General features: G+C 58.0%; 2 protein-coding genes across 5 annotated transcripts; both read right to left on the bottom strand.

Annotated features, from left to right (window-relative positions):
- Positions 1-1,585: 1,585 nt before the first annotated feature.
- On the bottom strand, positions 1,586-13,545 carry ZNF76 (zinc finger protein 76; the record flags this gene model as incomplete). 4 transcript variants are annotated; one of them, XM_080710104.1, is made up of 13 exons in its annotated part: positions 1,586-1,687; positions 2,149-2,262; positions 3,363-3,524; positions 4,007-4,170; positions 4,365-4,598; positions 5,046-5,225; positions 5,323-5,448; positions 5,917-5,992; positions 6,147-6,263; positions 7,855-8,054; positions 9,298-9,375; positions 9,458-9,538; positions 13,473-13,545. In XM_080710104.1, 13 exons carry the CDS (start codon positions 13,543-13,545, stop codon positions 1,586-1,588), a joined length of 1,707 nt encoding a protein of 568 aa, XP_080566230.1. The 4 variants fall into 4 exon arrangements, with proteins under 4 accessions (XP_080566230.1, XP_080566231.1, XP_080566232.1 ...); XM_080710105.1 differs by having other exon boundaries at positions 5,046-5,151; positions 5,339-5,448; XM_080710106.1 differs by lacking the exon at positions 3,363-3,524.
- Positions 13,546-32,243: 18,698 nt separating this feature from the next.
- Positions 32,244-58,541, bottom strand: SCUBE3 (signal peptide, CUB domain and EGF like domain containing 3; the record flags this gene model as incomplete). Its single annotated transcript, XM_080710406.1, has 25 exons — positions 32,244-32,393; positions 34,609-34,688; positions 34,795-34,947; positions 35,652-35,849; positions 36,939-37,100; positions 37,475-37,642; positions 37,800-37,961; positions 38,241-38,441; positions 38,707-38,865; positions 39,149-39,265; positions 39,456-39,560; positions 39,674-39,790; positions 40,000-40,125; positions 40,829-40,945; positions 41,838-41,960; positions 44,409-44,525; positions 46,252-46,299; positions 48,016-48,132; positions 48,276-48,401; positions 50,050-50,184; positions 53,418-53,543; positions 55,828-55,983; positions 57,073-57,306; positions 57,390-57,438; positions 58,536-58,541. 25 exons carry the CDS (start codon positions 58,539-58,541, stop codon positions 32,244-32,246), a joined length of 3,252 nt encoding a protein of 1,083 aa, XP_080566532.1.
- Between the last annotated feature and the right edge of the window lie 2,432 nt (positions 58,542-60,973).

Raw genomic sequence — 60,973 nt, 5'->3', positions numbered from 1 at the left:
CCTGGCAGCAGGGCCCAGGCTGAGGGTCCTGGCAGGGCAGGCCAGGGAGCCGGGGCCCTGCACATCCGTACGTCCATGTTCTCATATCTGTTGGGGGCTGGACCATGCCTGGGCCATCAATGGGGATGTGGAAGAAGCCACGCTGCCCGGGCACGCCCCAGCCCCCATGGCTGCGTGGGTAAGGAGGAGCAGCCCCTGGGCCCCGGGAGGGACCCCTCTCTCAGGTGGCAGGAAGGGGCGCGGAGCTGCGGATCACATGGAGAAAGGCAGAGGGAGGAAGGGCCCCTCGGGTGCCTGAGCACTTCCCCCAGGCGGCCCCTTCCTCCTGCAGCCAGCCGACCTCGCTCACAGCACAGCACAGCATGGCACCACGTGCCGCAGCACAGCCAGGACTTCAGCGCCAGGGAGGCGGCGGAGCCTCGGGGACCTTGGCTTGGCACTCCTCTGCCTGGCATGCTAGAGAGCGGCTGGCATCTGCAGTTGGGGCTCCTGGGGCTGGACGGATTTGGGGTACCTTCCATAAGGCAAGGCAGGAAAAAACCAAGGCACTTCTACCCCAACTGCCAATGCCCGAGAGCCCACCAGAGCCCACGGTTGCTCCCGTCCTGTGGGGCTCCCAGGGGCAGCTCCTAGGGCTTATCTCTTTATTTCTGGTACTGGAGATTGAACCCAGACTATTCTACTTCTGAGTTCCACCCCTTGCCTTTTCTTTCTTCTTTTTTTTTTTAAATTTTGAAACAGGGTCTCACTAAGAGAAAATAGCTGAGGCTGTCCTTGAACCTGCGTCCTCCTGTTTCAGCCTCAAGTACTGGGATTGCAGGGTGTGCACCACCAAGCCTTTCTGCCGCCCAGGCTCCAGGTAGGTCAGGACTACAGGCTGAGCAGGGCCGTGCCAGGGAGACAAGGCCGGACAGGACGTGACCAGCCCTGTCACCGGGGCCCGGAGCTGGAAGGACGGAGGGACCCAGGTAGAAACTTGGAACTTTTATTAAATACTCATCCACCCGTTTGCTGCCGCCACCACCACCCAGAGCAGGAAAAATAATAATAATTATCAAAATAGAATTAAAAACACAAAACCAATGAAACCCAGTCCTCAGCAGTCCATGCGCAGGGCACTCCGTCTGCCGCCCAGAGGCTGGGGCACGGGCGCCGGGGACCTGACTCCAGCCACAGGCCCTGAGGAATTGATGCTGACTGTGGCCGCAGGAATCCCAGGCGCCAGGTGCAAGCGTCTCGGCTGGCCTCTCGGAGGTGGTCACTGCGGGAGGGCAGGGCTGGCGAGCCGTCTTCCTTCCCCTCCTCTGGTGGCCGTGAGTGAGGTCAGGGTGGAGGCCGGGCCCACGCCAGCCCTGCTGCCCAGGAGGAGGGCGAGCTGAGGGCTTCTGGGGGAGGGCGGGCAGGAGCAGGGGCTTCAGTTGGCTCTTGCAGCTCCTGAGGATCACGGACCCTCGTTCCTGCCGCCGCCTGGCCCTCTTCTTGGGCAGGCCCGTCCTGTCCCCTCGGCGGGCAAGGCTGCCTCCCAGGTGTCCACGCCCCGGGAGGCTCGGCACCTCTTGGCACGGTGGGAACCAGCCACTCAGGCTCAGCAGCCACTGTCCACCGCCGTGTCCAGGGTCACGGCCCCTCGCTGCACAGCAACAGAGGCCACGCTGATGGCCTCCTCCAGACTCTGCTGCTCCTCCAGCTGTGGAGTGGGGTAGAGAGGGGCGTGTGAGACCTTCCCTAGGACCCCGGCTTGGCGTGTGATGCTCTCCTGTGACTCCCCGCCATCCTGCGAGGCCCACGCGGAGCCCTTAGGGCCCAAGGAACAGGAAGTGCACTGACAGGGTCCTGTTGAGCCGGGCCGGGTCAGAGCCTGCCGGCTCACAGAACAGAACTGGCTGGTGGGAACCTCAGCCGCCATCCACTTCTGCCTCCCAATCTCCCAGGTGGAGTCAGCGCCGAGAGAAGGCCTGGGCCCCAGAGGGACACCACCGGGATGCCACCGGGGCTGTCCTGGAGGCCAGAAAGGGCTTCCCACTCTGCTCGAGACGGAGGTGATTGCAGGCAGAAAGGAACCTGTCCTCTGAAAGGGGCTCTTTGTGAGCCTGATGTCTTCTCTTTGAAAACCCTCCCATTCCGGCCCCTCCCCTCGCAGACTCCTACCTGCACTGCGATGTGAGTCCCGTTGGCTGTGGCCAGCAGCGCCACCTGCTGGTGGTGGAGAGATGCTACGCCCGCGTCCTCGGCCACCACGGCTCCGGAGGTGATGATGGTGACCTGGAACACAGAGGACTTCCCACCATCTGCGCCCTCCCTCGCCAGGGGCGTGGGCAAAGCCGTCGCGGGCGTGTTCACTGGTCGGGGCTCAGGGCTAAGTGAGGCTGGGTTTTTCTTCAACTTCTAGAGCCCACCTGCAGCCAGGGCCTTTGCGCCACAGGAGGTCAGAGCTGCAAAGGTCCGTGGGACATTGAAAACCAGGGGGAGGGGCGACTTGCCGGTCCTGGGAGAGCGACTGCCTGTGGCGGCAAAGCAAGTGTGGCCACCATATTTGAAAAACACGACTCTCCTGAACCAGCAGGTGCTTTTTTTTGGTGGTCCTGGGGTGCAATCCAGAGGCTTCCTACCTCCAGGCTACACTCCCAGACCTATTTTATATTTTGTTTGGAAACAGGGTCTAAGTTGCTGAGAGCCTCACTAAGGAGCTGAGGCTGGCTTTGAACCCCTGCAATCCTCCTGTCTCAGCCTCCCAAGCGCGGGGATTACACGCGTGCGCCACCGCGCCCGGCTCCCATCAGGTGCTTTTAAGGACGAGTTGCTGATGGCCCAGAACAGCTGGCGCCTTTTCATTTTTTTCGGTACTAGGGATGGAGCCTAGGGACATCCTACCTCCGAGTGACACCCCCAGCCCTATTTTTTATTCTTTATTTTGAAACAGGGTCTCACTGAGTTGCAGAGGGCCTCACTACATAGCTAAGGCTGGATGGGAACCACATCCTCCCGTCTCAGCCTCCCGACTGCTGGGATCACACGCGTGCCCGCCGCGCCCGGCTCTGGTGGCCGTTTCTGGCGGGCATCTGTCCTGTCAGAGGCCTGACTTCATAGAGTGGTGCCTGCCTGTGGTGGCACCTGCCTGCAGTCCCAGTACTTGAGAGGCTGAGAGTAGGGCTGCAGGTTTGAGGCCGATCTCTGTCAGCAATTTAACAGGGCCCTCTGCAGTTTAATGAGTCCCTGTTCAAAATTAAAAAAAATAAAATAGGGCTGCTGTAGCTCAAGGCAGAATGCCCCTGGGTTCAACCCCACTCCTCCCCAAACCCCACGCCCACCCCATGGGAAGGGTAAGGAGAACAAGAAACCCCAAGCAAACTGCCTGGTCATACGGGCTGCGTCCGGGTGCCATCGGCGCTGACCATGGTGACCGTGTGCGTGCCGGGCGTGTCCAGGTCGTCGTGGCCGGGGAGGGCGAGGGTAGTGCTGCCGTGCTGGGTCACCACACTGATGGCGCTCCCCAGGGCCTGCAGCTCTTCCGGGGACAGGCTGACCTGTGACGGCAGAAGGTGAGCAGGGCGGAGGGAGCGTGGCGGAAGCAGCTCACCGTAGCTGGAGGCTCCAGTCACAGAAGAGGTGGGACGGGGCTCAGAGGCTGAACTACAAGTCTCCGGCCACTTCTGCTCACCCCCTCTGCCTGGGCCTGTGGTACTGCAAGGGTCTCCACCCTCCCGACGGCTCCAGAAGGCACGTGCACAGGGCCGCATGGAGCAGACAAGGGTCGGCCGTGCTGCTAAGACATCTAGGGGTGAGGACCAGGCGGCCTCCAGGAGGAGGCTGCTAGCGTTCCAGAAGTGGAGACTGGTACAGCAGCGTAAGGGGCAGGGGCTGAGTTGCGAGATTGGTTTTCTGGGCCTTAGTTCTTGGAGGTCTGTAAGGCTAGCAGGAATGGTACGAGGGGGCTTTCAGAACATTAGGGCTCCCCAGGGAGTGGAGGGACAGCGGCCTGCCCGCCTCTGCCCCACAGGGCCTGTACCTGCTGGTCACCATCGTGAGTGATCAGAGCCACATGGGGAGCCCCGTCCTCCTCGGTCACCATGGCCACGTGGGCTGGGATGTCATCGCCCTCTTCCTTCACCTCCGAGAGGTAAGCAACGCGGGCTCGTTTGGGTGGCGGGCTTTCCTGGGCTGCAGAGGCGGCTAGGAGAACAGAGCAGAGCCCAGGCTGCTACCTGCCACGGGCCCGGGGAGGCCCGCCTGCCCGCCCGCCCGCACCCTTACCCTTGCTACCTGCCACGGGGCCCGGGGAGGCCTGCCTGCCCACCTGCGCCCTTACCCTTGCTACCTGCCATGGGACCCGGGAGGCCCGCCTGCCCACCTGCCCGCGCCCTCACCCTCGCGCTGTTGTTGCTCGTAGAGGGCCTGCTCACTCTCCTCGGTGGCCTCCAGCTCGCCGTGGGCGCTGCGCTTGTGCATGGCGAGTGTGGAGGTCTGCCGGTAGGTCTTGCCGCAAGCGCTGCAGGTGTAGGGCTTGCAGTGCGTGTGCACCACGTGGTGTTTGTACAGGCTCGAGTACTCGGTGAAGCGCTTCCCGCAGCCCGGCACCGTGCACACGTATGGCTTCTCCCCTGGGGACACTGGGCTGTGAGGGGTGGGACTGGGGCTGGCAGGGGGTCTCGGGACAGGGCTGGGCTGGGACTGGTGAGGGCGGAGCCAAGGGGGAGAGGGGCTGCAGCCTGCACGAGGGCAGGGCTGGGGAGGCAGGCGTGGCAAGGCAGGCGGGAGGGCCTGCGGCTGAGCGCAGGGACAGCAGAGCAGGACACAGGGACAGAGACCCGGGTGACAGGTGTAGTGGGAGAAGGGATGCACATGGCCGGAGGAGGCCACGACACTGGGGTGGCGGGACAGTCCAACGCACAGCGGCGGAGGGTCTCTTCAGACGGCATACGGCAGAACTCAGGGTGGAGAGAGGGGAAGTGGGAGCCCAGGGACCCCAGTCGATGGTCATGGCCGGCAGAGGGCGCTCTGGGCAGAGGGGGAGCGCGGCTCAGAAGCGAGGGTGGGCGGCGGCCCACCTGTGTGGATGCGCACGTGGTTCTTGTAGTTGGTGGCGCTGGTGAAGCCGCGGCCGCAGTGGGGGTCGGGGCAGGTGTAGGGCCGCTCGCCGGTGTGGGTGCGCACGTGCACCTTGCGGATGTTGGACGTGGTGAAGGAGCGGCCGCAGCCCTCAAAAGGGCACCGGAACGGGCGTTCACCTGGGCAGGAGGGCGCGAGTGGCCACGCTGGAGCGGGCCAGGGTGCGCAGCGCCAGGCTGAGTGAGGGCGAGGGGCCGCTGGGTGGGCCAGGCCTACCGGTGTGGGTGCGCACGTGCTTCTGCAGGTCCCCAGAGGTCTTGAAGGCCTTGCTGCACAGCTCCTCGGGGCACTTGTACGGCTTCTCTCCAGTGTGGGTGCGAACGTGGCTCTTCAGCCCGTAGCCTGTCGGCGTGGGGATGAGACAGGAGTAGACGAGGCCCTCCTCCACTGCCCCTCAGGTAGAGACCGCCTTCTGCTGTGCTCTGAGAGGCTCCAGGGCCCAGGCCACGCATCCCACCCTGCCTGGGCAGGGGCAGGGCTCTGCTCTCCTGCCCTCTCCAGTGGGGGCCCAGAGGGAGCCCAGAGGACCTGCCTTCACTCAAGGGCCTCAGCCCAGAGGGGAAACTGCCAGGGAGCCGCTGCCTGGGCGGCCTCTCCACTTGCCCGGCTCCTGCTGCCGACCCACGCTGCACTCACTCCCTTCTTCTCTGCTGCACCCCCCACCCCTGGCGGGCACCGCGCCGGGGACCCTGAGAGAAGCTGCTCTGGGACAGTGGCCGTGCTGGCTCTTAAGGAGGGTCTGAAGCGGATCTAGAGCCCCTGGCCCTCAACTGGAAGTGGTCCACCTCCGTCTCCATCCAGGGACCGTACCTGTGGCAAAGGCCTTTCCGCAGCCGGGGAAATCACACCGGTACGGCCGATCCCCTGTGTGCGCTCTTTCATGCACCTGTGAAAACAAGCCAGCTCCTGGTTCGGGGGGCAGGGTCGAGTGTCGGCCTCCTGCACCACCTTGGCATTTTCCCTCCGGCAGGTGGTTTGCAACTGGAGGGGCCCAGCCCGGCAGGCAGGGGCAGGGCGGAAGCTGCCAGCAGCCACCCTACCTTTAAGTGGTGTGCCGTGGTGTAGAGGCGCCCGCAGCCCTTGTAGCCACAGCGGAACGCTCTGTCTCCAACCTGCTGTCCTCGGCCATTGTGGGGATCCTGGCTGCCATGCAGAACCTGGAGAAAGCAATCTCAGGTCTCCATGTGCCCTCTCCACGGACCGGAAGACGGACAGGAAGGGCAGTAGGGTCTTGGGTCTGGCCGGCAGCCTGAGACCCAGGACACAGTTATGGCTGCCAGGCCCTGTGGGCAGAGGACAAACCCAGAGACCAGAAGCACGGCCACAGAACAAGGCTGGCGTGAGGAGCCACCACCCCCGATGACCAGAGGGAGGACTGAGCCTCAGCGGCATCTCCACACAGCCAGGGGGAGGAGCGGGGCTGTCCAATGGTCTCACCTCAACCCTCCTTTAGCCACACACACTGACGAGGTTGCAGGTTGCAACCTTTTCTTTTTCTTTGTGGCCCTGGGATTGAACCCAGGGGCATCCTACCACAGAGTCATACCCCAGCCCTCTCTAGTTTATTTTGAGAGAGGGTCTAAGTTGCCCAGGCTGGCCTTGAACCGCGATCCTCCATGTCAGCCTCCTGAGTACTGGAATTCCAGGCTGTGCTAGTGCCTGAGGTCACATGGCCCCATCTCCTGGCTGAGAGCAGTAAGCCGTGGCCGGGGAGGGAAACCGCCAGCTTGGGCTGGGCCTCAGGGCTCACAACTGAAATACAGCCCAGTTCTTCCTCCACAGGCCAGGCCTGGCATTGGGTCTGTAGCATACAGCTTGGGGAATGGGGGCAGGAGCGGGCACAGCCCCGGGGCACCTGGGGAGCTGCTGTAAAGTTTCAAGCTTCTTCTTTATTTTTTGATACTGGGGATGGAACCCAGAGGCCTTCTACCTCTGAGCTACATCCCAGCCCTATTTTATTCAGTGCTTGGAGGGACTAAAGACTGGGGGACAGGAGAAGCCTTCTCTCCCCGCTTTTCTTGCTAGGAACCAGCATCAGGCCTCACACATACCAGGCGGGGCCTTGGTCACTGAGGGCGCCCCAGCCCCCTCTTCAGCCCTCCCTCCCTCTCTCTCCTGCTCCAGGAACCCAGCTACCCTGGCCACTGCGCTTACCTTCCCTGGCGGCCTGGTGAGCTGTAGGGGACACGCAAACACAGAAGCACCTGCCTGCAGGGGACGCGCAGGGCCCGGCACACAGCACAGAGGGCGGCTGCAGCGGCCCATGGGGCCCGGCCTGGCTGCTGGCTGCTTGCCCCCGCAGGCCACCCTGGGCAGAGCCTGTACCCAAGGGTAAGCGCAGACAGCGCAGCACTGGAAGGGACAAAAGAGACTGAGGGAGCTGGGCAGAGGGCGGGGAGCACGCCAGGTCTGTTCAAGAATGGAAGCCGGCCATGGTGCAGGCCAATAACCCCAGCGTGCGGGAGGCTGAGACAGGAGGATTGCAAGTTCAATGACAGCCTCAGCAATTTAGTGAGACTCTGTTTCCAAAACAGAAATAAAATAGGGCTGGGGTGTAGCTCATAGGTAGAATGCCCCTGGGTTCAATCCCCAGTACCACAAAAATAAAAAATAAAATAGGACTGGGGTATAGTGCAGAGGTAGAATGCTCTAGGGTTCAATTCCCCAGAAACTAACACACACGTTCACACACGTTCACACACACACACACACACACACACGCACTCTGAGCTGCTTGTCTGCACTCACCTTGCTGGCGTACTGCTCCAGAGCCACCACAGTATCCGCGCTGAGGCCCTCCTCGTCCTCTGTGGCCAGGTCCTCCAGCCCCACCTCTGTCTGCACGGCCAGGATGGTGCTGTCGGCCGACACAGCCACAGGGTGGTGGATGTAGGCAGTGGAGCCGTCCTCCAGCTGGACGGCTTCCAGGGCGCTGGGGTCATGGCCCTCTGCAGGGGACAGGCGGTCAGCCCCTGCCATGCCCGGGGCGGGGATACGGCTGGGACAGGTGGACATAATGAGGCTGTATCCGCATAGGGCTTCAGGTCTCCTGGGTGACCTCCTGCTGGCCCTCCGACTGGGAACTCCAAGCATCATTATCATCTCGGCCCTGATGACCAGGTGCCCCCACCCCTTCTAGCTCCTTCCAGGCAGCGTGGCACCCAGGGGTCCCATAGGTGCAGGACACCTAGGTGACCGCTGACCTAACCGCCCACAGGCTTCCTGCCAGGCTAGGGAGAACTTCCTTCCCTCCTACCACTCTGCTGTCCCCGCCTCCAGCGCCCTGCTGTCCCTGGACGTCTCCGGCACCCCTTCCTCAGAGGCCCTCCCAGCCTGCCTCCGCAGGCCTCTTCCCAGCTAGCCTGCGAGCACGGAGCGTCTAACCAGGCTCTCTCCAGCACAATGCCTGCTGTGTCGGGGCTGCCCAAGAAGCTACTTCTAGAAGGTCTAAATCATTATTTTCCTGAACCCAAGGACTTTGTTCTTATATACTAGTAAGTTTCTTTCTCCTGGTCTTGGATGATGACCTTGGGTCTTTTTTAAAGCCCCAAGCTGGGCGTGGCGGCGCATGTTTGTAATCCTACTACTTGGGAGGCTGAGCCAGGAGGATTGAGAGTTCGAAGCCAGCCTCGGCAACTTAGCAAGACTCTGTTTCCAAATAAGATATAAAATCGGGCTTGGAAGTAGAAAGCCTCTGGGTTCAATCCATAGTACCACACATACAAAAATAAATTAAAAAACAAATAAAGAGCCAGGCATGGTAGCACACGCTTATAATCCCAGTACTTGAGAGGCTGAGACAGGAGGATCACACAGGTTGGAAGCCAGCTTTTATCTACTTAAGACTCTCAGCAACTTAGTGAGACCCTGTTTCCAAATAAAATATAAAATAGGTCTGGGAGTGTAGCCTGGAGGTAGAAAGCCTCTGGGTTCCACCCGCAGTACCACAAAAATAAATGAATGAATGAATAAATAAACAAGTAAATAAATAAACAAAACAAACCCCAGGCCTTGTGGTTGTGCTGGAGCCAAAGACGTGGCTGTCTGGGAGGGTGGCTCTTAGCAGGTGGGCGGTGAGCGTGTGCGTGCCCGGCTGTAGCGCCTGCGTCTAACTCCAGCTGCATGGCAGGCCATCCATCCCAGCCTCCACCAGCCGAGGCCCCTCCCTGCCTTCGTGGCCCACGAGCCTACCTTTGGGTGTGCGGTGTATGTAGGCCACGCTGCCGTCTTCCAGCTGCACAGCCTGTCCGTCCTCAAAGGAGAGCGCTTCTGTAAGGAGAGTGAGGCCAGCCCTTCTGTGAGCTGGGCTGAGCCTCGCTGCAGGCCTCCTCGCCAGGGCGCCGGCGCTCACCTTTCTGCATGGCCACTTGGTGGATGTAGGCCGTGGTGCCGTCCTCCAGCTGGATCACGTGCCCTTCGAGCAGCTGCTCCCCTGCGGGTGCACAAGGGGAGGCGGGCCAGCCCGGGAGAACGAGACACGCCCGTCAGTTTCAGCTGCGCCGGGGGTGAGTCCAGGCCTGAGCACAGGCACTCCGCCCTGGGCCTGGGCCTCGCGGTGCCTATGCCTGCCGAGGGCACAGACACCTTGCCATGCCAGAGCCTCGCACCCAGCACACGCCGCCCTGGCAGCCACAGGGCAGATGTGCATGTCCCCGCCCAACAGAGCAAACACTTCCAACCACACAGCAGGCTGCTGACCCAAATGGGAATGAAGGCTCCCTGGAACCAGAGGCTGCGCGTGGACACCAGGGAGGACACGTGTGGACATCAGAGAGGACACGTGTGGACACCAGAGAGGCCTGCGTGTGGACACCAGGGAGGACACGTGTGGACACCAGAGAGGCCCGTGTGTTGATACCAGGGAGGACACGTGTGGACACCAGAGAGGCCCGCATGTGGACACCAGGGAGGACACGTGTGGACAACGGAGAGGCCTGCGTGTGGACACCAGGGAGGACACATGTGGACAACGGAGAGGCCCACGTGTGGACACCAGAGAGGCCCGCGTGGCGGCGCAGCTCCGGCCTTCAGCAGACTCATCAGGTGCACTAGCCTCACTCCTCTCACAAGAAACTGACCACACAGCCAGCAGCACCATGGACGCTAACACTGAGAGTTCCTAACACACGCCCTTCCTCTCCTTCTGCAAGAGCTTCTAGAAGGCTCTTGGACCAGAAGCAGAGCCTGCAGCCGCTCCAGTGCGTCTATGGCTGTCCCTTTCCTGGAAGGCTCAGGCTGAGGAATCTGACCCTTACCAGGCAGGACAGGGAGTAGCTGGCTACTTCGGCTCAGCTCTCCTGAAGTTTCCCCTTTGGGGGCCTCAGACTGGCCTCCAGACAGAGTTCTCCTGGGGTCAGTGGCTAACAGTCTCACAACCCGGCCTCAGGCTGGTGAGGAGGAGGCAGAGTGAAATGCGGGAGTGATGGTGGGGTGTGGGCCCTTTCATGGTGTGAGGCCTCTCGTGGTGTGGCCCTCTTGTGGAGGTGTGAGGCCTCTCGTGGTGTGGGCCCTCCCGTGGTGTGAGGCCCCTCATGGTGTGGGCCCTCTTGTGGAAGTATGAGGCCTCTCGTGTGTGGGGCCCTCTCATGGTGTGGGCCCTCTCGTGGAGGTGTGTGGCCCTCTCATGGTGTGGGCCCTCCCATGGAGGTGTGTGGCCCTCTTGTGGTGTGGGCCCTCTCGTGGAGGTGTGTGGCCCTCTCATGGTGTGGGCCCTCCCGTGGAGGTGTGTGGCCCTCTTGTGGTGTGGGCCCTCTTGTGGTGAGGCCTCTAGTGGTGTGGGCCCTCTTGTGGAGGTGTGAGGCCTCCCGTGGTGTGGGCCCCTCTTGTGGTGTGGGCCCCTCTCGTGGTGTGGCCCTCTTGTAGAGGTGTGTGGCCCTCTCGTGGCATGAGGCCTCTCGTGGTGTGGGCCTTCTTGTGGAAATGTGTGGCCCTCTCGTGGTGTGGGCCCTCCCATAGTGTGGGCCCTCTCGTGGTGTGAGGCCTCCCGTGGTGTGGGCCCCTCTCGTGGTGTGGGCCCTCTCGTGGAGATGTGAGGCCTCCTGTGGTGTGGGCCCTCTCGTGGTGTGGGCCCCTCTAGTGGTGTGGGCCCCTCTCGTGGTGTGGGCCCTCTTGTAGTATGGGCCTTCTCGTGGTGTGAGGTTTCCCGTGGTGTGGGCCCCTCTGGTGGTGTGGGCCCTCTGGTGGTGTGGGCCCTCTGGTGGTGTGGGCCCTCTGGTGGTGTGGGCCCTCTCATGGTGTGAGGCTTCCCGTGGTGTGGGCCCCTTTCGTGGTGTGGGCCCTCTTGTAGTATGGGCCCTCTCGTGGTGTGAGGCTTCCCGTGGTGTGGGCCCCTCTGGTGGTGTGGGCCCTCTGGTGGTGTGGGCCCTCTGGTGGTGTGGGCCCTCTCGTGGTGTGGGGCCTCTCGTGGTGTTAGGCCTCTCATTGTGTGGGGCCCCTCTTGTGGTGTGGGGCCTCTCGTGGTGTGGGGCCTCTCGTGGAGGTCTGTCCTGGAAAGGCATTGGCAGCTGGAGCTCTAAGAGCCAGCAAGGCGGCTGCCTGCAGTGAAGGGACAGACAGCGTTAGGGTGCTAAGAAGATGCTGAGAAGACATGTTGGAAGAAAACGTAACCTACAGTCTCTTCCCACAGAAGAGGCAACCGCAAGGAAGGCAGGCCAGCAGTGAAGGGACAGACAGCGTTAGGGTGCTAAGAAGATGCTGAGAAGACATGTTGGAAGAAAACGTAACCTACAGTCTCTTTCCACAGAAGAGGCAACCGCAAGGAAGGCAGGCCAGCAGGGCTGCCCGACAAGGGGCCTGGTCCCGGTGGAGAGGAGGGCGGCCATTAAGTCTACTGGCCTGATCTGCCACTCTCAAAAGTTTTGTGTCCGATTGACTGCACTAATGAAAGTTAAGTATCATAAATGTTATCAAAAATGTCCTGCTGGGAAGGCTGGGCCTCGGTCGCAAGCCTCGGGTCTGGGCGTGGTGACACAGACCGTCATCCCAGTTCTTGGGAGGCTAAGACAGGAGGACTGCAGGTTTGAGGCCAGCCTCAGCCACTTAGTGATATCCTGTCAAAAAACAAGAAACGGCTGTGGATGCAGGTCAGTGGTGGAATGCCCCTGGGCCCAGCCCCCGGTACCACCAAAAAAAAGAAAAAAAGCTTCAGGGCAGCTGAGAAGCGAGAAGTCTTGAGTGTGCACACATGTGCACACACGTGTGTGCACACACACTCCATCACCGTGGAGGAGACAGGAACAGGGCCAGGAAGAGTGACAAGAGGGTGACAGACGCTGAGGCGCGGGAGGAGGAAGCTGCTGTCCCGGCCTGTCTGTCATGCCGGCGCTCTCAGCAGAAGCGTAGGCAGAGCCCCACGGGGTCCAGGCAAACCCGCCACCTACAGACTCTCAGCACAGAGGCCTGGAGCTCCCTGCGGGACTCCACCCTCCAGAGGCCGCTCCTGACGAGGCCCTTCCACAGGGCACCGCGCCGCCACGCCCCGAGGGCGGACTAGTCACCACCGTGGAACAGTTCCCAACGAAGCCAACCATCAGCTACCTGTCAGCCTTGGAGTGAAACACCTCAGCGGTGACGTGCCGAGGTGGCCGTGCGCGTGACAGCGTGGCCACCAAGCCCAGAAAGGCAGCCGGCCTGCCCAGGCCACACGCACCTGAGCCCAAGTCCTGGGGGGCGGGCGTGCCGCATACACACAGGACCCCAGGGAAAGCTGGGCTTCAGGTGACCGGGCGCTCGTTTCCAGTGGAGGGTGGGCAGCCCTCATCCACAACTCCAAGCTCTCACTGGACTTCAGGTGAAGGCTGCGCAAGGGTTAAAGTCTACACGAACGTCCCCGAGTCCCCCAGGCTCCAGACTCCGGAACCGTCTGCACTGGACGAGGGGCATCCAACCCGGACTTCGTGTTCTTACGTGAGCCTTTAATCCCGTTTACACGCATCACCTACGCAGGCCGGGACCGATCTAAACCACAGAAACACTTGCTATTTAACTGCAATCCAAACTCAACTGAGCACCTGTACTTTTATTTCTGGAAGCCACCAGGGCCAGAACTAGGGCGCCCTCTGCACTTACACCCGCTGAACTGAGAGGACGAAGCTTCTCCGGAAGGTGCCAGGCGCTGGCAGGGCGCTGGCGAAGCAGGAAGCGGCACCGCCTGGAGCTACAAACACTCACGGGCCAGGCGTCCTGCCCTCGGGGAGGGCCAGGCGTCCTGCCCTCAGGGAGGGCCTGGCGCCCACGCAGGGCTCGCACGTGACGTTTCACTTAAAGAGCTCCCTTGTCCCAAGCGCCTGATTCTCTGCGGAGTGCGCTGTGGCAATGGGGGGGCTCCTTCTTAACAAGGGACAGGGCCCGGTGCCCGAGATACTCGCCTTTGATGGCTTGCTGGACGTAGGCCGTCGCCCTGCCGCCGAGCGTCGCTGTCGGCAGCCCCAAGCTCTCCATGCCGGCTGCTGCTCGCACTCTCAGACATGAAGTTGGCTTCTGGCCAGCACCGAGAGCCGCAGCGGAGGCCAGGGGGTCCCTTCAGGGCCGCAAATCTGAGAAAATGGACAGAGTCATGAAAAGCTGCATAGCTCCCTCCCAGTGCAAGCAGCTCCCGGGGCCAGCCGAGAAGAGAGAGAAATGAATTCTTCAAAGTGGAGAGGGAGGTCAGCTTTCATGAAGAGAGTTCAGAATACACACATCTAAGAGTCCTAGACGGAGAGCAGAGAAGTCCTATGTCAAGCTGCTGTAAGTAAGAACTCAGGGATAAAAAAACCAAAAAACCCACTTCCAATCTCCCTCCCCGGGGAAGGCAGCTCTTGAGGGCAGACAGCCACGTCTGCTGCCACTGGTCCTCTGCCTGCTCCAGCATCCCCTGTCCTCAGAGCCAGCCGTCCGCTGGCCCGGGGCCCTTCTGGGGCATGCCTGGTAGGTGACACAGATGTCCTCCCCTGATTCCCCGCCCACCCCAGGACGGCACCCCATCTACTCAGGCAGGTATCTCTTACCTGTCAGTATCCCCTGTCTATGCCCTTCTCTCATTAGAGCCCTCCAGTAGCATCCTGTTACCCTTAGAGTCGAGCCTGCCTGCTAACCAGGCCTTGTATAGTAAGTCCTATAGCCCTGGGCACACTCCTTCCAAAACTCACAGCCCTGGGCTTGCCTTTTCTGCATGTACCGACTATCTGTGTAAAGTCTCTTGCCTACGCAGGCCTTTGGGCTCCGGGTTCAGGTCCATGGTAGATCCTCCAGCCCCTCGTGCTGTGGGCTGTCCCCAGATCCTCCTGGACCAACGCACCAAGCCTTTGTGTATCTGCCATGGTGTGGAGTCTAGCTGTAGACCCCCCCACTTGTTAGGATTCTTTTCTTTTGTTTGGTGCTAGTGGGGACTGGACCCAGGGCCTTGTGTACACTAGGCAAGCCCTCTACCACTGAGCTACATCCCCAGCCCTTTTTGTTTTGAGACAAAACCTTGCGAAGTTGCTGAGGCTGGCCTCCTGCCCCAGCCTTCCAAGTAACTGGGATTGCAGGCATGAGCCGTTGTGCCCTGCAGTTGTTAAGATTCTTTTGTGCATATGTGAGCTACTGGGGAATGAACCCAGGGCCATTCTACCTCTGAGTTCCACCCCCAGCCCATTTCATTTCTTTGTTTTTTTTTAAACAGGGTCTTGCTAAGTTGCTAAGGCTATTCTCCAACCTGAGCTCTTCCTGTGTCAGTCTCCCAAGTACTGGGATACAGGTGTGCGCCACTGTGCCCAGTTAGCTGCTAAGATTCTTTTTCTCACCCGGCCACAGAATTCTCCTGGCCTTGGAACCGACTGCCTGCATGATGCACAGTGCCAGCCTGTTTTCACGGCACAGCACCCAGAGAGCGGACATCGTGTATCACCTAGGCCTCGAGGCCCGAGCACATCGATGTCTTGGCATAAGCACAGCCCACCCATGACACGGTGGTCAGGATGTTCCAGCCCAGGCTCGGCATCTGCACTGGGGTTTCTGGCTCATGCGGTGCAGAGATTTACTGACGGAGCTCAGCTCCAAAGAGCAGTGCTTCTTAGGAGCACAGGCTCTGGAGTCAGACAACCCAGGGCCCAGTCAGGCTTTCTCTCAGAAGCTGTGCGGCTCTGGGCAGGTGAATGAAGCGCTCTGAGCTGCAGATATCACCTACGGGGACAGGGCAGCACCTGCTTCCGGGGCATGTGTGCTGGCACTTGACACAGTGCTGGCATACAGGAAGCACCCTAGAAACCCTGGCCCTGAGGAGAGAGGGGACAGGAACTGAAGGGGCACTTTCAGCTAGTGTGTGTGTGTGTGTGTGTGTGTGTGTGTGTGTGTGTGTGTGTTTGTGATCCTGGGGATGGAACCCAGGGGCATTCTACCTCCAAGCCTCAGGTCCAGCCCATTTTTTATTCTTTATTTTGAAACAGGGGCTCACTAAGTTGCAGAGAGCCTCACTAAATAGCTGAGGCTGGCTTTGGACCTGAGATCCTCCTGTCTCAGCCTCCCGAGTACTGGGATTACAAGTGTGCACCAGCAGCCTGGCTCCACCAAAATGTCTTCTACTGTAAAACCAAATTCTAGCCGGGCGTGGTGGGCACACTTGTAATCCCCACACTTGGGAGTCTGAGACAGGAGGATCGCGCAGGTTCGAAGCCAGCCTCAGCTGGCTTAAGAGACCCTGTTTCCAAATAAAATATAAAATAGGTCTGGGAGTGTAGACCAGGGGTAGAAGGCCCCTGGGTTCCATCCCCAGTACCACCGAAGGGGGGGGGGGAATCTAATGATTGGAGGTAACATTAAGAAAACTTATCTGCTTCAAAATTTTAGGTCTCCCGATGAAACTGATGTGCCTAATGACTCCCAGCAGAAAGGTAAAGGCGTGAAGCAGGGAGCTGTGGCGCCTGTCCCCTGGTCCATCAGCCTCTGCTGAGCAGAACTCCCGGGACAAGGGTAGGGCTCCCGCACGGTCTCAGCCAGCCCATGCAGCAACCGCGTTTAGAAGCCAGGAAGGACGAAGGGGAGGAAGGAAGGAAGGAAGGAAGGAAGACATTTGCTTGGAAAGAGAAGAGTATTCAACTTGACTAGGGTAAATTTCAGACAATTGACTTGATTTTCAGAAAATTGACTTGGTAATTTCCAGAAAATTGATTTGCAAACACAGAAAACTTCTCATAATGACAAGTGAACTGGAGCGGGAGGGCGGGGCTGCTGGTAGGAGCCGGCCGGAGAGCCACGCAGAAGGCGCAGGACGCGCCACCCAGAAAAGCGCGGCTCTGAGCGCGGCTCCGCGGGCGCCCGCGCTGAGGGCAAAGGAAGTCAACAGCAGAAGTGCGCGCTAACACGACACAAATTAAAAAGAGCAGCAAAACATCTCTTTGCAAAACGCGCACCGAGTTTCAGAACCCAAACCGCTTCTAGTATGGTTCCTATTTGGCTACTGCAACTTTAGAGATGTGGCTTAGTCACAGAAAGGGGAGTAATCAGGCAAAACAGACCATTTCCAATTCCAAAAGGGCAGAGAGAAAAACCGACTTCTGTTATTACTGAAAGGAGCGCATTCAAACCAAAACGAAGAGCTAAAACGCCTAGTGCTCGCCCACAGTCCAGTGAACGCCGCCGCCTCAGTGTGTAAGCCCCACACGGCAGTCAAATTGGGCTTCAAGCCACCTGTAGCTAATGAAAAGTCTGGAGTCAAGGTCCTCTGCGGAGATGGCCCTAAGCACAGGCCTCCACCCACAAGCAAATCGGCACAGGTCCAGTGAAGGGCAGAGCAGTGCTCCCGGAGTGCTTCTCGGGGTCACTGGCTTGTGATGGCCACTTGAATAAGAACTGCCCAGCAGCATCAGGAGGGATGGGGGCGTCACCCTTACAGCTCACTTTCAAACACCACCCTGAGCCGGGCGTGGCGGCCCAGGCCTGTAATCCAGTGCTTGGGAGGCTGAGACAGGAGGATTACAGTTTCGCAGCCAGCTTCGGCAACGTAGCGAGGCCCTCTGCAACTTAGGGAGGCTGTTTCAAAATAAAAAATAAAATAAAATAGGGCTTTAGGTGTAGCTCCAAGGTGGAATGGTCCTGGGTTCAATCCCCAGGACCACAAAAAATAAAAATTAAAAACCACCCTGGCCAAGCATGGCGGCACACACCTGTGATCCCAGGACTTGGGAGGCAGTCAGAAGGATCTCAGGTACAAGGACAGGCTCGGCAATGTAGCGAGACTCTCTGCAACCTAGGAAGACCCTGATTTAAAACAGAAATAAAAAGGGCTGGGGGTGGATGCAGGGATGCAGCAAGGGTCGCTCAGAGGTAGACTGCCCCTGGGTTCAACCCCGTACTGCAAAAATAAACAAGCCAAACAGCTCAGCGTCCTGGTGCCTGGCTGTTACCAGTCGGGTTCGTCACGAAGCAACAGGAGGCAGGCAGCTGCAGCTGCGAGTCCTCAGCCTGCCACGCAGGGCCAGCCTCTCCCTCAGCGCACGCCCAGGCGGCGGTCTCAGCCAGAGGGACGCGCCGGCCTGGGCCCTCGTCCAGTCGCATCTGGGCCTCGGGAAGCTCCAGGGCCTCGAGGGCCCCGTGGCTTTGCTCTTCAACTCAACGGTGTGGATCGCACACTCCTTCCAGTTACACAGGGAGGCGGGAGGGGAGCCGTCCGCTGGAGGAGCTCAACACTCCCGGCCAGTCTCCAGGCCGGTCTCCAGGCCCCGCAGAGCCCTGGGCTCTGAGCCCTCACAGCTCCACCTGACGGCGGCCCAGGGCCAGGCCGCGGGTCGAAGGTGATGGCTGCAGCTGCGTTTGGGTTTGTATCAGGACCCGCGCAACGCCCCAGGACACGTGCCTCTCTTCACGGAGTGGCGGATGCCGATCGCACGTCGCTTCCACCCTTGCTCACCTGGTCAGAGACCCTCCCCGTGATGCTGCAGGCCTGCTGGGCCAGGCTTTGTCTTCTGAGGTGTGTTAACACAGTCAATTACGGTCTGAAAATATTAAATGGAAAATTCCAGAAATAAACAATACTGGGGAATGAACCGAGGGCCATTCTTCCGCTGAGCTACACCCCCGGCCCTATTTTTATTTTATATTTTTAAAACAGGCCCTCACTAAGTTGCTGAGCGTCTCTGTAAGTTGCAGAGGCTATTCCTGAACCTGCGATCCTCCTGTCTCAGCCTCCCAAGTACTGGGATTACGGGGTGCGCCACCACGCCCGGCCAGTTGGTAAGTCTGAAAGCACACACCATCCTGAGCCGTGAGGGGATCGTGCTCACTGCTGGGGCGTGGCCGCCCCTTTCTCCGGAGCACCCACGCTGCACAAGCACACGCTCCCCTCCCGTGAGCCTCGGCACCTTCTCGGTTAACAGGCCCATCCTGGCGCCCAGGCTGTGTTCAGACAGCCCCAAAGTGCAAACGCGCACAGCTGGCACTTCAAATATGCCAGAGGGGCCTTGATGCGCTTCCTAAGTTGATAAGGGAAAAACATGTGCTGAGGTCACTAAGCCTTACGGCCGGAATAACCTTTCCACCCCTGAAACCGTGAAGGAGGAGAAAGAACTTCATGCTACCTACTCCTGTGGTTGCTCCTCACGCAGCAGCCGTTATGGCCACGGTGTGTGGGAATGCTTGGCTAAGCTGCTGAGGCGGCCTCAAACCTGTGGTCCTCCCGTCCCGGCCTCCCAAGTACTGGGGCTTTAGGCATGTGCCACCATGCGCTGCTTAGCACTTAGCTAAGAGGGAAAGGCATTAACATGTCTCTGTGTGTATACACAGGACTCTGTAACAGCAAAGTTTCAGGCATCCGCCTGGAACTGGCCCTGGTGACAAAGGGGCGCTACGATGCGATCACGCACGGGCACGAGGGTGAGCGACTGCTGCCACACTGTGTCCTCAGCACCCGGCTCTTGGGGAGGCCTCTGTCACACTGAGTATAACTGGGGTTTTTGGAGAACATGCCTTTGGCTTGATTAGAACCTGACAATGTGCTCACGGAACCATTAATACTATGTGGTCACGACTGAGTTTGTTAGTTCACTTATTGTGAATTAGGTTTAACCAAAAACTCTGAGACCAGATTTCATTTATTATAAGACTATGAGCTCTGTCAGAGGACTCCTAGAAAAGTCAGCAACCTAGCAAGACTGTCTCAGAATAAAAAAATAAAAAGGGCTGGAGTATATATATATCAGAGGTAGAATGCCTCTGGGTTCAACCCCCAGTACCAAAACAAAAAAACAAAAACCCCACAAATAATAATTCCGAGAAATATAACCAGAAAGGGGCTAAAAGTTGAGTGTAAGAACCAAGAGGGGCGTGGTGGCACACACCTCGGATCCCAGGACTTGGGCAGCCGAGACAGGAGGATCGCAGGTTCAAGGCTAGCCTCTGCAACTTAGTGACACCCTGTGTCAAAATAAGATAGAGCTAACGGTGTAGTCAGAAGTAGAACCCCCCTGGGCTCAAGGCCCAGTATACAGAAAGAAAGAAAGAAAGAAAGAAAGAAAGAAAGAAAGAAAGAAAGAAAGAAAGAAGGAAAGAAAAACAAAAGACATAATGAAGTAGGGAAGGAGCTGGGCCCAGCAGCCCACCCCTTTCCAACCTTATCAATCCTTCCCCAGCCCTGGAGAAGCTCACTTTTTTTTTGGTGCTGGGGATGGGGCCTACCAACGCCAGGCAAGCGCTAACCACTGAGTGACATACCACCCCTGGGCTGACCGCCTTCGGGCTCCTGGAATACCGCCCTGCCATGTCTGTCTGACATCCCGTTCAGGATTCCTCCCAGACCCTTGGCAGCACGGCACGGGGCCTGTGGCAGGCACTCCCTGGCACTGCTCACCTGGCCAAGAAAGGCTGGACTCTCATGCCACCGCCAGCTCTCGTGAGGAGCTTGGGTTCCGGGACACCCTGTCAGCACGCACCCCAGGAAGGCTGGGACACCAGCTGCTCTGGTCCACAATGGTCATCTTCAGATGAGTCCCTACAACCACACAGCCACCTGACAGCACCGCACAGCCGACACCACGCCACCAGCGGTCATCGGTCGCTGGCCGGGCACCAACAAGTGACACTTAGAGCCCCATGGCCGGTCCAGCCAGCTGCTTATCAACAACTCCACTCTGGCTTCCAGAGAAAACAACCGCACATGTAATGTGTTCCAAGGCGAGCGCCTCCCCTCCTTTCTCCTGCCCCCATTTCGGTGAGCAGGCACCCCTGCGCTGCCAGTCTTCCTCAAGCCCCTCTTACAAAGCTCCCCACAACCGGCCGCCGGGGGTCGGAGCCCTGCAGGTTCTGGCCTGGCCCTCTGCAGTAGCCTGCTGACCAGCTCCCCTCAGGAGCCCCGCACCCCGCCATGGCTCAGCTGGCCCTCGGGACCCGCCCCACCACCTTACCTGGAAGGGGGCGGGGAGAAATAAGCCAGAGGCACACAGGGAGGGGAGGAGCGGCCCAGCTTTAATCTAAGCCCTCCTGAACACGTCAAAAGGCCCAGCACAAGCTCAGTCAGTGAGCGCACACGCTCTGCCGGCTTACGTGGTGTATTGTGTGTGTGTGGTACTGGGGATGGAACCCTGGGGCATTCTACCTTCAAGCTACACCCCCAGCCCCATTTCTTACTCTTTATTTTGAAACCGGGTCTCACTGAGTCACAAAGGGCCTCACTAAATAGCTGAGGCTGGCCACAAACCGCGATCCTCTGGTCTCAGCCTCCCGAGTGCTGGGATGACAAGTGTGCGCCACATACCTAGCTCATACACAGTGTATTCTGAGATTGATCCAAAGAAGTCAAGAGAAAGATACTGTTAAAAGCCCAGTGAGCCGGGCGTGGTGGCGCACGCTTGTAATCCCCGCGCTTGGGAGGCTGAGACAGGAGGATCACACAGGTTTGAAGCCAGAGCACTGGCTTGAGACCCTGTTTCCAAATTTAAAAATACACACACACACACACACACACACACACACACACACGGTCTGGGAGTGTAGCCCGGAGATAGAAGGGTTTCCAGGAACCCCAGTACCACCAAAAAAAGAAAAAGGAAGAAAAAAAGAAAGAAAAAGGGCCATAGCCAGGCATAGTGACGCACGCCTGTGATCCCAGTACTTGGGAAGCTAAGACAGGAGGATCTCAGGTTCGAGGCCAGCCTAAGTAACTTAGCGAGCCTCTCAGTCACTCAGTGAGACCCTGTTTCAAAATAAAAAATAAAAAAGTACAGAAAGTGTAGCTTAGCAGTAGAATGCCTCTAGGTTTAATTCCCAATACAAAATAAATAAATAAGGGAGGGGGGGCCATGCCCCCGATGCGCGTCTCACTCGGGACGGCCCACATCCCTGCAGTGTACGGTCCTCACTTTCCTCAATCTCTGTCTTTGGCTGGAGCTGAAGTTCCTTCCCATCATGGAAGCTGAGGGTCTAGGGCGGCTGCGTCCCTCCTGCGCGCCCCTCGCCTCCCTGGGCACACCTCCTCCTCACCATCTCCAGCTGTTTGTTCTCTTGCCCAGCCGCTGGCCCCTTGGGTTTTCGAATAGGCCGGAGCCTCCCTGCACCCTAACTGGGAAAACCACCCTCCAACACGCGCCTGGCTCGCCCTGCTGCTTCTCGGTCCTCGCCCAAATGCTCTCCCACTAGAGACATTCCTTGACCACTCCGCTTACATTGTAATGGTGTGGGCCTCTACTCCCAGCACTTGGGGGCTGAAGGAGGGCCAGCCTCAGCAACTTGGTGAGGCCCTCAGCACTTTAGTCAGACCCTAAATTGCTGAGGCTGGCCTCGAACCTGCAATTCTCCAGTCTCAGCTTCTCACACAGGGATTGCCCAGCTCAAGGGGCTTGCCGCTGTCATGCGGCGGGGCTTTGGAGAAGGGGTGGCCACGAAAAGTACACACCAGCTGTCTTTGCGTGTGGCACGGAATTCCTGAGTTAGTTGGACTGAGTGAGCGTTTACTCCCTTCTAAACGAGATGCACGGTTAAGCCAGGCGTGGAGGTGTGTGCCTGTAAGACTTGTGAGGCTGAGACGGGGATCGCAGGTCTGGGGCCAGCCTCAGCAACCCAGAGAAGTCTTCCACAACTTCGTGAGACCCTGTTTCAAAATGAAAAATAAGCCGGGCGTGGTGGCGCACGCTTGTAATCCCCGCGCTTGGGAGGCGGAGACAGGAGGATCGCGCACGTTCGAAGCCAGCCGCGCTGGCGTAAGAGACCCTGTTTCAAAAATATAAAATAGGTCTGGGAGTGTAGCCCGGAGGTAGAAGGGCTTCCAGGAACCCCAGTACCACCAAAAAAAAAAAAAAAAAAAAAAAGAAAAATAAAATAGGGCTGGGGGTGCAGCTCGGAGGTAGAATGACCCTGGGTTCCATCCCTGTACCAATAAATAAATAAATAAATAAGGCAGAGATAAAGAAAACCCAGCTTCCATTCTCAAGGAAGTCACAGGGTGGTAAGAAAGGGAAAAAATCACAAAAAACTAAAATATAAGGCAGAATATGATCTGTGCCCTAAGATGAAACCAACCTAGGGCGAACTTCCCTTTTCCCAATCCCTCCTGGGTGCACAGATGCCAGGGCCTCCCCGTCCCCGCCTGTGGCTTTGCCTTTGCGCATGACAGGAGGCCTGGAGCCTGGGCCCGCAGAGCGGTCGCAGGGGCGGGGGAAGGTGCAGCCCAGAGTGAGGCGCTGGCAAACTCTGGCCACCTCAGTGTCTGGGAGGCACTCGGAGCATCGTGCCCGAGGGCACAGACAGCGAGCAGCTTCAGAAACAGGCCTGGGTACCCAACGCAGCACACGGCCAGGTCAGTGCCGGGTTCCAGGCTCATGGGGAACCCCCAGGAGTTGCCAGGGAAGAGATGATCAACAAGGGGGGCTTGGCGAGAGGAGGGCCAGCGTGAGGGGCGGGCTGGGGAGCGGGCCTCTCCTCAACCAGTGCGTTAATGCCAGTCAGAGGCTGAGGCAGGACTGCAGGCGCAAGGCCAGCCTCTGCGGGCGTAGCTCAGGTACAGTGCCCTGGCTGAGCCCCCGGGGCCGCGCACAGAGGCTGGTGAGGGAGACGGGGAGAGGCCCCCGCGGGGAGGCAGCAGGCTTCAAGAGGTGACGGGCTCCGGGTGGGTGAGAGGAGGGATCGCGGGGGTGGGTGCGTGCTGGGACTGGAAGGGGCTCACTGCACCCCGTCCTGCACAGCGAGGGCCGACAGGGGAGGGTTCCGGGGAGCAGGAGGCGGAGAGGAGCTAGGACACTGGAACTGAGAACAGGAAGAGACGGCTCGGTACGACGCGAGGATTAACCAGGGCCTTGTGGATGAGAGGGGCGGGGTGAGGCGTAGTGAGGTGCTTTAGGTGAGATCACTGGGGGAGGACTGGGAGCTCCAATGACCTCCATCTGGGTAAAGAGAGGTAATAAGGTTAATTGGGTTCTGTCCATACCACCCCAAAATATGAGGATTTTCTTGTTCTTTCTTGTGTGTTACTAGGAATTGAACCCAGGGGCGATGGTTCTCTACCTCTGAGCTACATCTCCGGCCTTATTTTCTTTTTGATTTATCTTTATTTTATTGTGGTACTGGGAATTGAACCCAGGGGTGTTCTACCTCTGAGCTATGCCCCAGCCCTATTTTATTTTTTATTTTCAAGCAGGGTCTCGCCAAGTTTCTGAGGTCTGAGCTTCCAAGGCTGGCTTTAAACTTGTGACCCTCCAGTCTCAGCCTCCTAAGTACTGGGATTACAGGTGGGCACACCACGCCCGGCTCCTTTTTCCTTTTGAAACAGGTTCTCGCTTAACTACTGAGGGCCTCACTACCTCGTTGTTGCCAGGCAACTACTTAGTGACTGTCAAATTGCTGAGGTTGGCCTCGAACTTTGGATCCTCCTGTCTCAGCCTCCCAAGTACTGGGATTACCGGCCGCGCCACCACGCCCAGCAAAACATGGCAATCTGAGAAAGTAACAGAGGAAGACGTCAAGCTTCACTTCTCCCCTGAAGCAGAGCATGAGGCCTGCAGGTGACAAGCCCTCCCTATGCCCAAAGAAAAGGAGCCGCAGGGGAGAGAGGAGCCTGAGCACGCAGCTCGTCATCACCGCGCTGTGCTCTGGGCCCACCCACCAAACCAAGACAAAATGGACACTTCCCCTTCTCCTTGGGGCCGCTGCTTACCGAAGGCCCCTGTGCCACGCGCAAGTCCTATTACACCAGCTCGTGTGGTCTTCTCTGGCTCACCTGTCCTGCCAGAGGGGCCCCGCTTATGAACCGAGGAAAGCATTTCCCCTTCTGCACAGGGTGTGGGGGTCTCGGGATACAGGGTCAAAGTCAGGACGCACAGGACGAGAAAGGCCCCAAGCAGGAGGCAAAGGCAGCAGCACCCTTGGGAGTCCTGGAATGAGCTGATGTTGAGTTTAAGAACCACTAGAAAGTAAGGCGCATGGGGTCGAGGTTGATGTGGAACCAGGTAGATTGGGGGTAAGAGACACAATAGGGCAAGTGGGTTTTAAAACGATGGGTTCCTCACCGGGCGTGGTGGGCACGCTTGTCATCCCAGCATTCGGGAGGCTGAGACCGGAGGATCGTGGTTCGCGGACAGCCTCAGCTACTTAGTGAGGCCCTCTGCGGCTCAGTGAGACTCTGTCTCAAAATAAATAATAAAAAATAGGGCAGGGGGTGTAGCTCGGAGGTTGAATGCCCCTGGGTTCCATCTCCAGACCCGCAAAAAAAAAAAAAAAAAATAAATAAATAAAATAAATAAAATAAATAAAATAAAACTATGGGTTCAATTCCCAGCTCTGCTAGTAGCTATGTGAATTTTATTTATTTATTTTTTTGATGGTACTGGGGATGGAACCCAGGGGCCTTCTACCTCTGGGCTACACTCCCAGACCTATTTTATATATATATATATATATATATTATTTGGAAACAGGGTCTCTTAAACCAGCCGAGGCTGGCTTTGAACCTGTGCGATCCTCCTGTCAGCCTCCCAAGGGCGCGGGGATGACAAGTGTGCACCACCACGCCCAGCTAGGTATGTGAATTTTAGCTGTACTTATTTACCCACCCCCAGCAAAGGGGGAAATAGGGGAAATGGCAGTGGATATAATAATCACCACCTTTTTTTGGTATTGAGGATAGACCCCAGGGACATTCTATCTCTGAGCTACACCTTCATCCCTAATTTCCTTCTTTCTATCTATCTATCTATCTATCTACCTTAATCTATCTATCTATGGTCCTGGGGATGGAACCCAGTGGCATTCTACCTCCCAGCTACATCCCCAGCCCTATTTTTTATTCTTTATTTGAGACAGGGTCTCACCGAGTTGCAAAGGGCCTAAGTAGCTGAGGCTGGCTGCAGACGGCGATCCTCTCGTCTCAGCCTCCCAAATGTGGGTATTATAAGCATGCGCCACTACATCTGGGCTATATTTTTATTTTGAAACAGGATCTCACTAAATTGCACCTTGAACCTATGATCCACCTGTCTCAGCCTCCCAAATACGGGGATTACAGGCATGTGCCACCACCGGGCCTGGCTAATAATTACTTCTTAGGCTCACTGAAAAGTAAACATAATTTACAAATACAAAGCTTGGCACACAGTAGGTGCTCAGTAACCTCATCGTTTCTACAGCGGTTTAAGGTGAGAAGCCAGAGACCTGAGGGTGATCCCTGCAGTGCTGAGAAAGGGGGGGGGGGATTCCAAGATGTCAGTAACAGTACAACGTATGGACCACAAGTCGGCTGAGCCCTCTGCAACCCGGACAGAGTAAGGCCTGTAGGAGATCAAGTATCAGCAGGAGGGGAGCTGATGCAGGGCGCCTTATGACTGTGTATGTTACCTTGGGCACTGCTAACGGGTGAGGGTTCCCGCTGGCTAAATGGTATGCCAAAAGTCCCCTGGCTGGTTGGCCGGAGCTCAGCTGGAACCCAGGTGTATGAGGTCGGTGCCCCAAGCCAAAGCCCTCTGCTTCGTGAACAAGTGCACTCACAGGGGAGGAGCGCAGACAACTGAGCACACGTGGAGAGGGCATGGGAAAGACTGGGAAGCACGCGGGCCCTGGGGTGAGGTTACCACGCTGCGCTGCCAGGGTGGGGACGATTGGAAACGATTACTATCTTGACCGGGCGTTGCAGAATTTCCCGGCTGGAAGGAAACTTGAGGTCCTCGACTCCAGCCTCACCATCCCAGGGCGGAGAAACCGAGGGCAGGACGTCTCCCGATTCCCAAAGCACCACGGGGGCCGAGCTGAGACTCGAACCTGGGACCTCACACTCCATCCAGATTCTCCGCCGCCACCAACGCCTGACGCTTCGCATTTGCCCCAGCACCGGGGCGGGGCCGGGGTCCTGGTGAGTCGTGGTGTGCTGGTGGACACTGGAGGCGGGGTGCAGAGAGGGGTGCCGCCGGGGGTCGGGAGGCTACAGGACGAGACCCTGCGGGTGGCGTGGACGGAGTGGGTGGGACGCTGTGTCGGCGAGTCGCCAGGCTGGTCTGGGGGAGCCCCGGCGTGTGCGGGAGGACCGGGCGGTCGGGGGCGCCCTGGGGCTCCAGGGCCTCAGGGCGGGGCGCCGCTGGCCGGAGCCGCGGCCGGGCCAGCGGTCAGTGGGGGGACCCCGGCCCGGCCCGGGGCGAGCCGGCCAGCGGCGCGGTCAGGGTGCGTCTGGGTCTCGGGCGCGACGGACGGCAGCCCGGCCGCCGTCCCGGGCCCCGCGCCGCCCGCTCCCCGCAGCCACCGACCTGACAGCGCCGGGCGCCGCCGGCCCGCCATGCCCGGCCCGCCGCCGCGCCCGCGCCCGCGCCCGCGCCCCGCTTGCCTCGCGCCGGTCCAGGTGCCGGGCCGCCCGTCCTCGGCTGTCGGCCGCCGCTCCGGGCGCCGGCGCCCGCATGGGAGTCCGGGGCGCTCCGCCCGCCAACCCCGGTGCCGGGGCCCCTGGCGCCCGGCGGCCGGTCCCGACCCGAGCCCGGAGCCGGAGCCCCGCCCCGCGCGACGCGCGGCGATGACGTCACCGCGCCGCGCCCGCCCGCCCGCCGCCGGGCGCCATGGCAACGCGGCGCCGCACGTGCGCGGAGCCCGCGCATGCGCCGCGGTGGAGGGATGTCTGAGGGGTGCTGCGGGTGGAACCCAGGGGTGTTTTGCCCCGGAGCTGCACCCCAGCCCGGTTTCTTTTTATTTCTTTCTTTTTTGCAGCACTGGGGATGGAACCCAGGGGCACTCTACCTCCGAGTTATACCCCAGCCGTGTGTGTGTGTGTGTGTGTGTGTGTGTGTGTGTGTGTGTGTGTGACTAAGTTGCTGAAGCTGGCCACGAACCTGGATCCTCCTGTCTCAGCCTCCCAAGCGCGGAGATTACAAGCGTGCGCCACCACGCCCGGCTTTGCATTTAATACTCTTAAGTTGTGAGAAGTGACATGCAAAGCCTGTCGGGCCTGCTATGTCAAACTCTGATGTGCAACTTTTGGCAACAAATCAGAGTCATGTCTAAAAATAAAAATAAACAATAATTTTATTAGACTCATGATCAAGCTTTATCTTTTATGAAAAAATATATTTGCTAAGAAATAGAGTGCTAAAAAGCTAGCAAACAATTTCATTTTGGGGCAGTAGAAGGCAGAATATAGTAAACATTTTTTTAGATGAAATAAGAGGAGGCCTGATTGTTATGGGAATATATATAAATTATATATATATGTTCTTTTTGCTATACTCGTCCTGTAGCCCCTGGGATGAAACCCAGGGACATTCTACCTCCGAGCTACACCCCCATTCAGTCGTAGCCCTATTTTTTATTCTTTATTTTGAAACAGGGTCTCACTGAGTTGCAAAGGGCCTAAGTAGCTGAGGCTGTCCATGAATCACGATCCTCCTGTCTCAGCCTCCCGAGTGCTGGGATTACAAGCGTGCGCCACCACGCGCGGTCCCTCAGCTCTTTTAAAATTTTTATTTTGAGACAGGGTCTTGCTAAGTTGCCCAGGCTGGCCTTGAACTTGGGACCTTCCTGCCTCAGTCTCTGGAGTCACCAGGTCTATAACGGTACACCACTGCTACCAGAGGGAGGCAATTCCTGATACTACTTTTAGAGATAGGAAAAAGGATAAGCTTTTTTTTTTTTTTGGGGGGGGGCGGGTCTGAAGGTGGAACCCAGGGGTATTCTACACCCCCTGCCCTATTCTTTTTATTCTTTATTTTGAAACTGGGTCTCACTGAGTTGCAGAGGGCCTAAGTAGCTGAGGCTGTCCGCGAACCACGATCCTCTGGTCTCAGCCTTCTGAATGCTGGGAAGGGATAAGCTTTTTTGAGTTCTAAAATCATTACAAAGTGGGGCGTGGTGGCACAGGCTTGTAATCCCAGCATTTGGGAAGCTGAGACTGGAGGATCACGGTTCGCGGACAGCCTCAGCTACTTATTGAGGCCCTCTGCGACTCAGTGAGACCCGGTTTCAAATTAAAACGAGTAAAAGATAGGGCAGGGGGTGTGTCTTGGAGGTTGAGTGCCCCTGGGTTCCATCCCCAGACCCGCAAATTAAAATAAAATCACTACGAATAAGATGGGTCACCAGAAAATAGGGCCAAGTCTTATCTGGAGGTCAGAAGACACTCTTCATGCGTCTCAGTGCTTTTGAGACGGTTCAACACTTTCCTCCCGCTCTACGATAAGCTATTGAGATAGAGGAGAAGATGCCAGGCTGAGGAGTTTCATTTAGTATTTTAATAATAATAAAAAAGACAATACAAAACCCAAACATCTCTTTTTACAAGTTCAGATACATATTTCCCCCAAGTGCAAAATACTCTATGAACTGCGTCACTTGTGGTCTATTGCTGGTTGCGCAGGGGAGGCCCGCTATATCGGCAGAGGCGGATATAAATACAATATTTTGAGATTTCTTCTGCATTAAAAAAAAAAGCCTCCCATATGGTAATGATTATTCTTCAATTCACACAGAACAAAGTTTTTAGTTTGTCCACACTGGTACAGTCTGTGTTGTCCAGATAAGCTGGTAACAGACGTGGGGTCTTTATTCCCTCAATGGCTGTCTTCTTAGAGGCTCCTAGTCCACGTAACGGCCCAAGGCCCAGCGCTACCTTTGAGACTGTCGAATCTGAAGGTGTCGCTGGTGTGGCAACCACTGTTTTCTATGCGCAAGAAAGGGACCAGGCGGGTTAGCAGTTTCTGCTTCTAGCCATCCTCCTCGGTCAGCTCTCCCAGTGGAGGGCTGCCTCTTGAGGGTTAGCAGCAAATACAAATGTCCCAGTGCTCTAGAATGTTTTCTGACCTATCGAGATATGATCACTAACCGTCTACTGCGTCACCTCGGACAGAAGAGAACACTGCTCAGAAAGTCTCATTCTGGCCGAGGGCCAGGACCGCGTTACTCAACTTCCAGCAACAATCTCAAGCCTCCGCCACCTCACAACGACCAGTTCCTGAGGAAGGTCAAGGTGGTCGGGCTGGACGTCAAGCCTTTGGGGATGCCCGGGCCTGGGGTGCGCGGCCCCAAGCCCTGAGCCGCTTTCCCTCGACTCTGAGAATTCGCCCAGGCTTAGGGACCGGCCTGATGGGTGGGGGGTGCAGGGCTGCTGAGGACGGGGGGCTTTCTGATACATGTCACTGGGTGCCTGGGGCCCCTGGGAACAGCTTCCCACAGTCGACTTCCCACAGTCGACGCTCAGAGCAGGGCAGGTTCAGCACCAGAAGAATGAGGTCCCTCATCCCGCAGGCAGGCCTGGTCAGCTCATGAAGGACCCCTGTGCACCCACTTCCCACGCCCTTCCACTGGTAACAACCTTTTCTGTCTGACACGTAAACCCCAGAGTCCCAGCGTGTCGGCTCCCCGTTCAGTCCACTCAATCCCGAGTCTGATGTACCAGGGCGAATTTCCTGTCATGGCTCAGGAGCCTGGATTCTGAATCCCCTGAGCCTGACCTAACTAAACCTAGGCGATAGCAGATCCCCACCTGCTTAACATCTGCTCTTAACATCCGCTAAGAAGCCCAGCTGTCTACTCTGCATAACACGGAACTCATTCGCAGGTCCTGTGTTTCCCCGTACATGGTGGAATAAAAGACTGGAGGAGGTGTGTCTGTGTGGAGAGATGGTGTGATGGGAAAGAGGGAGCGGCCTGGCTCCCCGGGGCTGGGCCCTGAAGGTTTGAGCTGGGAACACCTTCGCTGCCTGGCTTCCCAGAACTGCAGCGTGGCCGGAGGAGAGGACTCCGTAGGTTATCCCTGCTGCTGGTAGAGAATTAGGTGGGCAACGTCGATTCAGGCAGCTTTTGCCATACTTTCTGGGAGCCGCAGACATTCCTACTAAACGATGACCCCATAGATGCAGCTTTTCAGTGGCCCCTTTGCCCCGGAGGAGCCAAGGCAGTGGAGCCTCTGTCCCTGGGGCCCGTGTGTTGGCTAGTTGACGTCGGGCCTGCGCTGTGCCTCTGGCTCGCCAAGGTAAGGCTGCCAGCTTCCTGTTTACTGCTGCGTCCCCCGGGGGAGCGGTAGCCTGCGACAGTCACCTAGACGACTTGAGGAGGTAACCGGTAGCTCTGGACCGATGATGATGCCATCCTGGGAAATAACTTTGCAGGCAGCAGCTGGGTTAAGGGTAGAGCGTGCAGGCTCTGGGCTCGGGCGTGGACGTGATTCTTCTTTTGAAAGAAAACAGTAGTTTTGATAGTTGGGCTTGAAGTCAGTTCTGAAGAGGGAAGTGGTTAGGGTCAGGCTAACGCTGGCCCCCTCTCCGGCCTCCTCAGGCCGTCCTCTCCCTGGCTCCTGTGGCCTTGGCTCTGGCCGCGGGAGCCCGGGTCAGCCCATCCTTGGGGTCTGCACACCAGGGGAGAACATGATGAAGACAGGGAAAAGATGGAGGTTTTCCCTCCCTGGGGTAGAGAACCGCTGGCCAATCCCATTAGCCTCTGCAATCCGAGGTCCACCCCGAATCCATGGAGGCGTAGGCACAGCAGGATTGGTTCAGCAGCCAGGCCCCCTCCTTCCTGCTCCAGCAAGGCCCCAGAACGACCGTCCTGCACATCAGCTCCCTCCGAGCCACAGCCTGGCTCAGCCCGGCCGAGTCCCCAGAGGCCTGGCCGGCCACTGGTGGGACGGACGCAGAACTGAGACTCCACGTGGAACACACAATGCTCTGGGCTGCTATAAATTGGGGTGCCCTAACATCGGAAATAGAAACAAAACCAGAAGACAAAACCCCTCCCCTCTAGACAACATGGAACAATTGCACTTATAGCCGCGGACGGGCTGGCCGAGCACATGATCCTCTAGTGGCCCGCGGCCTGAGGCCCGAGGTAGGCGGCTCCAGGCTGGCTGCAGAGCGGGTCCTCTGTGGGGCACCCGCCAGCCACCTGGGGCTGCAAGGAAAGAGGACTGCGGGGCGAGGCGCAGGCTGGCCTGGGTCAGCAGCTGGGCTCCGTGAGGACAGGCGGCACTTGGGAAGGGCGGGGATGGGGGAATGAAAGGACTTGGCATTGGAGGCCGGCTTCCAGCGGGTCTGCGGCCCAGTCCCCTTAGGGGGTCCAGGTTCCTTCTGCTGTCTTTGACGACGCTCTCGGACCTGCTTCCGGTCCTGCAGCGCTAAACATACAGTCTTTGTCTTAGGGAGCCAGAGCCACAACTCTGCCGCGCCTGCTCTCCACAAACCCAGAGGTGTGGGCCCCGTGTAAACGCGTATGAGTTGACCCCAGGCAGACATGTAGGGGAAGAGAGGAGGGCTGTGTGGACGGAAGCCAGCTGTGTGCAGCGCAGGCCCCAAACATGGCTGCAGCAGCCCACCGCTGGCATTAAGCTGGGAGTCAAGGCTTCTTTGGCGGGACCCTGGGCTATTAAGAGTCACCCTGGGCAGCGCAGCCAGGGGCGTCTTGGCTCCTGACTAGCAAGGCACAACCCTATCGTGGCAGAAGCCCCCTGCCCAGGGCGAGCTGGGGACCCAGCAGGGAGGGGCAGGATGGTTCCTTCAGCCTCAGGGGAGCGGGGCGGCATTCAATGGCTTTTTCAAGGAAAAGAGAAACTGGTAGAGAAAGAGGGAGGGGGAGGAGGGAGAGAGAGAAAGAGAGAAGAGGAAACCAGAAAGACAGACAGAGGGGGCACGTCTGTGCTGCTGCTTGTCCTCTGCGGAGAGGACAGCCCTTGTCTGAGGCGGGGCTGCCAGCTCCGAGGGCCGAGGGGTCTGGGGCGCAAGGCCCTGGTCTCGGCCTCCCCGCTATTTATAGGGCCTCAGGAAGCTGGACACTTTGGAGCGGAGCAGCTTGATGAAGGACTTGGGGAGCATCTCCTTGTGCTTCTCCGTGTACTTGAAGTAGTTCTGCGGGTGAGCCAGCACCTCGAAGAAGGCCTTGATGAGCTTCTTGTCCTGCAGAGGGCGGCAGGAGGCGGCGTGAGGCCCGCTGCCCTCTCCCTGTCCAAGGGGCGCTGCCCTGACGCCCCGGGAGCCTGCGCCTCGCCACCCGCCACCCCGCTCTTACAAGCCCAGGCAGCGGGGCCACCAGGACCCCTCTCCTTTCACTCGCAGCTACAGCCCTGCAGCTCGGCCTCAGGGTCGGCCCAGGGTGAAGGCGCCTGGGTCGAGCTGCCATCGCCTCCCACTGGGACTGCGGCAGTGGCCTCGTACTGGTCCCCGAGCTTCTCTCCAGCTGCGTAGGCTTCTCCCCACCGCAGCGCAGAGGCTTCTGGGGCATTTAATTGGTTCACCTTTTTCCTGCTTTAATTTTACCTGGGCTTTTTGGGTATGACTTTGCTTTTTTTTTTTTTTTTTTTTTTTTTTGTACTGGGGATTGAACCCAGAGGCATTCTACCTGACAGCGTACACCCCCAGCCTGGCTTGCTTTCTTACTTGGAAACCGGGCCTCGCTAGGTGGATGAGACAGAGCCTCACTACTTGCCGAGGCTGTCCTTGAACCTGTGATCCTCCCATCTCAATCTCCCGAGTCCAGGGATGACAGGCGTGCGCCCCGGCTGGTTGCTTGCTTATTTTATGAGTCCCACTATGTTGCCCAGGCTGCTCTCAAACTCTTGGGCTCAAATGAATCCTCCACATCACTGTTCTAGCAGCTGCGACTGTAGGAGCGTGGCACTGCACCCGCACAATTTCTTTTCTTTCTTTTTCTTCTTTTCCAAGTCCTCATGCCTACTAAACATTTGCTCTACCAGCGGGCTACACCCTCGCCCTGTGTCTCTTTCATCACCCAGAGTGGAAGCCAGGTACTTGGCCTGGTGCCCTCCCTTCTCTCCTCCCCCCCCTGCGGAGCCACGCTGCCTTCTTAAGGGGTTTGGTTTTGTGTGGTCCTGGCGACTGAGCCTAATGGCATTCTACCTCTGACCTACACACCCAGCCCTATCTTTTATGCATTCATTCATTCATTCATTTATTTGTTTGTTTGTTTAACAGTCTAGGAATTAAAGCCAGGGGCATTCTACCTGCAAGTTACACCCCAGACCTACTATTTATTCTTTATTTGGAAACAGGGTCTCACTAAGTAGCTGAGGATGGCTTCAAACCTGGATCCTCCTGTTTCAGCCTCTCAAATACTGGGATTACAGCGTGTGCCACCATGCCTGGTTTTTGTTTTTATTTTAAAACAGGGTCATAGCTGGGCGTGGTGGTGCACGCTAGTAATCCCAGCACTTGGGAGGCTGAGACAGGAGGATCGCACAGGTTCGAAGCCAGCCTCAGCTACTTAGTGAGGCTCTCAGCAACTTAGTGAGACCCTATTTCCAAATATAATATAAAAATAGGCCTGGGAGTATAACCTGGAGGTAGAAAGCCCCTGGGTTCCATCCCAGTACCACAAAAATAAATAAATAAATTAATTAATTAATTTAAAAAAAAAAAACAGGGTCTCGCTAGGTTGGCGAGAGCCTCACTACTTGCTGAGGCTGTTCTCAAACCTGGGATCCTCCTGTCTCAGCTCCCAGGTACTGGGATTACAGGTGAGCACCATGGTTCCTGGCTCTTCTCAAGATTCTCATATACGCCAAACTTGTCCTTACCTGGGAATACCCCTACCTTCTTTTCTTTCTGTACTGCTAGTTGAACCCCAGAGGCACTCTATCTCCAAGCTATACTCCCAGCCTTTATGTTTTTATTATGTGTTTCAAAGCTAGAGTATTTCCTCAGCATGGGCAAGCCTCTGGATTTAGTCCCAGCCGTGTGTGTGTGTGTGTGTGTGTGTGTGTGTGTGTGTGTGTGTCCGTGCGTTCAGTGCGAAGCGTGCTAATGTGCTGCTGTGCCGTGGGCTGGGGCGAGCAGAGGAGGAAGGGACCACGCGCGAGCCTTTCTTCCTTCTCCTGTGTCTCTTCGTGGGAGAGATGGGGCATCCCTCTGCTTCTCTGCCCTTCTCCCTGAGCTGAGCTGCCGCAGGGTCGGGTGGGTGGTTCTCGGCCAGCTCAGCCTGGGGCAGGTCCTTGCACTCTGGCTGCCTGGGTTTCCTCCTCTGGCCCTGCTGAGCACCTACCTGGTGGGCGCCTGCGTGCGCATGTGTGCGCGTTCGTGCCGGCCTTAGCGTGCTGGCTGCACACCGGCACGCCTCACTGTCCCCTGAGCTGTCACCGCGGCAACAGCCACTTGCCTTCAGGATCTCCTGGTGGTTTTCGGAGGCGTAGAGCCGGCCATCCCGCACGATGTCCTCCACCAGCTGTTCATAGTCCTCTGCAGAGTGGCAGAGCGGGGCTGAGGGCGGCCGCCTTTCTGCTCCCCGGCTCCCTCGAGCCTCCCTCTGCCCCCGGGCCCCGGGCCCTCCTGCGTGGCCGCTCACCATCGTAGGTGACGTAGGGAATCTGGAAGCCCCGGGCGCTGTTGGCCTCGCTCGTCTTGAAGTTGACCCAGAGCTTCCGAGAGCGAGCAGTGAAGGCGATGGGGCGCTCGTAGGTCTGGCAGGTCTCATACGTGGTGATGGAGGACGGGGAGGCTGGCGAGGCAAGTGTGTGGTCAGCGGGGCTGCGGGGCAGCGGCCCCAGCCCTGCCGGAATGCAGGCATGAGCGACAGAGGCCCCGGCTCCACAAAACGCCCCCTCTCCCCGGCCAGCGGGGTCTCCCACACCCCCTTAACATCCAGGCACTCACACAGTATGTGAGAAAAACTGCTTCTCCAGTACTGAGATTGAACCACAGGGCCCGGTGCGTGCGAGGCAGCCCCTCTACCACTGAGCTACATCCCCAGCACTAGTGGATTGAAACTTGGCCCTTAAACGGACAGCAAAGCCAGGCGTGGTGACGCGCACCTGTAATCCCAGTACTTGGGAGTTGAGACAGGAGGATCACAGGTTCAAAGCCAGCCTCAGCAACTTAGTGAGGCCCTCGGCAACCTAGTGAGACCCTGTTTCTAAATAAAGAAATAAAAATTGGGCTGGGTGTGTATGCAGCTTGAGGTAGAATGCCGCTGGGCTCATACCTCGATACCCAAAACAAAACAAAGGCTAAGGTGAGAAAGTGGCCTGTGGTGTGCAGTCTGGCCCGTCCCTGCCAGATGCTTCCCACCCCTCCCCGGGCCTCCCTCACCATCTTGCCCCCCAGGGTCCCTGACTTTACTCCCCCCCATCCTGGTCCAAATTCTCTTTCCCTCCCAGGCAGAGTCGGACCTCCCTTCCCTGGCCCCGCTCGGCAGTCACCCACAGTTCTTTCTCATGACGAGGACGTCCCCACACTCGTCCTCGGAGGGCAGGAAGATCTCGGGCACCACGACGAGGATCCTGCGCTTGGGCGGGGGGTTGATGTTCCAAATGCACTCCACGCCGGCTGGGTAGTTGCCTGGGTAGTTGGGGGACTCGATATAGCCAGTGAACTCACCCAGTTCCCCACCACACTGGCGATCTGCAGCCACGGCCCGGCGGATAGAGCGAGAAAGAGAGGGGGAGTCAGTGGGGGCCGGCAGGGAGGACGAGCGGCTCTACGGCGAAGGCCAGGCACGGCGGCCACCACCCGGGCTTCACGCACTCTCTTTATGTGGAACTAGGGATTGAACTCAGAGACATTTAATTCTTTTAATGATTTCTTCTTATCTTCTTTCTTTCTTGTGGGACTAGGGATGAAACCCAGGGGCATTCTACCTCTGAGCTATACCCCAGCCCTCCTCTGGTTCTTTCTTTCTTTCTTTCTTTCTTTCTTTCTTTCTTTCTTTCTTTCTTTCTTTCTTTCTTTCTTTTGGTGGTACTGGGGCTCCTGGACACCCTTCTCCAGGCTACATTCCCAGACTTATTTTATATTTTTATTTAGAAACAGGGTCTCTTAAGCCAGCGAGGCTGGCATCGAACCAGCGCGATCCTCCTGTCTCCGCCTCCCAAGCGCGAGGATTACAAGCCTGCGCCACCACGCCCGGCTATTCTTTATTTTAAAAACAGGGTCTCACTGAGTTGCAGAGGGCCTCACTAAGTAGCTGAGGCTGTCCGCGAACCAAGATCCCCCTGTCTCAGCCTCCCAGATGCTGGGATGACAAGTGTGCCCACCACGCCCGTCTCTACCAGCCCTATTTGTAAATATTTATTTTGAAACAGGGTCTCCCTAGGTTGACCAGAGACTCACGCCTTGCCGAGGTGGGCCTTGCACCCGCGATCCTCCTGTCTCAGCCTCCCAAGCACACGAAGAGAGGCGTGTGCCACCCCGCCCCGCTCCTCCTCCTCACGGTACTTTCTCACTTGTGGGTCTGCCATCTTTCCTGCCCTCTTAACATCTTCTCTCCTCACTTGACCCGCCGCCGCCTCCCCATTTCCTGTCCCTGGGCAAAGGATGCTCCCGGCATGGCCCAGCCACCGGCCAGGAGAGGCGGTGGATCTGGGCGGCGCGGGGGGGGGGGGGGGGTGGGCTCCTGCCCATCACCCGCCAGCCCGGCTTCCGATTGGCTCGCCCCGCCCCGCCCCGCCCCGCCCCCGGCCCCGCTCCGCCCGCAGCCCGCACTGCACCTACTCTTGCACTGGGCCACGCTGGTGGAGCCGTCGAAGTCGGTGCTCGTGTTTCCCGGGCAGCGGGTGCAGAAGTTCTGCCGGAAGTCGGGCTGGTAGGAGCCCAGGGCGCAGCGGATACAGCGATGGCTGCTGGTGTTGTAGTAATGCCCCGGGGAGCACTGGACTGCAGCGGGAGAGGCGGGAGTCGGGATGGCGGCACCCGGGGCTCTGGGGGTGGGGGCGGGCAGGACTCCCCTGGCCAGCCCGGAGCTGGGCGCCGCGGCTTTGGCAGGGCTCAGCCTTTCGGTGTCAGGGGCCTTACAGCGGTCGGCCACAGCGCCGAGCCCTTTCTCCCCAGCACTGCAGAGTGGCGAGAGGCGTGGGTGTGGAGGGAGTGAGCAAGGGCAGGTGGGCTGCCGCGCACCTCGCTGCCCAGGCCTGGGTGGGGCGGGGCGGGGCCTGGGGACGGCCACGTGGGCAGGCGGCTGGGGGCACGGTCTGGGTTTCTGAGGCTGGCTGGGTCAGGAAGCCCCGTGTGTGAGTGAGTGGCCCTCTGACCTTTGGTATCACAGTCCTGGAAGGAGACCGCCCCCTCGTGCTTGGTGGTGAGGCCCCCGCCACACGGGAAGCACAGGGTCCGCCCCGCTTCAGGCTGGTAGGTGCCACGTGGGCAGGGCTGGCAGGGCTTGAAGCCATCCGCGGAGTGCTGGCCAGGCGGGCACTGACCTGCAACGAGGCAAGCCCCCAGCTCTGATGGGGACACCAGGCGCCCTGCGGGGTCACCCCATCCTACAACGGACGTCACTAGGAGAGCGGCCTGGGCCTGGCCTCCGGGAAGCCCCAGCGCCCACCCCAGCCCGCTGTGCATCTCGTCCCCGGGCACCTGCACACGAGGAGACGTTGGTGGCTCCAAGAGGCCCGTGGGCATCACTCCCAGGGCACAGGTCGCAGGAGAGCTGCCCTTCTCTCTCCTGGAAGGTGCCGGCTGGGCATGGCACACACTGCTCCGTCTGGCCGTGGTAATAGGTCCCCTGCGGGCAGCTGACTGAGGGAGAGTCGGCCGCGCTAGCCACCCGCCCGCACTCCCACCACCCGGCCTAGGGCTCCTCTTCCCATGTCCCCACTCCAGGAGAATCTCTTTGTCAGGGAAGACACAGCCTCCTGCTGAGAGGGATGGGGAGGCCAGGTCCATGTGTAGGACGTGCTGGCCCTGCCTGCTTGACTAGATCTCCGCCTGGGACCAGGGAAGAGAGGACGGTGGGCCCCAGTGTCCTGAGGTCCTGAAGCGGTGTCCCACTCCCCGGCTCCCCGCCAGCTCCCTTACCACACTTGGCCCCAGCGCGGTGCTGTCCCGGCCTGCAGACCTCCCCTGGCTCCGCGCGATCCGGCCTGTGGGCGAGCTGGTAACTGAGGCCCGCCAGGCGGAGCAGGAAGCGGTCCTGGTTGATGGACTTCCGGATCATCTTCAGGGACCCTTTCAGCTGCCGCTCCATCCGCTGGTGGAGGCAGGGCAGCCCGCAGCTGGCTGGTGGCAGTATGCGTTGAAAAGGAGGGAGAGAGGGGCGGCGTGAGCCCAGCACATGCTTTAAGCGGGACTGGCTCTTGCAAGGTCCATCCCTAGTGAAGGCGCCATCCCTTCTGTTGACTGTCAAGACCCGTGCCCTCCCCAGCAGGTCCCCAGCCCACCTGTGGCTCCTCCCCCCAGCAGGTCCCCAGCCCACCTGTGGCTCCTCCCCCCAGCAGGTCCCCAGCCCACCTGTGGCTCCTCCCCCCAGCAGTTCCCAGCCCACCTGTGGCTTCCTCCGCTCTGACTTCCGCCTCTAGCTCCAGGGTGAGCCGGGTGACCTCCTTGCCGGGCGGGGTCCGGGCCCGCCGGCCCTTGCCTTTCCGGGAGGAGTCACACTTGAGGTGTATGAAGGTCACCTGGCAGTCACTGCAGGGGGCACCACCTGGGGGAGAGGCCTTGTCACCACAGGGCAGCCCCTGGGACCCGAGTGCTCCCTCCTGGCCTCCCCGCTCCATCCAGGAGACGCCTGGCTACATCTGCCTGCAGCTCTCTCCTCTCTGAGGACGTAGCTAGGCAGTGGAGAGGCACAGGCAGGACCTCCCGGGGCTGGCCCCTACAGACGCTTCTCCCATCTGGCTCTGCCCAGGGTTCCCGTGCTGGCAGTCTTTGGAGGAGCTGAGGGGTGGTGCCAGACAGCCCTTTGGAGTGAGGTCCCCAGTCCAGACCTGGCCCGGGGGCTCTGCTGGCCTCTTCCGCCTTGCCTCTGTTCCGCAGGTGTAGCCGACACTTGGCGTCTTTGATCTTGAAGGAGGCCCGCTGTTTGACGGATAGCACTGCAGCCTCTACAGGGACGGCAGAAGCTCAGCGCGGTGTGGGCCCCAGCGAGGGCCAGGAAGCTGGGCAGCAAGCCAGGGGCTCCGCTGGACAGCGGGTTACGAAGGCCGAGGGCTCAGGCAGAGGCAGCAGGACCGGACAGTTACAGAGCCCAGGGCAGCGCGACGGGGAAGGGTACGGCCCCTGGCCGGCGCTCACCATGACAGGTGCCGGGGCTGGTGCTGTTTCCAGGGTGGCCGCCTCGGCCTGGGGCAGCCCTGGAGCTGGGGGCGCCACAGCTCACCGTGAAGCCATTCTCTGACTCTGAGAAAAGGGACCCGTCACCGCTCTGACCTGCCCCTCAGCCCCCACGAGCTGGAAGAACCGCAGGGAGCAGCCAGGTGGCCGGCCCGTCCTCCAGGACCTCCCCCATGCACCTGGCAGGAAGCGGGCCCGGGACGGGCAGGTCAGGGCGCAGGTGTCCTTCTTGCCCGACCGGTTGCAGCTGAGCGTGGCTTTGGAGGCTCTGGAGCTGCCCTGACACTTTACTGGCTCTAGGAAGGGGGGGAGAGAGACCTGAGGATACGGGAGCATCCTCGCCCACACAGAATCACCATGGTACCCGTGGAGATGGACGGAGGGGTGTTTGCCAGAAACTTCTTGTCTCTAACTCTGATGGCTAGGTTCCCCCGCCCCTTCTGATGGCTAGGTTCTCCCCCTGACGCTGCAGTGCCCCCTCTGGCCAGCAGAGGGCGCCGCGCACCTGTGCAATCCTTGCCGTTCCAGTGCAGGCGGCCTTGGCCAGCCGGACAGGTACACTGGTAGCTGCCCGGGGTGTTGATGCAGCCGAAGCGGCATCCTCCCCGGTTGATACTGCATTCGTCCACATCTGGGGAAGGAGCGCGCAGTGAGCGAGGACCTTGGCTAGGCTCCAGGCACCCCATGTTTTAGGAGGTAAGTGCCAGAGGTTTTATGCACAATGTTATGCTGGTAGTTAGTGGGGTATAGCGTACATTTAAAAAATCTGCTAAGATGGCAGATCTTGTGCTAAATATTCTTGCAGTCTAAAAGATTTTTTTTTTTTTTGCGATATTGGGGATGGAACCCAGGGGTATTCTACCTCTGAATGAAACACCCCCAGCCCTTTATTTATTTATTTATTTTTTGCCGTACTGGGGATGGAACCCAGTGAAATTCTATTTCTGAGTGACAGCTTCCCAGATGCTGGGCTTATAAGAGCCCGGCTCTAAAAGATGTTTTAAAAGGGGTTCCCTGGCCAGAGAAGCGCTCAAGCCCCTTCCCTTTCCCCAGGCTATAGTCAAAGGAACCATGAAGAGGGGGCTCTGCAGAGCAGCTTTGAGAAGCTGCTCCTTCCCACCATCTGGGCTGCCTGCTGCTTGGAAGCTGAGGACGGGTCCAGGGACAGAGATGGGGACGGGAGGTAGAGGGTCATGGAGGCGGGATGCTGTCCCATGCGCCGCCTCCCTGTGGCCCTCGGTGCAGGTGTGGCACGTGTCCCAGGGTCGCCCACGGCCACTTGGCTGGCCGTCTGGGGCGAGGCCAGGTGCTGTGGGGCACAAGCTGCTGCTCACCCCCGCAGTGGGTGATGCCATAGAGCAGGAAGCCGCGGTGGCAGAAGCACTGGAAACTCCCCGGTGTGTTGACACAGACGTGGTCACAGGTCCGATCAAATGAACATTCGTCTATATCTGGAAGAGCACGGGTTTCAGCCTAAGTCTGGCTCGGGCGAAGCAGCCACGTGAGGGGCCTTGGCTGACCCAGACTTGAAAGAGTCCCCGTCACGGCCTGGCCCTAGACTGGTTACTAACGATGCCAACCTTTCTTCTTTTTCTTTTTTCTTTTTCTTTTTTTTTTTTTTTTTTTTTTGTGGTCCTAGGGATGGAACCCAGGGGCATTCTACCTCCGAGCTACACCCCCAGCCCTATTTTTTTATTCTTTATTTTGTGTTTTTTTTTTTTTTCGTGGTACTGGGGTTCCTGGAAGCCCTTCTACCTCCGGGCTACACTCCCAGACCTATTTTTACATTTTCATTTTTGGAAACAGGGTCTCCTAAGCTAGCGCGCGCGGCTGGCTTCGAACCTGCGCGATCCTCCTGTCTCAGCCTCCCAAGCGCGGGGATTACAAGCGTGCGCCACCACGCCCGGCTTTATTCTTTATTTTGAAACAGGGTCTCATTGAATTGTAAACGGCCTCGCTAAGTAGCTGGGGCTGGTTGCGAACCGCGATCCTCCTGTCTCAGCCTCCCAGATGCTGGGATGACAAGCGTGCCCGCCACGCGCGGCTCCAACCTGTCTTCCACTGCCCCTCTACTTCGTGGCCCTGGAGGTGGAGCCATAGAATCTGGGCCCTGCGGCTCAGGGCCAGCGCGTGAGGTTAGGCAGGCCATGCTCCGCCTTGCGTTGGCACTGGGCGAGGTTAGGCAGGCCACGCTCCGCCTCGTGTTGGCACTGGGCGAGGTCCGTCCTCGCCCTCGCCCACCGTGCGCTCCAGTATGGGCCGGACCCAAAGACAGGGCCGTGGAGAGCCGGCCGGGGGCGCCGGCTGCTGGCCTCCGGCCTCCCCGCGGCGGCGCCCACTCACCCTGGCAGCTGCTCTCGTCGATGAGCAGCTTGTACCCCTTCCTGCAGCTGCACTCGAAGCTGCCCACCGTGTTGCGGCAGATGTGGTCACAGCCTCCGTTGCTCACGCGGCACTCGTCTATGTCTGGCCAGAGAGAGTAGAAGACGGTTCTATGTGCGTGGCGCTGGGGGACCCACAGGTCTCCTGCCTCGGAGTTTTATACCCCAGCCCTGTATTTCTTGTTGTTTTTTGCTTATTTAGAAACAGGGACTCACCAAGTTGCTGAGACTGGCCTTGAACTTGTGAACCTCCTGTCTCAGCCTCTCAGGTACTGGGAGGATTACAGGCCTGTGCTACCACTCTGTGTGTGTGTGTGTGTGTGTGTGAGGGGGGGGGGAGAGCAAGCGAGAGAGAGACAAAGAGACACACTGGGAATTGAACCCAGGGGCATTCTACTTCTGAGCTATACCCTTAGCCTTTTTTATTTTTATTTATTTATTTGTAGTACTGGGGATGGAACCCAGAGGCATTCTACCTCTGAGCTACACCCCCAGCCCTATTTTGTATTCTTTATTTTTAAACAGGGTCTCACTGAGTTGCAGAGGGCCTCACTAAGTATCTGAGGCTGGCAGAGAACCTGTGATCCTCCTGTCTCAGTCTCCCAAGTACTGAGATTACAAGTGTGCACCACCATGCCCAGCTTAACTTTTTTTAAATTTATTTGTGGTGCTGGGGATAGAACCCAGGGGCATTCTACCTCCGAGCTACACCCCCAGTCCTATTTTTTATTCTTTATTTTGAAACTGAGTCTCATTGGGTTGCAAAGGGCCTAAGTAGCTGAGGCTGTTCTGTCTCAGCCTCTCAAATGCTGGGATTACAAGTGTGCGCCACCACGCCCGACAACCTTTTTTTCTTTTTTGAAATAGGGTCTAAGGCTGGTCCCAAACCTGTGATCCTCCGGTCTCAGCCTCCCAAGTACTGGGATTACATCCTCAGCTCATCATGCCCATCTTAAAAGACAGTATTGACTGTCTTTAATATTGGTTTTTTTGTGGTTTTTGGTTTTTTGTGGTACTGGGGTTCCTGGAAACCCTTCTACCTCTGGGTTACACTCCCAGACCTATTTTATATTTTTATTTTATATTTTATTTTATATTTAATATAATATATTTTATTTTATATTTATTTTATATTTATTTTATATTTTTATTTGTAAACAGGGTCTCTTAAGCCAGCGCGGCTGGCTTCAAACCGGCGTGATCCTCCTGTCTCTCCCTCCCAAGTGCGGGGATTACAAGCGTGCACCACCACGCCTGGCTTTTCATACTGTATATAATCCAGTATTGAAGACTGGGAATGAACAGGAGACAAGGGCCCTTCCTCTCAGAGTTGTGGAAGTCTGCAGGCCCTGCCGGCACTGCCAGGCGGGGAGGCTCCAGGACAGCTGGGCTTTCCAGCGGCCTGCGGGGAGGGCGGGGCCAGGCAGGCCTGGGCCCTGGGACCTGGGACGGCTTCGGCTTCGGGAGAGATTCAGGCCCCCTGAGGCGGCTTTCAGCAGGAGGAGAGAGGAGAGGGAAAGGGGTGGCCAGGGCTTCCTTCCTGAGGTCAAGTTCCCCAGGCCGGTGGCAGACAGTACCCAGGCTCCTGGCCCGTGGGGGAGGGCAGCCTTCCCGCTCTTTGCATACCTGTCAACAGTCCTTCCCAGAAGGAAACCTCTCAACTCCCTGGCCGACCTGCTGCCCCAGCCCTCCCCGCCCCTCAGAGCCGTGGCCAAGAGATACAAAGAAGGGTCCCGGGACCACTCCTGGGCACGCCGGCCTTCATGGTCCCCCACCCCCCGCCTGCTCCTGCCTCCCCAGGCCCAGCTGATGGCAGGGGAAGCAGGAAGGGCGGCGTGCACACCGTCCTAAGTGCTTTAGGTGTAATAACTCGTCCAATCCTTTAGCACAACTAAGGGGAGAGACCGTGGGACAACTGAGGCACGATGCCAGGAGGTAAGCGGCCCAGGAGCACAGAGGGGGATCGGAAGGCGGTGCTCCCGTGTCCTGCACTCCCGAGGCTGGGGCCGCCATTCTTAGGTGAGCTCCCTGGAGCCCGCTAAGGAAGCCTGAGGGAGCAGGTCAGGAAAGCTGTGGAGCTGGCCGGGCGCGGCGGGCACGCTTGTGATCCCAGCACTCGGGAGGCTGAGACAGGAGGATGGCCGTTCATGACAGCCTCAGCTACTGAGTGAGGCCCTCTGCCACTCCCAGACCTATTTTATACTTTATTTGGAAATAGGGTCTCACTAAGTTGCTGAGAGGCTCACTCAGTAGCTGAGGCTGGCTTTGAGCCTGTGCGATCCTCCTGTCTCAGCCTCCCAAGCGCGGGGATTACAAGCGTGCGCCACCATGCCCGGCTTCCTATTTATTTTTTATTTTGAAATAGGGCCTAAGTTGCTCAAACTGGCAATCCTCTGGTCTCAGCCTCCCAAGTACTTGGATAGCAAATGTGCACCACCAGGCCTGACTGTTCTGGGCACATCATAAGAAGGGTGTGGGGGGTGCGGACCCTTTGTAGCTCCCCATGGTCCCTACCCGCCCTGTCTGACCTCACCTTTGCAGGTCTTCCTGTCTGGCTGCAGCATGAAGCCCACGGGGCAGCTGCAATGGACCCCGGTCGCTGCATCATGGCACTTGCTGTCACAGCCCCCGTTGTTGATGGCACAGGTCTCTGTGGAGGAGGGAGGAGGGGGCGGGGCTGGAGTTACTGGCCTAGAACAGTCTCAGTTCAGGGTAGTGAAGACCACAGAGGCGGAGGCCAGAGGGAAGGCCCCCTTCCTCCCAGAGCTCCGGCCCCAGCCCCTTGAGCACGCAGCAAGCAGCCCGCTCCCTGCCCCCGCCTTGATTGAAACAAGGTGGGCAGGCTGGAGGCAGGTGGGGGCAGAGCTGTCAGCCAGGAATGTGCCGGGTGGGTGGGGGCGGAGGGCAGAGCTACAGCTACGGGAGGGGTCTGGCCACAGGAGCAGGAGGGGCAGGAGTCTCTGCCCCCCCTGGCCATCTCTTGCGGGACACCCTTAGTAGAGGCAGGCTGGGGGACTGAGCCTGAGACAGCGAGGGACGCCCATCAGTCCACCTCCCCACTCCCTGCCTGGCTGCCTTCAGAGAGACCCGGGTCCAGGATGACTGCCCAGGTGCCCAGGAGCCAGCACACACTGGCCGCCTCAGCCTCCTCCTCCCAAGCCCTCCTTTCTGCTAGCTCCAGGTACAGATACACTGTGTCCTGTGGTTGCTTTCCTTGCCTAAGGGAGCGCTGATTGCTGGTAGAAAGAGAAGCCGAAGGCCAGAGAAGGGAGTTTGGGAAGGTGGGAGCCCTCAGAGCAAGGCCCACCCTCACCCCACTTGGCTGGTAAGGAGGCCTTCCCTTCCTGGAGGGCCAGAGGGTGGATGGGGCCGGCTCCTTCTCAGTCCAGAGCAGGAGATGGAGAGGTCTGAACAGCAGCTTGGGAGAGTCGGGCAAGTCCAAGGAGATGGTGCGACCAGGGCGGGAGGCTTTGGAGAGGACGGAGGAGCGCTGTTTGCGGATCAGGGGACCGCAGTAAGAAGAGCCTGAATGGTACCGGTGTCACCTCTGACTCCTAACACTCAGACCCGCCCTGTCACCAGAGAGCAGTAAGACACTCCCTCCTCAGTCTCTTGGGAGGTTCCCAAGACCGTGGGAAACCCGGAGGCAGCTGGAGCCCAGCCCCAAGCCCAGCCTTTCCTAAGGAAGGGAAGAGGAGAGGGGACCTCTGTGCCGCGTCTGGGTGGCTTCTAAGGATCCAAGATGGAGGACACCGTGACGTCCATCCCACGCTGGACCCGGGAGCCAGGCACGACTGCCCACCTCTGCAGGACAGCCCTCCAGGTCGCAGAATCAAAACCAGCTCTGAGCTCACTCTATGCTCTGAGTCACAGCACCCCAAGGAGGGTGTCATTCTCTTATTTACAGTGGAGTGAAGGGAGGCTCAGAGCAGAGGGCAGGCCTGCGGTCCTGCGGCTAGACAGCCAGAGCGACGGCGGGCCTGTCAGCTGCTATGAAGAAGAGGCCGCACGGAGCCCTGTCATGCCCGTCTCGAGTGGGTGGGCAGACGGAGCTGGCAGGGTCTTTATCTGCACCTGGTACATGGTCCGAGGGAGGGGGCGGCTGAGGCAGGGACGGGGTGGATAGTAGAAGGCAGTGTGGGAGGGCACGAGGAAGGAGAGGGACAGGAAGAGAAAGATGAGACCAAGTGGAGACTTCCGGCCAGCTCCTAGGGACGGGGATTCCTGTCACCGCTGGGCCCAGCGCCCGCCCGGCTGCCGGGGAGCCCTGCTGGCCGGCTGGCTCGGTGGGCATGCGGTTAGTGGGAGCCTCAGCAGGTTAGCGCTTCCCCTAGCGAGCAGGCCAGCAAGAGCGAGCAGAGAGCGGGCATATTTACCATTAGAAATGGCCTGAGTGGGCATGTGCTGCTCTAGCCGTCTCTCCCCTGTTTGACATCGTAAAAAAGCTGTTTAGATGCTGGGCAGTAGACCCCTGGCCGCCCCTTCCTCCACCCTGCCAGCCCAAACTGCTGGCCCAGAGGGTGAGCCCCGGGCCCTCGCCCTGCTGCCTGGTCTCCTCCAAGAAGCCAAGCTCCCCACAAGTGACTGAGAAACGGAGTCTCAGGGGGCCAGTGGGTCTGGCGCCACGCAGCACGCCGCGCCACGTCCTACAGACGGCCAGTGCAGGTCCCCAGGCGCCCAGTTCTGCTCCCCGCAGAACCTGCAGCCTCCCCGTGGAAGCTGCACGTCCCAGCGGCCCCCAACAAGGGCGTGTCGCCCACCAAGGCTTGTGAAAAAAGGGTTCTGCTGGGCAGAGGACCAGGAACCAGGGCGAACAGAGCCCGGAGCCCCAGTGGCCTGGGCGGCTGGCTTCCGCCTCCCGTGGCCGTGGTCCGAGGCTCGCAGAGGGCGCAGGCTCAACAGAGTGCTGTCGAAGGCAGCCCTGTCCAGCATCTGAGAGGAAGGAGCCCAGGCCTCCTCTGGGCCCTGGCTAGGCCCGCCTCATGCATCTGTGCTCGGGGGCTGCATGCAGTGTCCTTGGGGAGACCCGGGATGTAAACATTAGAAAGCAGAAAGCTGGACCTAGGAGAAAAGAAAGGAGCTGGACGACCCAGACAGAGAAGGAGGCACGGAGAAAGATGGAGGAGCGCTGTAGGTTGGTTTGGTTTTTTTGACGCAGTTGTTGGGAGGGAACAGGAGTTTCCGGGGACAGGAGCGCTTTAGACCAGGGGTGGGGGCAGTGCTGAGTGGGTGCCCAAGGGAGCCCCGCAGGACCCTGAGAACTGAGGGCCGCTCTTAAGATGAACGTCACATCTCTGGCGCCCTGACCTCACTCCGGGATGGGTTCACAGCTCTTCTGCCTCGGCCTACCGCAGCCTGCCAGATGCAGGGCCCGCGGCAAACATCCGTGCCCGGCCTGTCCAAGACCAGCCAAAGCGCCCCATTCACCCCGTGCTTCTCCGGGGCACGCCTCACCCCGCTGTCTCCTTAGCACCAAAGACCTAGAGGCTTCGGGAACAAGGGAAGGGCCTGGGGTGCGAGGTGAGGGCTGAGACTCAGGAAAGGGGTCCAGGTGTCAAGAGGCCCCAGGGCTGGGGCGTGGCTCGGTGGTAGAGCGGGTACTGGCTTCCATCCCCAGTGCCACACACACAGAGGCCCCGAATCAGGGGACGAGGGGTGCAGAGCTGAAGTGGGTCAGGAAGTGGGGGCTACAGGCAGAGCCGATGGGGCACCTCTGGAAACTGGGAGGGGGAAGGAAGAGGAGGTGGGGTGGAGGGAGAAGAAAAGGGGTTTTCAGGAGGAGTAAGGGGAGGATAGATAGCGGGAGAGGAGGCCAGGAAGCCCGGCGTGCAGTTCAGGCGCTGTGCGCCACCGTCGGTTCCAGAGCCTGGATGGGGCCCACCCCGGCACTGTTTACAAGGGGCCCTGGCTCGCCCAGGGGGGCTGCTTTCCCCCTCTTTTTCTGCCACAGCCCTCTGCCAAGGGCTCCCGCTTTGGAGATGGGGTGGGGCTGGCGGGGCGAGAGTCCAGGGGGCCCTTCAGGGGACCTCAGGGTTGTCCCTCACCAGCCTGGCAGCGCCCGGCCTCCGCCCCCTGCCAGTCACGGTGCCCCGGCCCCGGCCTGCGCCAGCACAGGCACTGCGTGCTCCTGGCTCACCCACCGATGCACGTCTTCCCGTCGGCGTGGAGAACAAACTTGACATGGCAGCCGCAGCGGGGACCCTGCTCCGTGTCGTCACAAGTGTGCTGGCAGCCGCCGTTCCCGTAGTTACAGGTCACTGCAGAGGGGGCGACTGTCAGCGGCCTCTCCCCGGGCCTCCAGCATGCGGGAGCCGGCCGCGGCCCCTGACCCCTTCCCTTCCAGCCAAGCCCGCCCCTCCACCTGGCCCCAGCTTGACCCCCGCCGTCCCAGGAACCTCACGTTTGCAGTCCCGCTGGCTCTTGGTGAGCTCAAAGCCGGGGCGACACTCGCAGGCGATGCCCCCCTTGGGGGTCTCCCGGCAAATGTGGGCACAGCCGTGGTTCTTGTTCATGCAGTTCATACCCTCTGAAAGGGAGAGGAGCAGGCTGAGTGGTCCGCACCCCGCGATGCCTGGGCAGGGCAGGGCTAGGAAGGGCGGCCGGGACCTAGGGAATTGAGGCTTTCACCGAAGTCGCACCGCGGAGAGGAGCTGCCTCTCCTGCGGGGTCCTGCTCTCTCACCCAGAGCTCGCACCAGGGAGCAGAGCCTGGAGCAGAGCAGAGCTCGGAGCTGCTCCTACTGATGGGCAGTGACGGCCACTCCAGGGCCCACCGGCATGGGGGCCTCGTCCTTTCAACAGTCGTCTGACACTGCGCTACCGGTTCAAGGATTTGGGAAGACCCTCACAAACAAACACACAAACAAACAACCACAAAAAAAAACCCTCAGAGGGCTTAAGTGCTCATGCTGGGAAAAAGAGAAATAGCCAGCTGGGTGTGGGGCGCACGCTTCTAAACCCAGCCTTTGGGAGGCTGAGACAGGAGGATCCGGGTGCGCAGGCAGCCTCAGCGACTTAGTGAGGCCCTCTGCAACTCAGTGGGACCCTGTCCCAAAATAAAGGATAGGCCGGGCGTGGTGGCGCACGCTTGTCATCCCCGCGCTTGGGAGGCGGAGTCAGGAGGATCGCGCAGGTTCAAAGCCAGCTGCGCTGGCTTAAGAGACCCTGTTTCCCAAAATAAAAAAGAATAAAAAATAGGGCTGGGGGTGTAGCTCAGAGGTAGAATGTCCCTGGGTCCATCCCCAGTACCACAAATAAAAAAGAGAGAGAGAAATAGCAAGCCAGGCGCGCTGTCATGCACCAATCATCCCAGCATTTGGGAGGTTGAAACAGGAGGATCACGGGTTCGCAGGCAGCCTTAGCAACTTAGTGAGACACTCTGAAACTTAGTGAGACCCTGTTTCCAAATAAAGAATAAAACAGGTCTGGGGGTGTAGCTTGGAGGTAGAAGGCCCCTGGGTTCAATAATGATTGCCAAGAAAAAGAGAAAAAAGAAAGAAAACAATGAGACCCATATGAGCAGAAAGTGTTTGTTACAGGCGATGACGATGTCACTAGCAGGCATTGAGCTCCTGCCACCTGCAGAGCTGTATGTGATTAAAGACACATCAGGTGCGATTCCTGCCGTCTAGACAGTTGGGTGTGGCCATGAGCGTGAACACAAACTGTCCTGCTCAATCCAGGCCGGGGCAGAAGGCTTGAGCGAGGCCCAGAGGAGCAGCAAGCAGCCCAGAGACCCTCAAACACCCCCAGCCAGGAGCAACACCCACTGCAGGCCTGGCCCAGGGAACGCCCTGCCCCTACGCCAGCCCCAAATTAATGCCCCCTTCCCCCCATTCTTTTTTTCTTCTTTTTATGGTGGGGGGGATGGGACCCAGGGGGATTCTACCTCTGAGCTACGCCCCCAGCCCTATTTTTTCTTTGTTTTGAAACAGGGTCTCATGGAGTTGCAAAGAGCCTCACTAAGTAGCTCAGCCTCCCAAACTGCTGGGATTACAAGTGTGCCCACCACGCCTGTGCCCACCACGTCCGTGCCCACCACGCCGGCTTCTTCCCAATTCTTCTGCGCTACAGTGTGCACCAGGGAGCCCTTCAGGTGTGAGTGGGTGCAGCGACCTTGGATCTGAGGATCCAAGCTGGGATCTGAGGAGGGTGAGCCTGCGGGGCGGGGCTCACCTTCGGGCCGCTGGATGCACGTGTGCTGGTTGTCGCTGAGGAAGAAGCCCTCCCGGCAGTGGCACTCGTAGCTGCCCATCATGTTGACGCAGCTCTGCTGACAGCCGCCATTGCCCTCCGCACACTCGTCCACATCTGTGGAGACAGGCGACCCGCGGGGTCGTGGGGCGCAGGCCGGGGCACCCGGGCTGAGCCCACCCCGTCACCCACGCTCCAGCCCCAGGCCAGGCACCCTGGGAAGGTGAGTCTGAGCCAGCGGGGGGTGGGGACATCCAGCCTGTCCCTCAGCGTGGAAACTGGAGCCTGAGACTAGCAGCGCAAAGACAGGGAAGATGGACCCTGGCTACGCTGGCCAGGGCGGTGACCGGAGGCGGCTGGTTGCAGCCAGAGACTTGGGACCCGGAGGTGGCTCCTGGGAACAGCTGTGGTTGCGTGCTGAGGCGGAAGGCCAGCGGGGACGGGCAGCTAGCCTGACTCCCAGGGCAGGCTCCTCTTTCCTCCCTCCCCAGGAGCCTGGGCTTGCCTGGCCTTTCTCCTATTTTGGCTTAACAAAACAAAGTCTGGCAGCTTGGGGGCAAGGGGGAGTTTCCAGGCCACACCCGAGATGGCTCTCACCCCAAATCACCAAGCCTGCGCCCCAAGGCCAAGCTCAGCCCAGGGCTCCATCGCTATGCCGCAGCCACTCCACAGCCCTCCAGGAGGTGGTCATGTCAATGCAGCAGCTAGGCCCGGACCGGTCTCCCGAGGACCCCATCTTCCCTCCCTCCTGCTCTGGCTGAGCCAGGTGGAAAGGCCCAGGAGATTGTGTTCCTGTCTCTGCACCATCTCTCACTGCGCTTCCCCGTCTGACCTCCCCTCCTTTTCAACCTTGTGTCTGTTGCTCTAGCTAAATTCTCTCCTCCAGCCAGGCGTGGTGGGCACGCTTGTAATCCCAGCATTCGGGAGCTGGGTGTGGTGGGCACGCTTGTAATCCCAGCATTCGGGAGGCTGAGACCGGAGGATCATGGTTCGTGGCCAGCCTCAGCTACTTAGTGAGGCCCTCTGCAGCTCAGCGAGACTCTGTCTCAAAATAAATAATAAAAAAATAGGGCAGGGGTGTAGTTCAGAGGTCAAATGCCCCTGGGTTCCATCCCCAGACTCACAAAAATAAATAAATAAATAAATAAATAAATAAATAAATAGAATTCTCTCCTCCAATTCTCAATGGGGAAACAGGCTCAGATCATGGCCAGCTTTCCCAAGCTCCCTACGAGTCAAAGAGAGGCTCGAGACTTTTCTATTCTTTCTTTCTTTTTCTTCTTTTAGTAGTGAGGATTGAGCCCAGGGGCATTCTACCGCTGAGCTATACCCCCAGCCCTATTTTTCATTCTTTATTTTGAAACGGTCTCACTGAGTTGCAGAGGGCCTCACTAAGTAGCTGAGGCTGTCCACAAACTGCGATCCTCCGGTCTCAGCCTCCGGAATGCTGGGATGACAAGCGTGCCCACCACGCCCGGCTTCAGCACCTTATTTCTGTTCAGGTCTCAAATCCTTTTCTGCTACGAGCTTGAGCCTTTCTGCCTGGAGGAGTCTAACTTGGTGCTGGTAACTTTCCAAAAATGACAGAGACCAAAGTTGAGTCCACTTTCCTAGAGACTGTCTCTGATTCCGGGTCAGACTTCGTCTCAGAAGCGAGGCTGGGATGCGGGAAGAGCTGAGGACGCCAGCCTGTGCGAGCCACGGGCTGCCAGGGCCCGGGGCACCCTGCTGTCCGCCCTGCAGCAAGGACTCGCTCCTGTCTGTCTACAGAGCACCTGCTGTGGCTACAGACCGCGCAGGGCTCAGCCGGCCAGGGGTAGACGCCTGTAACCCAGTACTTGGAGGCTGGGACAGGACTGTGGATTTGAAGACAGTGTCAGCAACCTGAGTCTCTCCGCAATCTAGCAAGACCCTGTTTCAAAACAAAAAAATAAAAAGGGCTAGGGGTGTAGCTCGGAGGTAGAATGTCCCTGGGTTCAATTCCCAGTCCAATTAATTAAACAAATACATAAAGAAATCCATCATCCAGACCCCCCTCTTTCTACTGGGATTAAACCCAGGGGCATTCTACTTCCATGCTACACCCCCAGCCCTTTTATTTTTTATTATTTATTTATTTTATTTTTATTTTTTGGTGGTACTGGGGAGGAACCCAGAGGCTTTCTACCTCCGGGCTATACTCCCAGACCATTTTTATATTTTATTTGGAAACAGGGTCTCGCTAAGTTGCTGAGAGCCTCACTAAGTAGCTGAGGCTGGCTTCGAACCTGTGCGATCCTCCTGTCTCAGCCTCCCAAGCGCGGGGATTACAAGTGTGCGCCACCACACCCGGCTTTATTTTTTTTTATTTTTTATTTTTTTGCAGGTCTGGGAATGAAACCCAGGGACATTTGAACTCCAAGCTATATCCCCTGCCATATTTTTTATTCTTTATTTTGAAATGGGTCTCACTAAGTTGAGAAGGGCCTCACTAAGTAGCTGGAGCTGGCCACGAACTGCAATCCTCCTGTTTCAGCCTCCCAAATCCTGGGATTACAAACGTGTGCTGCCATGCCCGGCTTATTTTTAACTTTGAAACAGGGTCTTGCTAAGTTGCTGAGTCTAGCCTGGAGCCTGTGATCCTCCTGTCTCAGTTTCTATTTGTTCAGATATACCCACCACTATGCCCAGATATGCAGGGGTGTGTGTGTGTGTGTGTGTGTGTGTGTGTGTGTGTGTCTCTCTCTCTATATATATATATATATATTTTTTTTTTTTTTAAATGTAGTACTGGGGATTGAACCCAGGGGTATTCTACCTCTTATCTATACCCCCAGTCCTTTTATATTTTTATCTTGAAACAGGGCCTTGCTAAGTTGCTGAGGCTGGCCTTGAACCCATGATCTTCCTGTTTCAGCCTCCCAAGTACTGGGATGACAGGCATGTGCCAACGGGCCCACAGCGCGGGGCTCTTTACACATGTTCATGATGGTGCGCCCAGCAGCCTTTGTGCAGGTTGTTCCTACCCCCATTTTAGAGAGGAAAGCAGAGAGTCCCGGAGACAGTTCCTCTGCCCCCGGCCCCACAGGGAGTGAGCAGCAGAATGGGATCTGTCCAGAGCCAGGACTCCTCTCCCGTGCTGCACCGCTGTGGCTGCGCCCACAGCTCTGCTCCGTCTCAGCCTTGCCTGGGAGCAGTGTCCAGGAGCAGCTCCTCCTCCGTCCAGCCGCAGGACTGCTCATCCCATGGGCCAGTCCCAGGGGAGGCTGACCTTGTTCCTTTGGGGGAGCGCAGCTCCTTCTGGCCATTGGTACGAGAAGCACCCAGAACACCTCCTACAAACAAGGCGCCCCGGGCCCTCCCCTGCTCACCCAGACAGTTGTGCCCGTCATGTGCCAGGTGGAAGCCGTCATAGCAGGTGCAGCGGTAGTTACCGGGGATGTTGACACAGTCGTGCACACAGCCGGCATTGTCCTCTCGCTCACACTCGTCCACGTCTGCGGGCCAAGGGACGGAGAGACAGCTGAGCCACCTGCACGGCCCCCGGCACCGGCCTCAGCTCAGCCAGCCTGCCGCCTGGCGCCTGATACTGAGGGTGGAACTCAGGGGCATCCTACCTCCAAGCCACACCCCCAGGCCAGGTTTATTTTATTTTAAAACAGGGTCTCACTAGGCTGATGAGTCTTACTACTTGCTGAGGTTGACCGTGAACCTGTGATCCTCCTGTCCTAATCTCCCAAGTACTGGGATTCCAGGTGTGGGAATTCCATCACGCCCAGCTTGCTTTTTAAAAATATATAGCCTCTGGCTGGACGTGGTGGCACATGCTTGTAAACCCCGCGCTTGGGAGGCTGAGATGGGAGGATCGCACAGGTTCGAAGCCAGCCTCAGCTACTTAGTGAGGCTCTTGGAACATAGTGAGACCCTGTTTCCAAATAAAGTCTAAAAAATAGGTCTGGGAGTATAGCCTGGAGGTAGAAAGCCCCCTGGGTTCCACCCAGAGGCTATAAATAAATAAATAAATATATAGCCTCTGTATATGTGTGTTTACACAACTGTAGTCAGAACCCACAGACCGTTTGCTAGTTTTCATCGAAGCCGGGTCCTACGTGTTCGCAGGAGTCCTTGCCCGATCTTCCCGATTCCGTACTGATTGATCCTTTTTCTCTATTACTAAGCACTGCGAGTTCTTACTCATGTTACCAACATAAACACGACATCAAAGAACATCTTCACCCATAGGTCCTTTTCTTGAAGTTCTATGAATAAGTCCTCAAAACTAAAACCCCTGGGCCAAAAGGTACAAATACCTTTTAAGACCCCTGCTAGGTATAACAAGATTACAGCCAGCCTCCCACTCCCATGTGTTCCAGGTACACAGATTCAACCAACTGGGAACCAAAAGTATTTAAAGAAGTCTGTTCTGAACACACATATATTTTTCTTTTTATCATTACCTAAAGAATGCACTATAACAGCTATTTACATAGCACTCACATTTTACTGGGTATTACACATAACCTGGAGGTGTTGTTGTTGTTGTTGTTTTGTTGTTGTTGTTGTTTTTGTGGTACTGGGGATGGAGCCCAGGGCATTCGACCTCCGAGCTTCACCCCTGGTCCTATTTATTAGTCTTTTATATTTTTTGAAACAGGGTCTCACTGAGTTGCGAAGGCCTCGCTATGTAGCCGAGGCTGTCTGGGAACCGTTATCCTCCTGTCTCCGCCTCCCAAACGCTGGGATTACAAGCCTGCACCACCACGCCCGACCACCTAGGGGTGATATGAAAGTAACTGGGGCAGCGGGCGTGGTGGCGCAGGCTTGTAATCCCAGCGTTTGGGAGGCGGAGACAGGAGGATCACTGTTCAAGGTTAGCCTCAGCTACTTAGTGAGGCCCTCTGAAACTCAATGAGACCTGTCTCCAAATAAAGAATAAAAAATAGGGCTGGGGGTGTAGCTTGGAGGTCGAATGCCCCTGGGTCCCATCTCCAGTAGTGCAAAAAAAAAAAAAAAAAAAAAGTATTAGGAGTAGTGGTAAAGCTGTAATCCTCATACTTGGGGGGCTGAGACAGGGAGATTGCAGGTTGGAAGCCAGCCTCAGCAACTTAGTGAAATCCTGTTTCCAAACTTAAAAATAAATAAAATGGGGCTGGGGGGTCTAACCTGGAGGTGGAAGACCCCTAGTTTCCATCCTCAGTAACACACACACACACACACACACACACACACACACACGGAAATTAAGTAGGGTACGTATAAATAACCATGGCATCCTATATGAGGAACTTGAGCGCCTTGAATTTTGGTGTCCTTGGGGGTATTCTAGAACCAGTCCCCCTTAGATACCGAGGAGCAACTGTAATTTCAATTTATAACGCTAGCAGGAGTTAAATAAACCTTGTCCTCTCAAGTCTCACCCAGACCAAAGGGCACACATTTAAAATAATAAGGGTGCTTTAGTTTGCGTTGCTTTAATTACAAGGGGAAGATGTGTCTGACCGCCAGGCTACATGCATTCCCCCAGGGCTCACCGTCTGCCCCCATCCTCTGTGGGCACGGTGCCAGGGTCTCGGTAGAGGAGAGGGTTGGTCCAGGGAGCCCCAGGCCTTAGTCCCAGTGGCTGTGTGTCTGGGAACCACACCGCCCGTGCGCAGCCAGCCTGCAGGGCGCACCGGTGAAATGAGAGTGCAGCGCTCTCTCTGGGGGACGCCACTGCCGCCCTTGGCCAGCGGGGACACAGCGTGGCCGGCTGGGGTGCCCTTCCCACGGCCCCAGCCTCACCTTTGCAATGCTTGCCGTCCCCCGTGTAGCCCGACTTGCAGATGCACCTGTACGAGCGGGGCGTGTTCTGGCAGATGGCATCGATGTGGCAGCTGTCGGTCCCTTCCACACACTCATCCACATCTGGCGGGGGCAGAGGGGGGCACATGAGACCTTCTGTGGGTTTCCAAGGATGAAACCCCCCAAGACAGCTGGGCATGGTGGCACACACTTGTAATCCTAGTACTTGGGAGGCTGAGACAGGTTCGCAGCCAGCCTCAGCTACTCAGTGAGCCCGTCCGCCACTTAGCGAGACCCTGTTTCAAAATAAAGAATAAAAAATAGGGCTGGGGGTGTCACTCAGAGGTGAAATGCCAGGGGTTCCATCTCCAGTTCTGCAAAAGAGGAGAGAGAGAGAGAGAGAGAGAGAGAGAGAGAGAGACAGACAGACAGACAGACAGACAGACAGACACAGACACCCCTAAGGCAGAGCTGGTGCCCCTCGGATGGGCTTTCCCACATCCCTCTGATTTCAGAGGGAGAAGACTAATTCCAGAATTGAGAAAGGACCCCACTGCCTTTCAAAACACCTAATCCACAGCTCAGCTCAGCTCTGACGTCTGCCACACCACTCTTGCATCGGAAACCACAGAACGCCTTTGGACTCGGGCAGCACACTGCCATGGTTAGAAGTAAAGGACCTCCAGGCGTGGTGACACGACACGCGCTTGTAATCCCAGCATTCGGGAGGCTGAGACGATCGCGGCTCACGGCCAGCCTCAGCTACTTAGGCCTTCGCAACTCAGTGAGACCCTGTTTCAAAATAAAGATTAAAAAACAAGGGTGTAGCTCAGAGGCAGAATGCCCCTGGGTTCCATCCCCAGTACCGCCAAAAAAAAAAAGAAAAGAAAAGAAAAGAAAAAATGAACCTAGTCCAAATTGACTTCCCTTTCTTAGGAGCTAGCCTGGGGACAGTGCCTGGGAAGGTGCCGGTGTCCAGTGGCCACTGGGAATGGAGGAGGGAGGGAGACGTGCCATCCGGGGGCCTTCATGTGCCTCACAATTCTGCCTTCCACCAGGCCTCATCCCACTACCCGCCAAGGCACCGAGAAATTTTAGAAGAAAGGAATCCAGTCCCTGGAGATTTTCCTTGGCCCCTTGCTGTCCGCAGCAGGACTGGGACTGGCAAGAGCTGGCACGGCCAGCGGACACAGCCCCGGGCTCCCCAGCTGGCCGGGCGCGGGCATCCCGCCTCTGGCTCTTTACCCTGGACTGTTCGCTCTAACATCAGGCGTGACTCGGGGCTGCAGGAGAGGAAGAGGCCGCTCTGGAGGGGGCACAGTGGAGAGCGGGTAGAACGGGCTTGGGGAAGTCTTTGGGCTAAGGAGTCCAACCTCTGGATGGATATTCTGGCGCCCGCAGCGCTGAAGTGGACGACGGGAGCGTGTTTCATCCCGTCGCAAAGCGGCACGAGACTGAGTGAGGCCAGCCTGAAGGATGCTTGAGGGACAGGAAGGCTCACGCAGCACATCAGAGCCCGCGCCCTGAAGACGCCCACGCCCCAGACGTCCTGGGCCACTCACCTGGGCGCGGGCCTGGCAGCCAGTATTTTTCTAAGGCTTCCGGGTGATTCTAAGGTAAAGGCGGGTTCAGTAGGAAAGACCTTTCAACAGGAAAGATGTGAGGACGAGATGAGTCCTTCCAGTGAAGGAGGACATCAGAGCTGGTCTGGAGGTGGCAAGCTGCCACTAAAGGAGACAGGACTCGAAACCGAGACAGTCAGACATCCCACAGTGATCTGAGGGCTGTAAAGTGCCTGGGTTTTTGCTAAACTGTAGATTTTTAGGCCTCATCGGAGATCTTTTGAGTCCAAATCCTTAAGGTGCTTGCAAATGTATGTATGTATGTACGTATGTACGTATGTACGTATGTATATAGTATTTGTGTGTGTTATTGGGGTTTGAACCCACGGGCATTCTACCTCCAACTACACCTTCAGCCCTATTTTATTTATTATTATTATTATTATTATTATTATTATTATTATTATTTTGATTTTTGGAAAAGTTTCTAAGTTGCTGAGGCTGGCCTCACACCTGCGCTCCTCCGGTCTCAGCCAGCCAAGCACTGGGATTCCGGCGTGCGCAGCCACAGCCGGCTTGATCTCCCTTCCAGTTGGGGAGCCCACAGCTCCTCAGGAGAGGCTTTGAGCGGCTGGCGGGATGCCTGACGGAGCATCCGTGGACAGGAGGCACCCATCCTGGAACCTGAGGTTAAGTGTGATGTCGCCAGTTCAAACAGAGGCTGGAGGACCACGCAGTCCACTATGGGAGCCACTAGCCACAGGGGCGACATCAATTCAAACTAAACTTCAGCTCCTCAGCTGCCTGGTCACGGGCCATGTGCTCCATGGCCATTTGTGGACAGTGGCTCCTGGAGTAGATGGTACAAACACGAGGCATTCCCAGCACCACACACAGGAAAGTTCTGTTAGACAGCAGGGCTCTAGGAGGTGTGTGTGTGTGTGTGTGTGTGTGTGTGTGTGTGTGTGTGTGTGGAGACTGGGGGTTGACCCAGGGGTATTCTGCCTCTGAACTACATCCCCAGCCCCATTTTATTTTTTATTTTGAAACAGGGTCTCACCAAGTTGCCGAGGGCCTCACTAAGTTGCCATGGCTGGCTTGGAATCCGCGATCCTCCTGCCTGGGCCTCCCAAGTACTGAGCTTACAGCCATGCGGCACCCACCCTGCTGGTTGGAATCTTTTGAAGCAAGACAGGCCGCCCAAGGGGGAGCACTGAATGGGGCTCCGCCAGCTATGGGGAGGGGGCTGGGCTGGAGTCTGCTGAAGGAGAGGGTGAGGAAGGAGAAGGCGTGCTCAGTACTAGTTCCCGCCTATCACGTCACAGGCCTTAGCTGGGAGGTGCGACAGTTTTATTATTAAGACGTCTTCACCCACTTACGATCATGTCTGTCTTTTTCCGTGTGTACCCATAAAGATTTCTCCATCACGTCTCAAAGTAAATGCTTTACGGAAGAAGAAAACTGGGGCTCCAAATTACCCCTAAGCTTCTCCTCCCTTTGCAGTCCCCCTCCATGGGTCCCTCCCCCAGCCTGCCAGCCCAGACTGTCCTGCAGAGACCCTGTGTGGGAGGCACGGCCTCCTCCCAGCCTGCGCAGGTGTTTACGCTCGGGGCTCTTGGGCCTGGATTGGTTTGGGCCAGCGAGTCTCAGCTCTGGCTGCGCACTGGAATCTCTGGGGACCTTTGGAAACGAGGGAGTGCCCGGTGCCTCCCAGCCCGGGCGAAGCCAGGTCTCCAGGGAGAGCCTGGGGCTGCCTTCGGCCTCCTCTGACTCGGGGGACTCGGGTAACCCGAATAGACTGTTTGCCCTGGCTGGGACAGAGTCCGGGAGCAGCATGACAGTGTGGTGGTCAAGAAGGGGGGCTCTGGGGCGACACCGTGTGAGTTCACGCGCCTGCTGGGCCCAGGTCTGTGCTTCCCTGGGTCAGCTGCTGAGCGTGCCTCCGCTACCAGTGGGCGTAATAATCACAGCACCTCCCCAGGCCGCCGTGATGCTCCGGGACTCAGCCCCAGGGCGAGGCTTACCTGAGTGCTCAGTAAAGATTTGCCCTTATTGTCCCTCCTCTCCAGCTTCTTCCTCGCGTTTTCTTACCCCCAATGTTGGCTTCCTTCAGACCATGGCTTCTGAATTTTTTTCTTGGTGCTAGAGTTTGAACCCAGGGGCATTCTACCTCCGAGCTACATAACCAGCCTTATTTATTTTTTATTTTGAAGCAGGGTCTTGCTAAGTTGCCGAGGGTCTCACCCGTTGCTGAGGCTGGCTTTGACCCTACGGTCCTCCTGTCTCAGCCTCTCAAGTCCTGGGATGACAACTGCGCGCCACCACGCCCGGCTGGCTTCTGAATCTTTGATCGAGGCGCTCCAGACTTGCTGAAGCACTCTCTACATGCTGGTTAAAGCACAGTGGGCAGGTGGATGAGACCCTCTGTGGCTCCCCTCTGTTGTGGGAGACTTCAGACACAAAGCGTTCTTAATCCTCCTGTGACTCCACAAATGTCTGGGGCGGAGGGCACGGTCCGGGAAAGTTTAGTCTTAAGAGTAGGGAGACAGAGCCAGGCATGATGGCGCACGCTTGTAATCCCAGTACTCGGGAGGCTGAGACAGGAGGATCAACAGGTTCGAGGACAGCCTCAGCAACTTAGCAATGCCTTTCACAGCTTAGTGAGACCCCGTTTCAAAATAAAATAGGGCTGGGGTGTGGCTCAGAGGTAGAGCGCCCCTGGGGTCAATCCCTGGTGCCCCCCACACCTGACAAAGCTCCCTTAAAGGCATCCATTTGATGAATGTTGGGGCCAGAAGAAGTGGGGACCACGAATCCCAGGTTTTTCAGACATCACCCAGGAAACTACAGGCACCTCACTAAACAGTTGAGGAACTGGAGCCCAGTGGGTTCTCTTGGGAGAGAGAGGAGCCAGCAGCTGGGTGCTCGGTCGCTGCCTTCTAGAAGCACTGAGGGAGGAATCCATCTCTCGGCCACTCCTGCCTCCTGGGCCCCTCCTGGGCCCCTAGTCGGCGTGGTGCAAGTTATGACTTGGGGTTATGACTTGGTACCTAGGTCAGCACCCCACAGGACTGCGGAGGGCGGGCGGGTGGCCAAGTTCGCCAGTCCTGGGGGGACGTTCACAGTGGACAAGAGGCGGCCAGGGAGGAGCCAAGGCGGGGGACGGCGAGGGATGCAAGACGGTCCAGAGGAGAGTGCGGGTAGGTGTCGCCTGCCCTGGGATTCACTAGGCCCAGTCTGGGCAGCGGGCTAGAAACAAAACCCAACTCTGGGGATCCAGGCCCCTGCTGTTAACAGCTTCAAACCCCGAGGAAAACGCCAAATAAATATAATCAGAAACCCCGAGGAAAACGCCAAATAAATATAATCTGAAAACGTCCTCTCTGTCAACCTGCTCCGGGGTCTCCTCTTCCCCCGCCGCTCAGGTCTCTGGGCCTCCCCCCCACTGGCCGCGGGCGCCTTAGATCTGCTCCCTCAGCCTCTGAGCAGACCCGGGGGGTGGGGGGTGGGGGGGGCTTGGGGTCAGGAACCCAAACCCCACCGTTCCGGTGCGCCGAGGGGGAAGAACCAGGACCAGCGCCCTC

Source organism: Muscardinus avellanarius (genome assembly GCF_963383645.1).
Source record: "Muscardinus avellanarius genome assembly, chromosome: 14".
In the NCBI taxonomy this organism is placed as follows: domain Eukaryota; kingdom Metazoa; phylum Chordata; class Mammalia; order Rodentia; family Gliridae; genus Muscardinus; species Muscardinus avellanarius.
Note: the sequence above shows the minus strand (reverse complement) of the source record. Positions and strands in the feature narration are given on the sequence as shown.